We start from the raw sequence: 72,089 nt of genomic DNA, 5'->3' as shown, positions 1-72,089 counted from the left end.
TATGTGGAACAGTCCATCTTCCGCAGCTACACTGGCACCACCCCCCCCACCTTTTCCTCCACTACATCGATGATTGTATTGGCGCTACCTTGTGCTCCCACGAGGAGGTTGAACAGTTCATCCACTTTACCAACACCTTCCACCCCGACCTCAAATTTACCTGGACCGTCTCATACTCCTCCCTCTCCTTCCTAGACCTCTCCATTTCTATCTCGGGCGACCGACTCAACACGGACATTTACTATAAACCGACCGTCTCCCACAGCTACCTAGATTACACCTCCTCCCACCCTGCCCCCTGTAAAAACACCATCACATATTCCCAATGCCTTCGCCTCTGCCGTATCTGTCCCAGGAGACCAATTCCACTATCGAACAACCCAGATGGCCTCCTTCTTCAAAGATCGCAATTTCCCCTCCGACGTGGTCAACGATGCTCTCCACCGCATCTCCTCCACTTCCTGCTCCTCTGCCCTTGAGCCCCGCCCCTCCAACCGCCACCAGGACAGAACCCCACTGGTCCTCACCTTCCTCGATTCTCCTGCTCCTCGGATGCTGCCTGGCCTGCTGTGTTTTTCCAGCATCACATTTTTCAACTCTCACTCCAGAGTTGACATGTAGCCCGGGGACAAGCCCATTGTGTTCTGAGATGTACAAATGTCAGATTTCACATTACTGAGGTCAATACCACCAAAGATTGGGGTTCTAGCTCTGCTCAGCTGGTTCAATAAGATATAATATTCAGCATCGCTTCTGGTGATGTGGATCCCTTTCACACAAGAGGAGCGAGTCGGCAGAAAGACTATGACAAAATGCTGCTTGCAGATGTCATTTTAAGCTAGGTGGCAGGCAACAAATCTCAACAAAGCTACATTAAAGCCACAAGACCCTGTACTCAGCAGAAAAGGTTTCCTGGTTGGGGTTCGAACCATTTGCACCTCAATCTTTCTGGTTGTTAGTAGTTTTTCAGCTGCTAGTCCTCTTACCTCTGAGACCCACAGACGCAGAGTCATTTACAGCACAACAGAGTACCATTTGGCCCATCATGTCCATTCTGGCTCTTCATGGAACAATCGAGTCCAAAGAGATCTCAGTTCATGTCTCTTATTATTTGTGGATCTAAGAGATCCAATGGCATTACTTAAAGAAGATCCTTCGACCAAGCACTATCTGGTCATTAGCAGAAAGTGAGGACTGCAGATCCTGGAGATCAGAGTCGAAAAGTGTGTTACTGGAAAAGCACAGCAGATCAGGCAGCATCTGAGGAGCAGGAGAATTGACATTTCACGTATAAGCCATTCGTCAGGAATGTAGGGAGAGGAAGGGGGTTGAGAGATCAATAGGGGGTGGTGGTGGGGGGAAGGTAACTGGCAAGGTGACAGATAGATATAGGTGGGGGGTGATGGTGATAGGTCAGAGGTAAGAGTGGAGCAGATAGGTGGGAAGGAGGTTGGATAGGTGGGACACTTCCAGAGGGCAGTGCCAAGTTGGATGGTTGGATCTGGGATGAGGTGGGAGGGACAGGCGATGAGGAAACTGGTGAAATTGATGTTGCTACCGTGTGGTTGGAGGGTCCCAGGGTGGAAGATGAGTCTTTCTTCCTCCAGGAATTGAGTAGCTTGGAATTGGTGGTGGTGGAGGCCCAGGACTTGCATGTCCTTGGTGAAGTGGAAGGGGGAGTTGAAGTGATCGGCGACAGGGTGATGGGGTTGTTTGGTGCATGTGTTCCCTGAAATGTTCCTTGAGTTGGTGTTCTGTCTCACCAAAGTAGACAAGACAACATCGAGAGCAAAATTCACAGTAGATGAGGTGTTTGGATGTGCAGGAAAATCTCTGCTGGATGTGGAAGCATCTTTGGGGCTTGGATGGAGGTGAAGGGGTAAGTGTGGGTGTAGCTTTTGCACCTCTTGTGGTGGCAAGGGAAGGTGCTGGGAGTGGCGGGTGGGTTGATGGGTCCATCGACCTAACAAGGGAGTCAAAGAGTTATAGAGTCATAGAGATGTACAGCATTGAAACAGACCCTTTGGTCAACCCGTCCATGCTGACCAGATATCCCAACCCAATCTAGTCCCACCTGCCAGCACCCAGCCCATATCCCTCCAAACCCTTCCTATTCATATACCCATCCAAATGTCTCTTAATGGTATCTGCAAAATGCTGATAGGGGTGGGGAGAGAAATATATCTCTGGTGGTGGTGTCTGATCGTAGGTGGTGGCAATGGCAGAGGATAATGCGCTATATCCGAAGATTAGTGGGGTGGAAGGGATGGGGTTCTATCCTTGTTGCGGTTGGAGGGGTGGGGTTCAAGGGTGGAGGTGTGGGAAGTGGAGGAGATGCGATAGAGGCTATTGTTGACTATGTGGGAAGTGAGATTGCAGTTCTTGAAGTAGGACACCATCTGGGATGTTCTGGTATGGAATTGCTCCTCCTGGGAGCAGGTACGGTGGAAGTGGAGGAATTCAGAGTAAAGGACAGTGTTTTTACAGCGGCAGAGGGAGTGGGAGGAGGTGTAGTCCAGGTAGCTGTGGGAGTCAGTGGATCTGCAGTAGATGTCTGTGTTGGGTTGGTTGCCGGAATTGGAGACGGAAAGGTCCAGGAAGGTGGGAGGGAGGTGTCCAAGGTGGTCCAGTTGAACTGGAGGATGGGGTGGAAGGTGTTCATGAAGTTGATTAACAGTCAACCTCCTTGTGGAGATCGATTCAGTCTTTAATGTAGCGGAAGAAAAGGTGGGGAATGGTGCCAGTGTAACTGCGTAAGATGGACTGTTCCATCTATCCGATGAAGAGGCAAGTATAGCTGGGGCCCATGCTGGTGCCTATGGGTAACCGTTTTGTCTGCAGGAAGTGGGAGAATTTGAAGGAGAAGTTGTTAAGAGTGAGGACCAGTTCCACCAATCAAATGAATGTGTTGGTGGAGGGATACTGGTTGGGTTGGCGGGAGAGGAAGAAATGGAGGCCTTGGAGGCCTTTGTCAGAGTGGATGGACATGTACAGGGACTGGATGCCCATGGTGAAGATCAGGTATTGGGGGCCAGGGAACGGAAAGTCTTGGAGGAGGTGCAGGACATGGGTGGTGTCCCGAATGTATATGTGGAGTTCCTGGGCCAATGGGGACAGGACGGTGTCAAAATATGAGGAGGTAAGTCTGATGGGGCAGGTGCAGGCCGAGATGATGGGTCGACCATGGCAGTCAGGTTTGTGAATTTTGGGTCAGAGGTAGAACCAGGCGGCGCTGGGTTCCGGGACTATGAGGTTGGAGGCTATGGATGGAGATCACCTGAGGTGATAAGTCTATGGATGGTCTGGGAGATGATGGTTTGGTGGTGGGAGGTGAGGTCATGGTCAAGGGGGCAGTAGGAAGAGGTGTGTGTGAGTTGGCGCCTGGCTTCAGCGATGTAGAAGTTGGTGCGCCAAACTACCACTGTCCCCACCACCGCGTCTGCTGGTTTAATGGTGAGGTTGGGGTTGGAGCAGAGGGAGTGGAGGGCTGTGTGTTGTGCGAATGAGAGGGTGAGAGGGGTGGACAGGTTTACGCAGTCAATGTCACGGCGGCAGTTGGAGATAATGAAGTTGAGAGTGGGTAGGAGACCAAGATGGGTGTCCAAGAGGACGGAGTATGTTGTAGGCGGGAGAAGGGGTCTTTGAAGGATGGGTGGGAGTCACAATTGATAAAGTAAGCAAGGAGGCGGAGGAAGAAAGGTTCAACGTCGCAACACATATGGAATTCATTGACCCAGGAGCATAGTGGGATGAAGGTGAGACCTTTACTGAGGACTGATCATTCATCCTCAGTGAAGGGGGGGGGGTGGTCTGGGTGGATGGTAAAAACTCAACAGGGCTGCCATTTCTGTTTGTGGGACATTGCTGTGACGTTGGCCCCAGTTTTTCTAATATTATAATTGTGACACTTCAAAAAAAAGTGCTTCATTGGTTGTGAAGTGCTTTAGACCATCCTGAGGTCATGAAAAGCACTAGAGATATATAAGTTCTTTTTAATACAATGACTGGGCCATCCAATTGCACTATTCACACACATTGAGCAAATAGCAATGACCATTTTCAATTTCTACTGGAACTGCTCTTTTTCAAGCCGAGGCGATTAGGGAGACATTCTTTTAAATCAGGAAGAGTTGTAGTAGGTTAAATACAGAGAAACTGGTTTTAGAAGGATTAGTAGCCAGACAACAGGGCTCAGGTAACTGACAAAAAGATCCAGTGAGTTATTGAAATCTGGAATGCATTGCTGGAGAGACTAGTGGTTGCAGGTTCAATAATGATTTTTTTAAAAGGTATCAGGTACATACTTGAAAAGGGAAACCTTTTGGGAAAGATCAGAGGAGTGAAACTAATTGAGATGTTCTTTCGAAAAGCCAGAACAGTACCATTAATTTGACTGGCATCATCTTGTACTACCCCAATCTCTGATGCTTTCCAATCTTTACACACTCACTCCCAAATCCTACGTCATCTGTTAAATTCTGAAGGACTGTATAGATCAGCAGTTATCAAGCAGAAAGACTTACTTGTACTCCTTCCCCAACTCAAGCTGTGAAGGACTGAGGGGGTTCTGCTTTATTGTAAAGTAAACAGCAATGAGACACATAACAGAAAATCCTTGCCGCAAATATCTATTGATCTTTGCTTTGTCTGTTTTCACCTCACTGCTCATCGGTTTCTTGGTGTCATAAAACTGGAATGTTTCGACAGGCTTGCAGAGACAGCATTTACACAGGGTGGATAATCTGCAAATGTTTCTCAAATACCCGTCCATCGTGTAGCTTATTATTAGAACCCCACAGCGTGTCTTAATTGGGTTACTCATGTCACATGACTTGCACACTGAGGAAAACTCCAACTGCTTAGAATGGCAACTATTTCAACATTGTGAATCGCCCATCCTAAGCAGGAGGTCCCTGGCACCAGTTATTTGGCCTGGCTTTTGAAGTCCATATTTCACATTGCTGAATGCATTCCTACATATCGAAGGGCCAAGCCAGCTATTGCAACACTGCCAAATTCACACAACTTGGCCCTGGGCTGGTCCAGTAGATCCGCTGTACTTGTACGGGGCTATGACTTGTGCAGCTGCCTCTCAAGGAATGCTGTGGCTTAATCCCAGGAAACGTGTCAAAATGCTTGATGCTGGTGCCAATCCACAGACAGTCCGAAAACTCGAGGGTGTACAAAAGGCTGTACGTTGCCCTTGGTAACAACAGGATATCATCCATGCTTGATTGTCAGGTTATCCAATATACCTGAGTGAATACTTGGAAGTTATCGGTTGTATGCTGATTTAGAATACCTTAATCATGCCCTAAAGCTGACATCAGATTAGATTAGATTACTTACAGTGTGGAAACAGGCCCTTCGGTCCAACAAGTCCACACCGACCCTCCGAAGAGCAACCCACCCAGACCAATTCCCCTACACCTGACACTACAGGCAATTTAGCATGGCCAATTCACCTAACCTGCACATTTTCGGACTGTGGGAGGAAATCAGAGCACCCGGAGAAAACCCACGCAGACACGGGGAGAATGTGCAAACTCCACACAGACAGTTGCCTGAGGCAGGAATTGAACCCGGGACTCTGGCGCTGTGAGGCAGCGGTGCTAACCACTGTGCCACCGTGCCGCCCATAACTGACATAACTGAGGGCAGCTACGGTATTCTTGCACTTGACTATGCAACCTGTAACAAATTTGCAAAATGTCTCTTTGCCTAAAAATAGCAAAGGAACAGAATTCAAATATAAAACTGTTTAAGCTATGAATGAATATGAATTATGGTTTGATCTGTGTTGCCCTGAGGATAGGCTTAAAGATGGATAGACTCTGCTGTACTGTCTAAACTTCCTGCAATTTAATGAGAGTACACAGCTGCACATCTATTGTTGCTTAAATCGGTTATTTAGTTGAGCGTTGCTTATATGACAACTTTAGTCATATTTAGCTTGTTATCATGTAGCAGTTTCTTTTAATTCCCTGCTTCTTGTACCACTGGCTGTTCCTTCCACCATTATATAAACACCAAGTCTTTATTGGCAGATTGAACAAGCAGCTATATTTGTTTAATGTTACAGTTCCACCTGACTAAAATAAATTGTACTTTCAAACAAAATGGTATCAATTTACATCATAGAAAGTGGGCCAATTGGACTGGGTCAGTGTTTCTACCACATACAAACCTCCTCCCACTCTATCTCATCTCACTCCATCCGTAAATCTGTCAATTTCTTGATATATTCAACTGGCTTTCCTATTAATGGCATTTAACACCTCTGATGGTGTAGCATTCCTTTAGGAATGCATTTATGTGTCAGCCTGATTTATATGTTCAAGCCTTTGGATTGGTGGTTGGACCTATAATCTTCTGGTTCAGAAACGCAGACACCATCTACAGAGCCAGAGTTGACATCCAGCTTACTTTGCAACCTTCCAGCCCTGTGACCTGAATAAAAGGAACAAGATCACTACAGCACTTTCTTCTGACTCACACATCTTATACTGACAATTTTAAAATGCAGTGTCTAGCTCCTGCAAATCATTGGTTAACACCATTGTTTCCATTTCCTATGTTGCCTGTTCTGCGGTGCTTCCTATTATGGAGTTCATCACAAATAGAGAGGCAATGACATCACCACAGGAAATGACATCACCAACCCAAGGAAACCTAAACACATAAATAGAAAGTGGGTCACTAACACTAGTGCTTCACTGGAGGCTCACTATTGATGTTACCTCATATGGTGACGAAATGTCTGAAAATGAATCTTCCAGCTCAGTGAGTAAACTTACATTCAGAGGCAATTTCTACTCGGTCCATTTGGAACTGTTGCCTGTGCTGTGGAACCAACAGCTACCAGCCAACAATTGAAGCAGAGTTTTGCTGTCAATTCCCTTTTCTTTACTTGGTCAAATGGCCTGCTTGGTTAATAGTCATAGAGAGTGAAACACTAGTGAGTGTTAACAACAAAGATGGTAGTCATAGGTATAAGTTACATTGAGTGGTTGGACCAAATAACTAAGACTTTCTGCAGCCAGGGGTGCCACATTTGACTCAGCTGGGATCTCAAGAAAGGCTGCTGTTATTCCCACCAATGACTTTATGACATCGTCTGATTGGGTGGAGTTTAAGCCTCTATCCTTATACAACACAAATCAGGGTTGAGAGAAAAAAAAGTCATAGAATCCCTTAAACATAATTGGAAAAATAGAATTAATCATTTATTTATCCCAGGGAGTGTAAGGCATAACAACCGTTACTGATTTAAATAGTGGAATTCCCCAACTAACATCATAATGATGATCCCATTAGCACAAGAACTGCTATATACAAAGACACACTTCACTCATACCTTCTCACAGGGTTGGCAGCTACTTTGTCAGCATCACAAACGTCACAAGAGTCATTTTTAAAGAAGTCAGTCGAAATAGTTTTAAAAGTACCAATTATAGCTTGCATTATTGCAGAAAAGAAGTACCAGAAATTGAATTGAAAAATTCAGCGATGCACAATAACAGACTTCATTCGGCTGGAAACATTATTCATCTTTAAACATGATGTGGAGGAGCTGGTGTTGGACTGGGGTGGACAAAGTTAAAAATCACACAACACCAGGTTATAGTCCAACAGGTTTATTTGGAAGCACTAGCTTTCAGAGCACTGCTCTTTCATCAGGTAACTAAAGGGGCAGAATAATAAGACACAGAATTTATAGTAAACCTGTTGGACTATAACATGGTTTTGGTTAATTTTTTTACTTCATTTTTAAAAGTTGACTAACTTTTGAAGTGACCAAGACAGAAATCGTCAGTGAAACTCAACAGGTTCGGCAGCATCTGTGGGGAGAAAGCAGAGTCAACATTTCAAATCCAGTGACTCTTCAGCAGACCTGCTGAGTTTCATCAACTATTTCTGTTTTAGCTCCAGATCTCCAGCATCGGCAGTTCTTTGTTTTATTTTGAAACGACTAACGTGGGAATGGTTCCATAGCCATCTTGGTACTTCTCTTATCATCACTGCATTTGCAAGCTGCTCGTGGAATTGATCTTTCTAATCAGGTTATCAAAGTTGAATTCCAATAAGAAGCTTAGGGTGGCAGCTGTATGGTATTACTTGTTACCAGATGCTGTAACTGGGGAACATGAGATAGAAGAGGTGCAGCTTTCTAAGACTCTGACAATATTTTTGTATGTTCCTGTGAGGCTGTGCCATTGTCTTTTCATAGCCCTGCTGTCCCAGCTGTTCCCATGTTTCAACTCTTCCTATCATTGTTTTTCATTTAAATATATCAGTGATGAATGGTAAATTACGTTGTGCTTTTAGCTATAATTTTCACTGACAGAGTCTTTAGCAGTGTGCCATGGTAAAATGAGGGGGTGGAATGATGTAGTGGAATTGACACTAGACTAATGATCTGGTGACACAGGTTTCAATCCTATCACAGCAGATGGTAACATGGGAATTGAATGAACAAATTTAGAATTAAAAGCTAGTTTAATGGCGACAATGAAACTATTGTTGTTTTGTTGTAAAAGCCCATTTACCTTCCTAACTGCATTACCTGGTCACATGTAACTTCACCGCCACAGAAATGTGGTTGGCTCTGAAATGGCCCAGCAAATCATTCAGTTATAACAAATTGCGACAGTGTCTTGCTAACATGGACCACCAAACATCAATAAAGGCACTGGCAGGAAGGGCACTGCTTGTCACTGGCCACTCTGGTGTTTCCTTCCTTCCTTCCTGGTGGTGGAATATAAATAAAGATTTCTGCACTAGTTTGTTCTTCACTGTGTCCTACACCTGCACATACACGACATGGGTGCTGGGGAAAAATAACTTCTGCTGTTAGGCTGTAGTGTGGGGGAAAATAAGGAAGAAAAGGGAGTCCAGAACTAGAGGGCATAGGTTTAGGGTGAGAGGGGAAAGATATAAAAGAGACCTAAGGGGCAACTTTTTCACGCAGAGGGTGGTCCGTGTATGGAATGAGCTGCCAGATGAAGTAGTGGAGGCTGGTACAATTACAAGATTTAAAAGACATCTGGATGGGTATATGAATAGGAAGGGTTTGGAGGGATATGGGTCAGGTGCTGGCAGGTGGGACTAGATTGGGTTGGGATATCTGGTCAGCATGGATGAGTGAACCGAAGGGTCTGTTTCCATGCTGTACATCTCTATGACTCTATAAAAGGGAAAAAATGAAGAAAAAAATGAAACAAAAAAAGGCACTGGCAATGACACTCACAGTGCTATTGACCCTGCAAAGGCCTCCTAGGGAATGGTGACAAGTTGAGAGAGCTGTCCCACTGCCCTGCATAATCATATTCACAGATTCACCCCTTAGAGACAATGTTCCAGACTCGAGCATCACCATCACTGGGTTTGTACTGTCCCATCCGCAGGTCTAACCCAAGGGGGCATAGCTTTAAATTAAGGGGGGGTAGGTATAGGACAGATATTAGAGGTAGGTTCTTTACACAGCGAGTCGTGAGTTCAGTAGCAGTGGTGGACTCTCCCTCATTATGGGCATTTAAGCGGGCATTGGATAGGCATATGGAGGATAGTGGGCTAGTGTAGGTTAGGTGGGCTTGGATCGGCGCAACATCGAGGGCCGAAGGGCCTGTACTGCGCTGTATTCTTCTATGTTCTATGTTCTATGTTCTATGTTATCCATGTGGGAGAGAGGTGGTCTGGGAGTCCTCAACATTGACTTTGAACCCCTTGTCATCATGTCACATCAAGTCAAACTTGGAAAAGGATGCCTCCTGTGATTATTACGCACACTCCCCCCCCACCCCCCCACCCCCACCAATGAAGAAGTCTCCTCCCCATAGAGCACTACTTGGAGATTGCACTGAGGGTGACATGGGTACAGAATGTACATTGGATGTGTGACTTCAATGCCCATTACCCAGAGTGACTCAGTCATAACAGTGCTGATTGAGTTGGCCAAGCCCTGAAGGGCATGGTTGCTAGACTGGGGCTTGGAGCAGGTGATGAGGGAACAAACAAGAGGGAACCAACAACCATGCATTTTCCTCACCAATCAAACTGGAGTAGTTGCCTCTGTTTGTGACAGCTTTGGTAGGTCAGACCACCACACAGTCTCTACGAAGACAAAGTCTGTCTTGACATTGAGTCAGGTGTCACATTATGACCGTGCCAAATGTGGTAGATTTTGAATTAATCTTGAAATTAGATTTGAATACATCAAGACTGGACATCCATGAGGCGCCATGTGCTATCAACAAAATTGTATTCAACCAAAGTTTGTAACATCTAGGCCTGGCATACTGTGCCAGTACCTTCAAGCTGAGTGACTAACTCTGGTTCAACAAAGAGTGCAGGAGGGCAAATCAGGAGCAGCAGCAGGCATCCCTATAAATGAGGTGTCAACCTGCTGAAGCTAGAATACCGATTTGAATATCAAACATTGTAAGCAGCATGCAATACACAGAACTAAGTGATCTTATATCAAAGGGATCATATCTAAGCTGTGCAGTCTGACCCATCCAATCATGAGTGGGCATATATAATTAAACAACTAACTGGAGCAGGAACTCAGCAAATATCCACTTCTTCAGTCATGGGGAGATCAGAAAATCACTGCAAAAGATAAGGGTGAAATATGCAAGTACCTGTAGCCAGAGTCAGTAAAGTGCTCGAAGTTGTCATCAACACTGCTATCAAGCAGCACCTGTTCAGCAGTAACCTGCTCAGTGATGCCCAGTTTAGATTCCGGCAGGGTCACTCAGCTCCTGACCTCAACACAGCCTTGGGTCAAATATGGACAAAAGAGCTGAATTCCAGAGGTGAGGTGAGAGTGACAACCCTTGACATCAAGGCCGCATTTGACCGAATGTGGTATCAAGGAGCCCTGGCAAAACTGGAATCAATGGGTATTGGGGGCAAACTCTCTGCTGGTTAGAGACATACCTGGCATCTAGGAAGATGGTCGTGGTTGTTGGAGGACAGTTATCTTAGTTCCAGGACATCTCTGCAGGAGTTCCTTAAGGTAGTGTCCTGGGCTCAACCATCTTCAGTTTCTTCATCAATGACCTTCCCTCAGTCATAAGGTCAGAAGTGGGGATTTTTGCTGATGATTGCACAGTGTTCAGCACCATTCATGACTCCTCTGATACTGAAGCAGTCCATGCTCAAATAGAACAAGATCTGGACAATGCCTAGGCTTGAGCTGATAAGTGACAAATAACATTTGTGCCACACAAATGCCAGGCTATAACTATCATCAATAAGAGACAATCTAATCACCGCCCTTTAACATGCAATGGTGTTATCAGTAGAGAATCCCCACTATCAACAGCATAGGGGTTACCATTGACCAGAAACTCAACTAAACAGAGTGGCTACAAAAGCAGGTAACAGGCTAGGAATACTGCAGCAGGTAGCTCACTTCCTGATTCCCCAGAACCTACAAGGCACAAGTCAGGAGTGTGATGGAATACTCCTCACTTGCCTGCAGCTCCAGTAACAATGAAGAAGCTGACACCATCCAGGAAAAAGCAGCCTGCTTGATTGGCGCCACATCCACAAACTTCCACACCCTCCACACCAATGCTCAGTAACAGCTGTATTATCTAAAAGATGCATGGCAGAAATTCACCAAGGTCCTCAGACAGCACCTTCCAAACCCATGACCACTTCCATCTAGAAGCACAAGGGCAGCAGATACATGGGAACACCACCGTCTTCAAATTCCCCATCCAGCCGCTCGCCACCCTGACATGGAAATATATCGCCGTTCCTTCACTGTTGCTGGGTCAAAATCCTGGAATTCTCTCCCTAATGGCATTGTGGGTCAACCCACAGTTGGTAGACTGTAGCGGTTCAAGAAGACAGCTCACCGTCACCTTCTCAAGGGCAAATAGGGATGGGCAATAAATGCTGGCCAGCCAGCGATGCTCATCCTCCACAAAAAAATGACCTATAAACAAAAGTGCGAAGTGAATGATCCAACTTGGCTTCCTACTGTTGTCTGCCACATCACAGATGCTGGTCTTCAACCAATTTGACTCATTCTCTGTGAAATCAAAACATGGCTTGAAAGGCTATGGGCCTTGACACAACTCCAACAATAGTTTAGGTTCTGAGGAAGGAGCACTCAGCCTGAAATGTTAACTCTGATTTCTCTCCACAGATGCTGCCAGAGCTGCTGAGCTTTTCCAGCAGTTTCTAGTTTTGTTTCCAAAAATAGTACTGAGGAGTTGTGCTCCAGAGCTTTGTTGTATGCCCCGACAATTTATTTTAGCACAACTGCAACACCAGGATCTACCCAACCATTCTGTGGTTATGTACACCAGCATGTTTCCCCCACCCCCCCCAAGCTACTCACCATCTTGACTTCCAAATATATAACACCGTTCCTTCACTGTCACTGGGTCCAAATCCTGGAATATCCTCCTAAAGGATAATGTGGGTCAACCTACAGCACGTAGACTGCAGCGGTTCGAGAAAGCAGCTCACCACCACTTTCTTAAGGACAACTAGGGACAGACAATAATGCTGGCCCCGCCAGCTATGCTCATGTCACACAAATAAGTAAAACAAAGAGCAGGAGAAGCCCAACCCAACCAATTACTGCCAGCCGTCTAGTCTCAATCATCAGCAAAGTGATGGGATGTGTTATCGACAGTGCTATCCAGCTGAATTTACTCATTCATCCTTTGCTCACTTTGTTTTTTGCTCAGTTTGTGTTCTATCTGACCAACTCAGTTCCTGACGTCACTACAGCCTTGATGCAAATACAGACAAAAGAGCTGAGCTCATGACGGGAAGAGAGGCTATGGTCATTCAGGCACTTAACTGGACAAATTCAGGTCTATTTCTAGACAAAGAACACCATGACAGAGCTGTCAGCCAATCAAAAACGGGCTGCTCTTTATTGATCAGCAGTGTCACTGGGTGATGGTCAATGCTGCAAGTTCTACACTCACTCAATGAATTGGATTACCGATGGACGGGGAGTCTACAGGAGGGGGTTTGGCAGCGAAGGCTGGGAGGTGGGGTGGAGCTCTCACAAGGTCTGCCTTTCCAACGCCAGTTCCCTTGATCAGGCAAGAAGTGCCTCTGAATGAGGTGTTCATGCCCTGAGAACCTGCAAGCACCCCCATTAGGCTTCAGTTTTCATCCTTCCTGCTGTGGTGGGATTAGCCCCTGAAGTGTGGTTTAATAGCTAATGTAAGGTCGTCAACTGGCTGTGGTTCTTGCCATGGATTTAATTAGAGCAGTGGCTGGCAGGAAGGTGATGGGAACAAACCTACCATTGGGGTTGGCATTAAATACTACCTTTTGATGTCTGCTGGACCAATGACAATTAGCAATGGCTTTGAATAGAAAGAAGCAGCAACTTTCTTGTGTATTTCAGCACCTGATGCTTTTTTTAAAGCTCATGTTATTTTTTTAAACAGCTGTAACTAATCCAAATCTCATTCTGCAATAGATACAGACAGATGTTAAAACTACAAACACTTAAATAGAATCAAGACATTGTTTTAGAATTTGACCTTAGCTCCACTAAATATTATCAGTTGCCCTAGGCTTCCACTTTCTGACTGCATCTGGTAGTTGTTGACAGAGTTAGAAACTGATGAACTGCTTACGATGAGCTGCTTGTGCTGAATACTGTAGGCACATCAGTCTTCCTCAACATTTGAAGTGTGCATGCTTGATCACGCAGACAGTTAATCAGTTCAACTAACATGGAGATATATGAGACACAGAGACAGCAACTGAAGGCTCATGTATACTGACCTAAATGTTTGTAAAGTCTTCACCAAATAACACCAGAGACCAATTCCACAAGTCCCACACCCCTGAACGCAGCACCTATAATTTTTGACAAGGTGAGAGTGAGGGTAGTTTGCACATAGTATGTCCATGAAACACTGAAGCATTTGCATAGACATAAGTGCAGTCGCCTTAAACCAAACCAATTTTCATCACTGGAGTGTTCAAAATATGATATATGGGTATCAGAAGAATATCTGATGCTGCCAGTGGTCTTTGAAGATCATAGACTCCCTACAGTGTGGAAGTAGGCCATTCAGCTCAACAACTCTACACCAACCCTGTGAAGATTATCCTACCCAGACCATGATCCCTATGCCTGTAACCCTACATTTCCCAAGGCTAATCCACCCAACCTGCACATCCCTGGACACTATGGGCAATTTAGCATGGCCAATCCACCCAACCTGCACATGTCTGGACATTGGGCAATTTAGCATGGCCAATCCACCTAACCTACACATCCCTGAACACTATGGGCGATTTAGCATGGCCAATGCACCTAACCTGCACATCTTTGGACTGTGGGAGCACCCAGAGAAAGCTCATGCAGACACAGGGTGAATGTGCAAACTACACCCAGATGGTTGCCCTTGAGTAGAAATGAACCCAGGTCCAAGGTGCCGTGAGGCAGCAGTGCTAGCCACTGAGCCACCATGCCACCTACGCCATTCTAAGTGTAGATGTAGTACATCCTTATGGAACAATTAGGTACGATTTTGGATAGGTCCTAGGGCATCCTTGGCAAAGGTTCGATGCCTTTTGGGAGAGGCCCAGTGTCATAGAGTCATAGAGATGTACAGCATGGAAACAGACCCTTCGGTCCAACTTGTCCATGCCGACCAGATATCCCAACCCATTCCAGTCCCACCTGCCAGCACATGGCCTATATCCCTCCAAACCCTTCCTATTCATATAACCATCCAGATGCCTTTTAAATGTTGCAATTCTACCAGCCTCCACCACTTCATCTGACAGCTCATTCCATACACGTACCACCCTCTGCGTGAAAACGTTGCCCCTTAAGTCTCTTTTATATTTTTCCCCTCTCACCCTAAACCTATGCCCTCTAGTTCTGGACTTCTGTCTATTTATCCTATCCATGACCCTCATGATTTTGTAAACCTCTATAAGGTCACCCCTCAGCCTCCGACACTCCAGGGAAAACTGCCCTAGCCTATTCAACCTCTCCCTATAGCTCAAATCCTTCAACCCTGGCAACATCCTTGTAAATCTTTTCTGAACCCTTTCAAGTTTCACAACATCTTTCCGATAGGAAGGAGACCAGAATTGCACGCAATTTTCCAACAGTGGCCTAACCAATGTCCTGTACAGCCGCAACATGACCTCCCAACTCCTGTACTCAATACTCTGACCAATAAAGGAAAGCATACCAAACGTCTTCTTCACTATCCTATCTACCTGTGGCTCCACTTTCAAGGAGCTATGAACCTGCACTCCAAGGTCTCTTTGTTGAGCAACACTCCCTAGGACCTTACCATTAAGTGTATAAGTCCTGCTAAGATTTGCTTTCCCAAAATGTAGCACCTTGCATTTAGCTAAATTATACTCCATCTGTAACTTCTCAGCCCATTGGCCCATCTGGTCAAAATCCTGTTGTAATGTGAGATAACCTTCTTCGCTGTCCACTACACCTCCAATTTTGGTGTCATCTGTAAACTTACTAACTATACCTCTTATGCTCGCATCCAAATAAATTATATAAATAATGAAAAGTAGTGGACCCAGCACCGATCCTTATAGTACTCCACTGGTCACAGGCCTCCAGTCTGAAAAACAACACTCCACCACCACCCTCTGTCTTCTATCTTGGAGCCAGTTCTGTATCCAAATTGCTAGTTCTCCCTGTATTCCATGAAATCTAACCTTGCTAACCAGTCTCCCTTGGGAAACCTTGTCGAATGCCTTACTGAAGTCCATATAGATCATGTTTACCATTCTGCTCTCATCAATCCTTTATTATTTCTTCAAAAAACTTAATCAAGTTTGTGAGACATGATTTCCCATGCACAAAGCCATGTTGACTATCCCTAATCAGTCCTTGCCTTTCCAAATACATGTACATCCTGTCCATCGGATTCCCTGCAACAACTTGCCCACCACCAACGTCAGGCTCACTGGTCTATAGTTTCCTGGCTTGTCCTTACCACCTTTCTTAAACAGTGGTGCCACGGTAGCCAACGTCTACTTTTCCGGCACCTCACCTGTGACTATCGATGATACAAATATCTCAGTAAGAGACCCAGCAATCACCTCCCCAGCTTTCCACAGAGTTCTTGGATACACCTGATCAGGTCCTGGGGATTTATCCACTTTTGTGCATTTCAAGACATCCAGCACTTCCTCCCCTGTGATATGGACATTTTTCAAGATGTCACCATCTATTTCCTACATTCTATATCTTCCATGTCCTTTGCCACAGTAAATACTGATGCAAAATACTTGTCCTTTGAGATTGTTAAAGATGGACATGAATCTGTGTAAAAATGTAGGCTCACTCATGGGAATTTTCAAGTTGATTGGAACTGTTAAGCCATCTGAGGACCTACAAGTATAGTCTGCTGACATTAGCCTGAAAGCTTTCATTATAAGATTTGTGCAGCATGACTTTTTCACACAGAGGGTGGTGTGTCTATGGAATGAGCTGCCAGAGGAAGTGGTGGAGGCTAGTACAATTACAATATTTAAAAGGCATCTGGATGGGGATATGAATAGGAAGGGTTTAGAGGGAAATAGGCCAATTACTAGCAAATGGAACTAGATTTATCTGGGATATCTAGTCGGCATGGATGAGTTGGACCAAAGGCTCTGTTTCTGTGTGATTCTCTATGATTCTCTGACTGATTTCACAACTTATTAACACAGTTCACAGTTTCACTGGCAATTCCATATGCTTTCAAAATCTTTAAAGTGGGTTTCTTTTACAAATGGTTGCTTTTTTAATGTAGGGTTATGTTGTCGAATGAAGTTAAGTGTAGTAAATGGATTCATTAATAAGAATGTCTTAAATAAATAATGAATTCATCAATATAGACACTGCTGACAAAGTTTATTTTGTAGCAGCATGAGTCCTGATTTATGTCCTGAGTGGATACTAGTTGAGTTGAGATGGGGAGCTTAAGAAAAAGGGTGTTAGGGTGCAGAGATTATCACAAAGTTAGCTAAGTGACTATAAAGGTCTATGGCAAGTGTGTAGTGTGGCAATAGCAAGTCTTGGAGAGTATAAGGGGCAATGAGGGTGTGTAGAGGGGCATAGGTAGACATTGAAGGTGTGAGGTGCCCAGAGAGCATGTTAGTGGCAGAGGAGTGTGTGTAAAGGTGACAGACTATGGAGAATGGGTATTCAAGCATGGTGCGGATAGACCATAACAAGTGTGTAGTAAGATGAGGGTATGTGAGGATTGAGGGTTATTTTATTATTTTTTACCAATGTGACAAAACCCCTCTGCACCAAGACAGGCATTTCACACCCAGCAGAGCCTGCAGCTGCCTCCCCTCTGGATTCTTCCCATAAGCCCAGTTCCCGCCATCCTCTGGCCAACTCTCTGGGGCACTTTCTCATGCATTTTGAGGTTTACAAAATCATGAGGGGCATTGAAAAGGGCAAGGGTCTTTTCCCAAGGGTGGCAGAGTTTGAAAGGGTGGCATGGTGGCTCAGCGGTTAGCACTGCTGCCACAGCACCAGGGACCCAGGTTCAGTTCCAGCCTCGGGTGACTATGTGGTGTTTGCACATTCTCCCCGTGTTTGTGTGGGCTTCCTCCAGGTGCTCTCTTTTCCTCCCACAGTTCAAAGATGTGCATGTTAGGTGAATTGGCCATGGTAAATTGCCCATAGTGTTCAGGGGTGTGTGGGCTCGGTGCATTATTCAGGGGAAATGTAGAGTAATACGATAGGGAAATATGCCTGGGTGAGATACTCTTCGGACTGTCCATGTGGACTTATTTGGCCAAATGGTCTATTCCCACACTGTAGGGTTTCTATGAAAACTAGGGGATATATTTTTAAGGTGACTGGAGAAAGATTTAAAAAAGATGTGAGGGCATTTATTTTTTGCACAGAGAGTGGTTTGTGAACTGCCAGAGGAAGTGATGGATGCAGGTACAGTTACAATGATTAAAAGATATTTGGATAACTACTTGAATAGGAAATGTTTGGAGTGATATGGACCAAGCACAGGCAGGTGGGACTAGTTTAGTTTGGGAACATGGTTGGTGTGGATGGGTTGGACCGAAGGGTCTGTTTCCATGCTGTATGACTCTATAACTCTAAATTGGGTTTGCCCATCTGGGAATGTTCATGGTTGCGTACTCTAGACTCGGGAGTAAAATTTCAATCCCTTTATTAAACGAATTGTGGAATACAGATTAGGCTTGATTGTGACACAATCTGTGGTCAAACAGCCCTCAGTCACTCACCAGCGGTTTTCCCAGACAAAAACTGGAGACAACTACTTCAAATGGAGACAAACATAAGTGCATCTATATATAAAATATTGAGCCTGAGACAAACAGCTATTTTAGAATAATATTCCAAGTGCCTTTATAAGCATAAGTGCAACAGCAGGTGGAATAGATGCACTGAAGCTGGCATGTCGTAAATTCAGGAACTAGTTGCGATCCTAATATGCTCATACATATTCAGAGAAGAACTGCTTCCGTCAGAACCGGAATGATCAAATGAGTGTGGACGAGCAAACTTGTAAACAATGAGCCAAACACATTTCAAATCAGACACTTCCTTCCACCTAGCTCGTGAAAGGGTGTCAATCAGATTTTCCCCCTGCCACATCCTCCTGGGTTGACACATCACCAAACTACAGGGAGTTTCCAGTCAAGAGGTAAGGGATTTTCTGTCACATGACTAATTTTTCACAAGACTTCTGGAAGGTTTGTTCTGCAACCTCGCTCACTCTCCGACAGTGAACAAAAGCAAATTGTCAGCAGTGGTCAAGGATAATGAGTTGAAAGAGCAAAAGCTTCTGAATTCACGTAGCAAAATTTGAATAATTAAATGTCAAAGATTAACTTATTCAGATAATAGTGCAATAATTGGTTTGTACTATCTTTACCAGAGGCATCACTTGCTTTGGCTAATGAAATCATAGAATCTTTCAGTTTAGAAGCAGGCCACTAGGCTTTTAGAAAGAGCCAGGCAATGAGTTTCAGTGCTTTGCTTTATCCCCATTTCCCTGTGAATAGTTTCCTTTTTAAGTGTTCATCCAATACGTTTCTGAAAGTTAAGACTGAAGTAGTTTGTAGTAATCTTTTGTGCAGTGCATTGCAGGCCAGAACAACTCACAGCATAAAACAACTTTACATCTTGCCCCAAGGTTCATTTGCAATTATTTTGGGTCTGTGACTTCTGATGACTGACTGCCAGTCGAAATAGCTTCTCAGTATCTATTCTATCAAAACCCTTCATAATTTTGAACACCGCTATTAAATCATATGTGACCATGGAGCATGATAGCTCTATTTATCTCATCCATCTTTTTTTTTTCTCTGATTTGATCTCTAAACTGCTCTGGTTCCTGTAAATGAATTATATTCCTGATGCTATTACAACTGGTTTGGAGAAATGTCATGAATGTCATTTTAATTCAGTACCCTCGCCGGGCCTCCTAATTATATAGATCAAGATTTGACCATATATACACCCCATGCTGAATCAGGGCAATGAGGCCAGAAAATTAAATGTTGTTGTCTCTGTTCATACTAAAGTTAACTGACAACAACATATCAGTGGGAGAAAAGATGTAAAATATCAGTGCAGTTTTGCCAATACAAAAGGTCTTGCTAGGTCAGTCATGTAGGACGTTGTGAGTTTATGTTCCACCTACACAAGCAATCTAGATTGAGCCTTATGTGCCTTCCTGACAGAACACTATACTGTTGGAGATACTTTCTGATGAGGCACAAGTTCATTCTTCCTGCTGTGTCATCATTCTACTGATGCACAATATCAGAAACACGTAGGCTGATGCATGTTCTTCAGGCATTCCTAAGATACAAAGGAAATTAAAAATGTCACACTTCTGAGGTAGGGAAGGTGTAGTAAGCTTCTGTTCCTCACAGATATGAACTACATGTTTCAATTGCAGTCAATGACTCCTCTGTCCCTGACTCCAAAAAGAAACAAATACAGTCAGATATTTTAAAGTCACAAAACAATACACTGAATGTTATATACTAAGGGGCCCTCTTGTGGTGCAGATGTAGTGTCCTGACCCCTGGACCAGGAGGCCCATGTTCAAGTCCCACCTGCTCCAAAGCTGTGTAATACATTTTCCGAGCAGTTTGATTAGGAAAACTAGATTAGTAAAATTAACAGCACAAATAAAATCAGTTTAGCTCAGCAGATTGTTAGAAGTCTTTATATGTAATCTCACTTCTGAATCAGAGAGCCATGGGTGCAAATCCCATTCCAAAGACCTATGCACAATATCTAGGCTTACAGTCAGTGCGGTGCTCAGTGAGTGTTGCACTGTGGAGCTGCTTTCTTATAGAAGAGCCATTAGTTTAAGGTTCTGTTTGTTCTGTTAGATTTGTAAAGGAGATCTCATGGCACCATTTAAAGAAGAATTCCAGGTTATTCTCCCTAAACCCCTGGCCAATATTTAGCCCCAAATCAACATTACCAAAAAAAAATTGCAGGAATTCCAAAAGAAAAGCAGAAATATTCAATATGTTTGGGTGATTAATCAAAATAATATCAGTGGAATTTCCAGTGCAGTATCATCTTCCGTTTTAGAGTGAATAACACTTTACATTCGTCAATCCCACTATTATTCGTTTAAGTTTAAATTCCACAGTAAATCAACTCATCTACTGAATGAATATAAATTTAAGTGATTCAACAGGTAGTCTAATATTTATGTACTCATACAGTAGTAAAGCTATTCATCTAACTGGTTATATGTGTAAACTAAACCATTTGCTCATTAACAAATCTGGGAGAACTAAAATGCCTTATCTTAACTGCTAGTTTGATTCTATGGAGGCAGGGGAGGTGCAGTCCACTACGATATTGCTTAAGTTACGTAAGTCATGAAACTACATAAAATGTGGCTACAGATTCCACTGTGATGCTAAAGCAGTGTTTCACAAAGAACATCATCTGATAACATTGGTGGACAAAGGGAATCATTCTATCAAATTCAGCAACACTACCTTTTCAAACCATTTGACTGTATTCTTCTGTGGGAAATGGGTATTCTTGTAGAATTGTTTGGGAAAATGGACAATTAAAAATACTCTTGTTCAATTAGCTACATTTCAACTGTTTTGGTGAAATGCCTTGTATGTTAATTCAAAATCTAATAGATGCAATTTTAAACATGTGTTTATGTAAAATGGATCAAATCTACCTGGTAATTACATTGCAATTATAAATCTAATTTATTACTATTCATTTCTTTTCATGCTTCAAATATGGCTCCCACTACATTCTGCACTTGGTGAAAGTGAGGACTGCAGATGCTGGAGATCAGAGTTGGGAGTATGGCGCTGGTAAGGCACAGCAAGTTAGGCAGCATCTGAAAAGCAGGAGGATAGAAGTTTCGGGCAAAAGCTTGTGGGTCGGGGCTGAGAGATAACTGGGAGGGGGGGTGAGGTTTGGGGGAGGTAAGTGGATAAAGGTGAGGGAGAAGGTGATAGGTCAGAGGAGGCAGTGATGAATGGGTCTGGAGGGCAGGGCGGAGTTGGAGGCTTGAGACTGGGATAATGTGGGGGGAGGGGAAATGAGGAAGCAGTTGAAATCCACATTGATCCCATGTGGTTGCAAGATCCCAAGGCAGAAAATGAGGCGTTCCTCCTCCAGGCGTCAGGTGATAACAGTTTGGCGGTGGAGGAGGCCCAGGGCCTGTATGTCCTTGAACGTGGATTCTCCTGCTCCTCGGATGCTGCCTGACCAGCTGTGTTTTTCCTGCACCACACTCTCGACTACATTCTGCACTTGCCAACCTCCCATATCTCTTCTTTTCTTTTCATAAGTCAACACTCACCTTAAAAGTAATTTAATGCATGGGATGTGGGTGTCACTGGCTGGGTCAGCATTTAGTGCCATACTCTAACTGCCCTTGAGAAGTGGTGGTGAATTGCCTCCCTGAACTGCAGAAATCCATCTGGTGGTCAGTGGGCCCATGATGCAGTTTATGAAGGAATTCCAGGAATTTGACCCAGTGGTTTGAAGGAACGATGATATATTTTCAAGTCAGGATGGCGAGTGGCTTGGAGAAGGACTTGCAGGTGGTGGTGTTGCCTTGGTTATGCTGCCCTTGACTTTCTAGATGGTAGTGGTTGTGTGTTGGGAAGGTGTTGTTTGAGGAAACTTGGTTGTTTTCTGCATGGCAGCTGTTGCTGAGCATCTTTGATGGAGGGAGTGAATGTTGGGGTGTCAATCCAGTGGGCTTGTTTGCTTTTGTATGGTTGCAAGCTTCTTGACTGTTGCTGGTGTGGTACTCATCCGGGAGTAATCCAGCACACTCCTGACCTTTGCCTCTTAGATGGTGGACAGGTTTTGGGGAGTCAGGTGGTGAGTAACTTGCTACAGGATTCCTAGGCTCTGACTTAGCTCTTAAAGCCATAGTACTTACATGGCTGATCGAATTGAGTTTTTGCCAATGGTCCTAGGATGTTGTTGGATTTAGCAATAATAATGAAACATCTAGATATCAAACCTACAGCTCAGCGAGCAAACCTACACCCTAAATAATAATGAAATTGAATGTGAAGGAGACATAATCAGATTCTCTATTCTATAAACAGGAAGAAGGTGTTCATTTTTGACCTAAGACCCACACAGGATATTTCTCCAACACAATAGATACCAGATGACTGTAAGATCAGAGCCCTTATCCTGTTTGGGAGTTGAAATATACATCTTCTCTGTCTGTAGGGTGCAGCATTAAGGGAGCGACCTCCAAGGTAAGATATTCCTTTATAAATAATCAAAACCTTTGGGGTAATATTTAATGAATTAACATTTTCCAAGGCAGAAAGGTCCATGCAATAAGATTTGACACTAGCAGGACAGCAAATGTTGCTTCTTTGAATTATTAAAAAATTTGAAATGGGTCATGTTCATTTCTGTGCCACATCACAGATTGTGAAAATTAACCATCGAATTTTGTTGAGGATGAGTAAATTGTTAAATCTGAAACTGAAAACTGTTTAAACCAGTTTGGATTACAAAGCTGAATACCATGAGTTGGCCCAGTTTAAATGTCGATGGTACAGATGTGCCTTTAAAAAATGTCACCAGAGTAATGGTGTATATGTGCCCCAGCAGTGTTCATCATCAGTGTCTCTGGCAATTGGTCAGTTTTGGCTGGGCTTTTTTTTTTTAACATTTTGATACATCTGTTAATGAATTGTTTCTCATTCCAGAGTTTCCAATGGGCTTCTGATTGGTCAAAATTCTGGAATTTCCTCTCTAATGGCACTGTGGCTATGTAATAGACTGTAATGGCTCAAGAACGTAGCTCACCACCAAGATCAATTTGGGATAAGTGAACAAATGCTGGTCCAGCTAGTGATGCCCACATCCCATTTCCCTGGAATTATGTAGGAATAATATGGTGAGGGAAAAATGAAATTGATTCTCCAGCAGTCTGTCTTCTGCTGTGTGAATATTTCCATTTGAAGGAGTGCTTTACTGGTTTTTCATATTTCCCATTAGAAGCTGAGGCTCTATCTGGCTGAAACCATCACTCTTTTTCCAAGACTAATCCATATAATGGGACCGGGAACTGTAAGGAGAAAGTGAGGACTGCAGATGCTGGAGATCAGAGCTGAAAATGTGTTGCTGGAAAAGCGCAGCAGGTCAGGCAGCATCCAAGGAGCAGGAGAATCGACGTTTCGGGCATAAGCCCTTCTTCAGGAATGAGGAAAGTGTGTCCAGCAGGCTAAGATAAAAGGTAGGGAGGAGGGACTTGGGGGAGGGGCGTTGGAAATGCAATAGGTGGAAGGAGGTCAAGATGAGGGTGATAGGCCGGAGTGAGGGTGGGGGGCGGAGAGGTCAGGAAGAAGATTGCAGGTTAGGAAGGCGGTGCTGAGTTCGAGGGATTTGACTGAGACAAGGTGGGGGGAGGGGAAATGAGGAAACTGGAGAAATCTGAGTTCATCCCTTGTGGTTGGAGGGTTCCTAGGCGGAAGATGAGGCGCTCTTCCTCCAACCGTCGTGTTGCTATGGTCTGGCGATGGAGGAGTCCAAGGACCTGCATGTCCTTGGTGGAGTGGGAGGGGGAGTTGAAGTGTTGAGCCACGGAGTGGTTGGGTTGGTTGGTCCGGGTGTCCCAGAGGTGTTCTCTTAAACGCAAGTAGGCGGCGTGTCTCCCCAATATAGAGGAGGCCACATCGGGTGCAGCGGATGCAGTAAATGATGTGTGTGGAGGTGCAGGTGAATTTATGGCGGATATTTGTGGCAGCTCGTGGATACCTCCTCCTACTGCCCCCTTGATCATGACCCCATCTCCCACCACCAAACCATCATCTCCCAGACCATCCATAACCTTATCACCTCAGGGGATCTCCCATCCATCGCCTCCAACCTCATAGTCCCACAACCCCGCACTGTCCGTTTCTACCTCCTGCCCAAAATCCACAAACCTGACTGCCCCGGCCGACCCATTGTCTCAGCCTGCTCCTGCCCCACCGAACTCATCTGTGCATACCTCGACACGGTCCTGTCCCCCTTAGTCCAAGAACTCCCCACCTACGTTCGGGACACCACCCACACCCTCCACCTCCTCCATGATTTTCGCTACCCCGGTCCCCAACGCCTTATCTTCACCATGGACATCCAATCCCTGAACACCTCCATCCCCCATCACGAAGGACTCAAAGCCCTCCGCTTCTTCCTTTCCCACTGTACCAACCAGTACCCTTCCACTGACACCCTCCTTCGACTGACTGAACTAGTCCTCACCCTGAACAACTTCTCTTTCCAATCCTCCTACTTCCTCCAAACCAAAGGAGTAGCCATGGGCACCCGCATGGGCCCCAGCTATGCCTGCCTCTTCGTAGGATATGTGGAATAGTCCATCTTCCGCAGCTACACTCGCACCAACCCCCACCTTTTCCTCCGCTACATCGATGACTGTATCGGCGCTGCCTCGTGCTCCCATGAGGAGGTTGAACAGTTCGTGCACTTTACCAACATCTTCCACCCCGACCTCAAATTCACCTGGACTATCTCAGACTCCTCCCTCCCCTTCCTAGACCTTTCCCTTTCTATCTCGGGCGACCGAATCAACACGGACATTTACTATAAACCAGCCGACTCCCACAGCTACCTAGACTACACCTCCTCCCACCCTGCCCCCTGTAAAAACGCCATCCCATATTCCCAATTCCTTCGTCTCCGCTGCATCTGCTCCCAGGAGGACCAGTTCCAATACCGTACAACCCAGATGGCCTCCTTCTTCAAAGACTGTAATTTCCCCCCAGATATGATCGACGATGCCCTCCACCGCATCTCCCCCACTTCCCGCTCCTCCGCCCTTGAGCACCGCCCCTCCAATCGCCACCAGAACAGAACCCCTTATGGTCCTCACCTACCACCCCACCAACCTCCATATACATCGTATCATCTGTCGTCATTTCCGCCACCTCCAAACGGACCCCACCACGAGGGATATATTTCCCTCTCCTCCCCTATCAGCGTTCCGAAAAGACCACTCCCTCCGTGACTCCCTCGTCAGGTCCACACCCCCCACCAACCCAAACTCCACTCCCGGCACCTTCCCCTGCAACCGAAAGAAATGCAAAACTTGCGCCCACACCTCCCCCCTTACTTCCCTCCAAGGCCCCAAGGGATCCTTCCATATCCACCACAAATTCGCCTGCACCTCCACACACATCATTTACTGCATCCGCTGCACCCGATGTGGCCTCCTCTATATTGGGGAGACACACCACCTACTTGCGGAATGTTTCAGAGAACATGTCTGGGACACCAGGACCAACCAACCCAACCACCCCGTGGCTCAACTCTTCAACTCCCCCTCCCACTCCACCAAGGACATGCAGGTCCTTGGACTCCTCCATCGCCAGACCATAGCAACACGACCGTTGGAGGAAGAGCGCCTCATCTTCCGCCTAGGAACCCTCCAACCACAAGGGATGAACTCAGATTTCTCCAGTTTCCTCATTTCCCCTCCCCCCACCTTGTCTCAGTCAAATTCCTCGAACTCAGCACCGCCTTCCTAACCTGCAATAGAACATAGAACATAGAACATAGAACATAGAAGAATACAGCGCAGTACAGGCCCTTGGGCCCTCGATGTTGCGCCGATCCAAGCCCACCTAAACTACACTAACCCACTATCCTCCATATACCTATCCAATGCCCTCTTAAATGCCCATAAAGAGGGAGAGTCCACCACTGCTACTGGCAGGGCATTCCATGAACTAACGACTCGCTGAGTGAAGAACCTACCCCTAACATCAGTCCTATATCTATCCCCCCTTAATTTAAAGCTATGCCCCCTTGTAATACCCGACTCAATACGCGGGAAAAGTTTCATACTGTCGACCCTATCTAACCCCCTAATCATCTTGTACACCTCAATCAAGTCACCCCTAAACCTTCTTTTCTCTAGTGAAAACAGCCCCAAGTGCCTCAGTCTTTCCTCATACGATTTTCCTTCCATACCAGGCAACATCCTGGTAAACCTCCTCTGCACCCGTTCCAATGCCTCCACATCCTTCCTATAGTATGGCGACCAAAACTGCACACAATATTCCAGATGCGGCCGTACCAGAGTCTTATACAACTGCATCATGACCTCAGGACTCCGGAACTCAATTCCTCTACCAATAAAAGCCAGTACGCCATATGCCTTCCTCACCGCACTATTTACCTGGGTGGCAACTTTCAGAGATCTGTGTACATGGACACCAAGATCCCTCTGCTCATCCACACTACCAAGTATCCGACCATTAACCCAGTACCCCATCTTTTTGTTATTCTTCCCAAAGTGAATCACCTCGCACTTAGCTACATTGAATTCCATCTGCCACCTTTCTGCCCAGCTCTGCAGCTTCTCTATATCCTGCTGTAACCTGCCACATGCTTCCTCACTGTCAACAACTCCTCCGACTTTCGTATCATCCGCAAACTTGCTCACCCAACCTTCTAACCCCTCTTCCAGGTCATTTATAAAAATGACAAACAGCAATGGTCCCAAAACAGATCCTTGCGGAACACCGCTAGTGACGGCACTCCATGAAGAAACTTTGCCATCAACTACTACCCTCTGTCTTCTTCCATCCAGCCAATTCCTAATCCAAACCTCCAACTCACCCTCAATGCCATATCTCCGTATTTTCTGCAGTAGCCTACCATGGGGAACCTTATCAAACGCCTTACTAAAATCCATATATACCACATCTACCGCTTTCCCCTCATCAACCTCCTTCGTCACCTTTTCAAAGAATTCAATAAGGTTTGTGAGGCACGACTTGCCCTTCACAAAACCATGCTGACTATCCTTGATCACATTATTCCTATCTAGATGTGCATAAATCCTATCCCTTACAATTCTCTCTAAGACTTTGCCCACAACAGAAGTGAGACTCACCGGCCTATAGTTACTAGGGCTATCCCTACTCCCCTTTTTGAACAAGGGAACCACATTTGCTATCCTCCAGTCTTCTGGGACTACTCCTGTAGACAAAGAGGACATAAAAATCAAGGCCAATGGCTCTGCAATCTCCTCCCTTGCTTCCCAGAGAATCCTAGGATAAATGCCATCAGGCCCAGGGGACTTATCTATTTTCACCTTTTCCAGGATTTCCAACACCTCTTCTCTACATACCTCAAAGCCATCCATTCTACTTATTTGTGCCTCAGTATTCTCATCGACAACAATGCCCTGTTCCTGAGTGAATACTGAAGAAAAGTATTCATTCAGTGTCTCCCCAATCTCTTCCGCCTCCACACGCAACTTCCCCCTACTATCCTTGACTGGACCTATTCCTACCCTAGTCATTCTTTTATTCCTAACATACCTATAGAAAGCCTTAGGGTTTTCCCTAATCCTATCTACTAAGGACCTTTCATGTCCCCTCCTTGCTGCTTTTAGCTCTCTCTTCAGGTCCTTCCTGGCTACCCTATAACTCTCAATCGCCCCAATTGAACCTTCACGTCTCATCTTGAGATAGGCCGCCCTCTTCCATTTAACAAGGGATTCCAATTCCTTATTAAACCACGGCTCCCTCGCACGACCCTTTCCTTCCTGCCTGACAGGTACATAATTATCAAGGACACTCAATAGTTGCCCCTTGAACAAGTTCCACATATCATTTACACTCTTGCCTTGGAGTCTACTTTTCCAAGCCACACATCCTAAGTCATGCCTCACCGCATCATAATTTCCCTTACCCCAGCTATAATTCTTGCCCTGTAGTACACACTTATCCCTCTCCATCACGAGTGTAAAAATCACCGAATTATGGTCACTATCCCCAAAGTGCTCACCTACCTCTAATTCTAACACCTGGCCTGGTTCGTTACCCAGAACCAAATCCAGTATGGCCTCACCTCTTGTTGGCCTGTCTACATATTGTGTCAGGAAACTCTCCTGCACACATTGAACAAACACTGACCCATCTAACGAACTTGAGCTATAGCTTTCCCAATCAATATCAGGAAAGTTAAAGTCCCCCATAACAACCACCCTATTACTGTCACTCATCTCCTGAATCACCTTCCCAATCCTTTCTTCAATGATTCTAGGACTATTAGGAGGCCTGTAAAAGACTCCTAACAGGGTGACCTCACCTTTCCTATTCCTAACCTCAGCCCAAACTACCTCAGATGGCAAGTCCTCATCCATCGTCCTTTCCACCGCTGTAATACTATCTTTGACAAGCAATGCCACACCTCCCCCTCTTTTACGCCCACCTCTAAACCTACTAAAACATTTAAATCCCGGAACCTGCAACAGCCAATCCTGTCCCTGTTCTAGCCATGTCTCCGTAATAGCCACAACATCGAAGTCCCAGGTACCAACCAACGCTGCAAGTTCACCTACCTTATTTCGTATACTTCTTGCATTGAAGTATACACACTTCAAGCCACTTCCCTGTTTACAGGCACCCTCCTTGGAAATTGATGCCATGTTCCTCACCTCCCTACACTCCAGGCCCTGCACCCTGAAGCTACAATCTGGGTTCCCATGCCCCTGCCGAGTTAGTTTAAACCCCCCCCAAGAGCACTAGCAAACCTCCCCCCAAGGATACTGGTTCCCCTCAGGTTCAGGTGTAGACCATCCTGTTTATAGAGGTCCCACCGTCCCCAGAAAGAACCCCAGTTATCCAAAAACTGGAACCCCTCCCTCCTGCACCATCCCTGAAGCCACGCATTTAATTGTTCTCTCTCCCTATTCCTCGAATCTCTATCACGTGGCATGGGTAACAAACCAGAGACAACAACTCTGTTTGTTCTAACTCCAAGCTTCCAACCTAGCTCCCTGAAAGCCTGTCTAACATCCTCAGCACTCCTCCTACCTATGTCGTTGGTGCCAATGTGGACCACGACTTCGGGTTGCTCCCCCTCCCCCTCCAGGACCCGGAAAACACGATCAGAGACATCACGTACCCTTGCACCTGGGAGGCAACATACCAAACGTGAGTCTCTCTCGTTCCCACAAAACCGCCTATCTGTGCCACGAACTATCGAGTCCCCAATTACTACTGCTCTGCTCTTCTTCACCCTTCCCTTCTGAGTAACGGGGACAGGCTCCGTGCCAGAGACCTGAGCCCCGTTACTTACCCCTGGTAAGTCATCCCCCCCACAAGTATCCAAAACGGTATACTTGTTCTTGAGGGGAATGGCCGCAGGAGGTCCCTGCACTGGCTGCTTCCTCCCAGTCCCCCTCAATCTTCTTCCTGACCTCTCCGCCCCCACTCCCACTCCGGCCTATCACCCTCACCTTGACCTCCTTCCACCTATCGCATTTCCAACGTCCCTCCCCCAAGTCCCTCCTCCCTACCTTTTATCTTAGCCTGCTGGACACACTTTCCTCATTCCTGAAGAAGGGCTCATGCCCAAACGTCGATTCTCCTGTTCCTTGGATGTTGCCTGACCTGCTGCGCTTTTCCAGCAACATATTTTCAGACCTGGAACTGTAACCAAAACAACTCACTGCCAACTACTTAATCTGGTATAGCTTTGGCTTTTAGGAATGCTAAGATTTCAAAGCTGCCAATCATACACACAAATGGACAAATCATGTAGCACAACAATCTCTCCTTCAATGTCAGCAAGATGAAGGAGCTGGCCATTGACTTCAGGAAGCAGAATGGAGGACACTCCCCTGTCTGTATCAGTGGTGCTGAGGTAGAGATAGTTAAGACCTTCAGGTTCCTAGGGGTGGATGTATATTTGAATTGTTCAGCTCCCTCACAGAAACTGGTGAAAACCTAACATTCCAGCTTGGTTTAAGAGTCGCCATTGTCAGCTGTCCCTCGAGCTGAGGAGGATGTCTACTAAGAATAGTGGGTTTTTGTTTTTTATTGATTTGATTTGTAATTGGCGCATGTACTGAGATACGGTTGAAATTATTGTTTTGGGTGCTATCCAGATAAATCATACCTTACATAAGTATATCAGGATAATAGAATAGAACGAAGAATATAGTGTTACAGCCACAGAGAAGGTGCAGAGAAAGATCAACTTAAGTATATGGGAGGTTCATTCAAAAGTCTGACAACTACGGGGAAAGACGCTGTTCTTTTTTTTAGATTCCCTACAATGTGGAAACAGGCCCTTCGGCCCAACAAGTCCACACCAACCCTCCGAAGAGCAACCCACCCCGATCCATTTATCTCTAACTAATGCACCTAACACTAAGGGCAATTTAGCATGGCCAATTCACCTGACCTGCACGTCTTTGGACTGTGGGAGGAAACCGCAGCACCCGGAGGAAACCTACGCAGACACAGGGAGAATGTGCAAACTCCACACAGACAGTCACCTGAGGCTGGAATCGAACCTGGGACCCTGGTGCTTGAATCTGTTGATTTGTGTTTTCAAACTTTTGTGTCTTCTGCCCAACAGAAGAGAGTGAGAGAAGCATAAGCAGGGTGGGAGGGGGCTTTGATGATGGTGGCTGCATTCCCAGGGCAGCAGGAAGTGTAGCCAGAGTCAGTGAATGGAAGGTTGGTTTGTGTGATGGACTGGGCTGCATTCACAACTCTCTCTAACTTCTTGTGGTCTTGGGCAGGGCAGTTGCCATACCAAGGTGTGACACATTTGGATAAGATGCTTTTGATGGTGCATCTATAAAAATTAGTCAGAGTCATTGTGGACATGCTGAATTTCCTTAGCCTCCTGAGAAAGTAGAGGTGTTGGTGTGCTTTCTTGACCATAGCATCGATATGCACAGACCAGGACAGATTGTTGGTGACATCCACCCCTAGGAACCTGAAGGTCTTAACTATCTCTACCTCAGCACCACTGATACAGACAGGGGAGTGTCCTCCATTCTGCTTCCTGAAGTCGATGGCCAGCTCCTTCAACTTGCTGACATTGAAGGAGAGATTGTTGTCTTTACACCATACCACAAAGCTCTCTATCTCTTTCCTGTACTCTGTCTCACAGTTGTTTGAGATCTGACCTACTTTGGTGGTGTCATCAGCAAATTTGTAAATGGATTTAGAACTGAATTTGGCCACACAGTTGTGAACATGTAAGGACTATAGTCAGGGGCTGAATATGCTGCCTTGTAGGGCACAGGTGTTGAGAGTTATTGTGGAGGAGGTGTTGTTTCTTATCCTAAGTGATTGCGTTCTGTGGGTCAGGAAGTCAAGGATCTAGTTGTAGAGAGAGGAGCAGAATCCTCGATCTTGAAGTTTGGAGATGAGTTTTGTTGGAATGATGGTGTTGAAGGCAGAGCTAAAGTCAACAAGCAGCAGTCTGACCTAGGTGTTCTTGTTATCCAGATGTTCCACAGATGAGTGTAGGGCCGGGAATGGTGTCTGCTGTGGATCTACTGTGACAGTGGGCGAATTGTAGTGAATCAAGGCAATCCGGGAGGTTGGAGTTGATGTGCGCCATCTTGAAACCTCTTGAAACACTTCATAATGATGGATGTCAGAGTCATCAGATGATAGTCACACTATTCTCTGGCACCTAGATGATAGTGGTCTTCTTGAAGCAGGTGGGCACCTTACATCGGAAAAAGGAGAGGCTAAAAATGTCTGCAAATAATCCCACTAGCTGGTCCTTGAAGGATCTGAGCCAGCGTCTCCATCTGGGCCACTTGATTTCTGTGGATTCCCTCTCAGCAAGGCCAATATGACCTTTGCAGTGGTGACTGAGGGAACAGCTGCACCCGTGGCTGTTGGGACAGGTGACATTATTTCCCTGACCTTCTGTAAAACAAGCATAGAGATGCATAGAGCTCAGTGGGGAGGGTGGCATTGTTGCCTTGGGTCTTCATCTGACTGAAGAAGGTGATTCTTTGGCCTCCAGATCTTTGTGCACGGGAAGGCAGGACACCTATGATGTAGTGGAATGCTAGTCCATGGGTAAGAAGCAGGCAGACTGGTTGCTTGGGGAGCCACATGTTAAGATGAGCATGATTCTGCCGATACCTTTTTTAAACCTCTGCAGCTTTTTGAAGAACTGAAGGCCATATCTACTGTCTGCTCCCACTACACTGAGGGTTGTAGCTAGTGTGAGTCCCCATTTTTCTGAGGAAATTCTATCTTTTAAAGTTTCCTTAAATTTCAGTTGGATGCGGCCTCAAATGTTAAATTTTGATAACCAAACTCAGACGAGAGTGGTTACCTTCGGTGGAAGGTTTCCTTGCTCCATTGGCAGAAGATGTTTGAAATAGTCCCTTTGCTAATCCTTCACTCTAACATTTCAGCAGCGCGGTGACTATCAGGCGATATACCAGTGGATCTAAGTTGGAAAGACTGGTGTGTTCTTTTATGTACCCTCAAGCTGCCATGCAGATGACTCAGTCCCTAGGCCAGTATGAAATGGATGGATTTCAATAGATCCCGGCAAGCTGCTCAATTGCATTAGATAAACCAGGCTGACAGCTGAACATCAACACTGTGTGCCTTCCGAAAGAAAGGTGCAGCATACCTATGTTATCTCAGTATCTAAAACATTGGAAGGATATTGTGAAACTTGAAAGGGTTCAGAAAAGATTTACAAGAATTTTTGCCACGGCTGGAGGGTTTGAGCTACAGGGAGAGGCTCAATAGGCTGGGGTTGTTTTCCCTGGACCGGCAGAGGCTGAGGGGTGACCTCACAGAGGTTTATAAAATCATGAGGGGCATGGATAAGATAAATAGATAAAGTCTTTTCACCAGGATAGGGGAGTCCAAAACTAGAGGGCATAGGTTTAGGATGAGAGGGGAAAGATCTAAAAGAGACCCAAGGGGTAACCTGTTCACGCAGAGGGTCATAGGTGTATGGAATGAGCTGCCAGAGGAAGTGGTGGAGGCTGGTGCAATTGCAACATTTAAAAGGCATGTGATGAGAATATGAATAGGAAGGATTTGGAGGGATATGGGCCGGGTGCTGGCAAATGGGACTAGGTTAGTTTGGGATATCTGGTTGGCATGGACAAGTTGGGGTCTGTTTCCGTACTGTACATCTCTATGACTCTATTAGGAATCTTATGGCTATTCACAAGTCACTTTACCATTTTATCTTGATATTATACAGTGAAGTTACACACCAGATCAATGGGTGCATGTGATTGGGTGTTAGGTGTGACAAATGAAGCGGAATCACAAATCCAAAATATTTGTTTGACACTCAGTCTAGAATTCTAATTTAACCGCTTAAATGCCTTTGTGTCACTTGTTTGATTCTTGGCCTCTGACACTGATTTTATTTCTTCCAGGGTACTGAGGACACTTCATCAATAACGCCCTGCTGTTGTCAATAGATAAGAGCAGACTTGTGACACCGTTTTGAACAATTCACACGAGACTTGACTGCACACAGCATCATAACAGGAAGTCCCACATTTCATTTATGAGAAAAATGAATTGATCCAAAGACAAAACAAGTGTGCAGATAGCATCTTCTGTGGGAAATGATGGGAGGAAAAAGGAGTTATGAAGAGGTCCACAGCTGACAAAGATAATGGAGAACTGTGACATTGAAAATGCAAACCACAAGCACTCAAAATGACAAATAAAATTCTGTCAACGTCAATATTTCTTGCACGTTTCATGGTTTCCTGTTGTCCTGTTGTCCTATTGTCCAGAAGCAAATGTAAAGAACATAGAGTTCTTGGTAAATATTGAAACATAGAAAACAATAAGCAGTACTGTTCAATGGAAACTGTAAATGTATTCAACAGAATGCAAGAATAACTGCACTATAATAGAAGAACCAAACTGTGAGATTCCCCCCACCTGACTTGGGCCTCAGCAGTTTAATTTAATGCTGCTGCTGGTGAGATATCAATGTTGTTATAACCTTCCATGGTTTACTGTCACTCCTCATTCATGTCCCAAGGTGAAACCTCTCCCAGTCCATGGTAATATTGCATTGTTGTTATTTTCCAACAACTGATCTGCAAAAAAACTTGAATAGGACTTAAATTCCAGAAGTGATGTTAGAGTGACTGCCCTCAACATCAAGGCTGCATTTGATTGAATATGGCATCAATGGGCCCGCGTAAAATTGGTGTCAATAGATATTACGGGAAACCTCTCTGCTAATCGGAGTAATAGCTGGGACAAAGGAAGGTGGTTGGAGGTCATTCCAGGACATCTCAGCAGAATTTCCTCAGGCTAGTGTCCTAGGCTCAACCATCTTCAGCTACCTCATCAAAGACCTTTCCTGCATCATAAGGAGTGGGGATGTTAGCTGATGATTGCACAATGTTCAGCACCATTCACCCCTTCTCAGATATTGAAACAATTCATGTCCAAAAGCAGCAAGACCTGGACAATATCCAGGTTTTGACTGACAAGTGACAAGTAACATTCACACCACACAAATGCCAGACAATGACCATCCCCAACAAGAGGCAATCTAACCATCAGCCCCTGATATTCAATAGCATTACCATTACTGAGTCCCCCATTATCAACATCCTGGGGGTTACTATTGACCAAACACTCAATTTGGTCAACCAAATAAATATTGTGGCCAAAACAGCAGGCTGGAGACTGGACATTCTACAGTGACTAATTTATTTCAAGATTCCCCATTGATTGTTCTTAATTCACAAGGCACAAGCCAGGAGTGTGATGGAATATGTTTTGCAAAGGGGTTAGGATCTTGGGGTAATCTTGCAATGATGTTATGAAGCTGAAATCACAAATAGCAGTGTGGTAATGGCTAGATGATCTCTGTGTCTGCGGGGTGAATCATGCTATGGGACTTTTACACAGATCTAAGTCAGCAGTTGCAACCTCGGCTTGATGGCTCAGCTGAAAGATGCCATCTCATGCAGTGAGACTCTGACCTGGCACTTGAACCCTCAGTCTAGGGTGTGACCAAATCTGCCACCTAGAGAGACCATGTTCTTTACCGTCCAGTACGCTTGTGAGAGACAAATTGACCATCGGAAAATGTGCCAGCCTAATTTACAGGAGCATTAACAAACAAAATTTAACACTGAGTCCTGGAAGAAGATGTTAGGACCGATGAACAAACTGAGGTATGTTTTAATGAGCATCTTAAAAGAAGAAAACCAGTTAGAGATGGCAAAGGGTTTTCTGAGTTTGGGGTTGAGGCAGCTGAAATTCTAGTCAGCAATGGCGGAGTGATTAAACATTGTGATGTGCAAGAGGTAAAAATTGGTGAAAAATAGCAATTTTGCGAAGGGTTAGTGAAAGCAACACAGATGGGGTGGTTGTTTTTTTTTATTTGTGTGTGTGTCGCTATCTAAGCCAGCATTGTTGCCAATCCTGAATTACCCTTCTGAATGTGATGGTCAACTAGCTTCTTGAAGCACTGCAGTCTATATGGAGTTGGAAACCCACAGTGATATCAAAAAGGGCGTTCTAGGATTTTGATCCAGTGACAGTAAAAGGACAGTGACACAGGGCAGAATTTTTATAAGGGGCTGACGGACATGGATTATGAAGGGCATATCCTGAAATGTCGACTCTCCTGCTCCTCAGATGTTGCCTGACCTGCTCTGCTTTTCCAGTGCCACCTTTTCGACACTGACATGGATTACGGCAGGATTTGTGGCAGAATCAAATGAGAAGTCCAGCAAGGACTGTCTTCACATCAGGACTGTCTCAATATGTCTTTTATGTTTTTGCCAAATGGTGATGCAAGTTGCCAATCGAGGGAGATTATTGCTTGTTAAATGCCTTATTAACACCATAAACTCTTCTCACTGGTATTCAGCTTTTCACCTCACCGAACAGGTTGAGAAAACTGGACATCAAGAGACCTTGGCATGGAAATCGCAGCAGGTACCTGGTAACAAAAAGGGCTACTCACTGGCTGTGAGGTGCCTTCCTGTTACTGTGCACCAAACAGCATTTCACATCACAATCCATGGGCACCAGCTGCATACACCCAACACCCTTCTCCCTCAGAATGATATGGGGAATTTCTGGTCCTCTGCCATGAAGATAGTGGCTCAATCCTCTGGATACTTTCACTCCCCATCTACCCCGGTTGATGCAGCTTATTTTGGGGACTTTCTGTCAATGCTGTGTCAATCAACTCTCTCAATGCTCTTGGCCATCGACCATGATGCCAAGGATCACCATCATCCCTTTGCCCACCTCTATTTGAAAGTTAGTTCTCATTCCTTCTAAGATCAAAAAAAATTCTTCATTTCAAAAATACTGCATTCATAAAAGGGAAAAGTGGCATCCGTTAACTCTTTTGATTACCTCAGTAGATGGCTAATTTCCAGTGTAATACAATTAAATGAGGTCTCATGCTACACATGAAATATTAAATATGGAATAATTACCTAATTATTCTAATTTTCGACAAAGAGCAATGTCCGAATGCACGGTGGCCTTTTAAAGTGACACAGGCACATCAGACACGAGGAGTGAGATGGGGAATTAATGAGATGAGTTTGAGAAGGTATGATGAGAATTCTCACTGGGCCTTGCAGTAAGAGTCCCTCTAAAAGTCCAAACATGCTCATACTGGGCAAAAAGAACATAAAATTTCACCCAAGGTACAAAGACAAGATGAAACATTTTAAAAGTGAATTTGCAGGCAGTAGTGTTCCCATGCATCTAATGACCCAGTCTTTCTAGTAGTATAGACAAGGGTGGTGAGGGGGGCTGGGGAGTTGTGTTCACGTGATACAATGGACATATTATGAACAAAGACATGAATTTTGATATTGAAGGCATACCAAGAGGCACCCTTTGCATGTGATGACAGTGGTGTTTGGTAAACTGGAGCTAGGGTAAGTTCAAACGCAGGCAGCAGATTTTTGGATGAACTCAACTTTATGTAGAGTCAAAAAACAGAAGGAATTGGAATAGGAGATGTAAAAAAGGCTCAATGTATTTGGTCATGTATTTTCCCAACTCTTTACAAGAAGCTATCGACAAAACTGAGCAGAAATAAAATGAGCCACCATACAGACCAATGTCCCAGAATATTCTGCAACTTTTCTCAAATATGTTTGACACAGCTAGTCAACAGGCATGGTAAACGTGTGTTAGAAACCGTTGTTTTTCATCTCCAGTTACAACCTAACCAAAATAATCACGTGTCAAACCAATTGTGTGAAAGCTACTTTAGCTCTGACTGAGGTAATTTTTAACTCAAAATTCAGAAATAGCTATCAGTATGCCATGCTTACATGAATATACTTGAACAGAAGAATAAGCATAAACTAAGTTAAATCAATTTATTTACTACAACCCCCAGAGATTACTAAACTGTATTCGGTGGAAATTTTAGAGTTAGGTCTTATGCTTTTTAAAATGCAGTAAATTAAACATGATGCATTTTCACTAAAATTCATATAGCGTTTTCAGAAGATTCTAAAGTCCTTACGAATGTGCAGGATTAGGCCTTTGGCCTCTTGTCTCTGCTCCACCATTCAATAAGACCATGATCAATCTTGCTATATTTTCAAATCCACATTCCTGCCTATATTTAATATCCCTTGACTCTCTTGTAATTTAAAGTCTGACAACCTCTGCCTCAGATATATTCAATGCACATCTAGAACAAATTTGTGCAGTTCTGGAATCCACATGATAGGAGGGATGTGAATGCAGTGGACATGATACAGAGGAGATTGACCAGGATGTTGGATGGGCTGGAGAGTTTCAGTTATGAAGAGAGATTGGAGAAGCTGGAGTTGTTTTCCTTGACACAGAGGAGACTGAGTGGAAACATGATTGAGATGTATAAAGTTATGAGGGGCAAAGACAAGGCAAATAGGAAGAAACTGTTACCCCTTGATCGAGGGAATAATGACCGAGGGCATAGATTTAAGTTAAGAGGCAGGAGATTTAGAGGAGATGTGAGGAGTATTTTTTCCACTCAGAGGTTGGTGGGAATCTGGAACTCATTGCTTCTAAGGATGGTAGAACCAGAAACCCTCATAACATTTAAGTAATGTATAGATGTGTACTTGCAATGCCAAAGTTGGAAAAGTGCTAGAAAATGGGATTAGAATAATTAGTAGTTGTTTTTGATAGGCACAGACTCGATAGGCTGAATGGCATTTTCTGCATTTTAGATCTAAATGACTTGATGACACTTCCTCCACTGCTCTCTGGAAAACAGACTTCTCAGAGTCATAATCCTCTGAGAGAAAATAAGTCTCCATTTGAAATAGAATACCCTTTTTTTAAACCATACGTCTAATCTTGTTTACAGGAAGAAACACCCTTTCATGTCAGGCTTCAAGAAGCTGTCTCAATAAGGGTGCCCTTGTTGTCTGCTAAACTGCATTGGATACAAGACTATGGATTTGTATACAACTGCTCTGCCCAGGACTGTAAAAACTATTTAAAAAGTAATGAACACAGCCCAGTCCATCATGCAAGCCAACCTTCCATCCACTGACTCCATCTACTCTACTCAGTGCCTCGAAAATGAAGCCAACATAATCAAAGACTTCTCCTACCTCTCCTACAATCTCTGAAACCTTCTTTCAGGCAGAAGATACAAAAGTTTAAACAAATGTACCAACAGATTTTGAGACCAGCTTCTTCCCCATTGTTATTTGATGAATCTCTTGAATTTCAAAGTTATTGCTGACCTTGCTCTTTGTGTACTTTCTCAGCAGCCATAACACGGTATTCCTCGCTCTCTTCTATTATTCTTATGCACGTTGCATGGTATGATCTGTCTGTACTGCATGCAAACCAAAACTTTTCACTGTATCTAGGTACACGTGACAATAATAAGTAAAGTCAAATCAAATGACCAGCCTATTATCCTCCTGTTTTAAGAGCTGAGGACATGAAGGAGCTAAGAACTGTCATGATAGCCCATGACCATCAGCAACGACAAGTTAAAGCAGCAGCACACTAGACTATGGATTTGTAAGTGCAAGTTATTAACTTGTCTGGTAATCAAACTGTTCGAGACTTTCAGGTAAATTTGCAATTGGTAAGTCAGTATTAAATAACAAAATACTGGATTGCGACAGGGTGAATTTTTCTAAATGATGAAGTGAGTGACGCAAACTTGAAAAGCACAGGAAAATAATAAGGTCAGTTTTGAAGCAGGAAAGATGTGATGTTCATTGGGAAACTAGGAGAAAACAAATTACAGAAATGCACTTGCTAAATGGTGAGGATCTGACTTGTGAGCTTTCAGTTCAGTGGCATGGGCAATGAATTGGCTCCAAATTGGGCTGTAGAAGCTGCAGGACATCAAGATAACCTTGGATGTTGTTCCCACATAAAAGCAAAAGAAGCACATAAAATGAAAAAGCTTGAATGACAGCCAAAAATAGCACAGGGCAAAGCAAAAACAACAAAAGAAAAACAGCTGCAGTGTAACATAAACTCCACACAGAGTACCTCGATTGTCTTGCTACCAATAATCTCCCCCACACATCAATAACATTTACGCCAGACAGGGGCCATCACTAAGGTCCCTTCAAAAATCCTGACATAACTCATACTGGGCAAAAAGCACATAAGGTTTAGCCCAAGGTACAAAGACAAGATGAAACATGTCTTGAAGGTGAACTTGCAGGCAGTAGTGTTCCCATGCATCGAATGATCTAGTCTTTCGAGCAGTAGAGACCATGGGGAGTCTGTTCACGTGATACCATGGACATATTATGACCAAAGATGTCAACTTTGATATTGAAGGCATACCAGGAGACACTCTTTGGCTGTAAGGATAGCGGTGCTTGGTGAACTGGACTTAGTGTAAGTTCAAATGCAGGCAGTAGATTTTTGGATGAACTCAACTTTATGCAGAGCCAAAGACCAGAAGGAATTGGAATGGGAGACACAAAAGTGGCTTAATGTACTCGGTCATGTATTTTTCCAAATTCTCTACCATGAAGTGAAGAACCACAGTCACCATAAGTGTAGGCTTGTTAAACAACGGGTGGAGCTATGCTTTTTAGATTTGGCAATTGCAGAAGTAGATAAGCAAGCAGCGGAAATAAAGGTAGCCATTGGAAGTGAAGGATAGCTTGGAATCAACAATTCAGGCCTGTCTGAGCAGCATCAGAGAGATCCTGCTGAGTTAATGTTGGAGGATCAACTTTGTAAAAATGAGTACTAGAATTCAGCATCCAGAGTTAGTGATGTTGGTCAGATCAATAGCTACAAGGATCAATTGATCAGGTTGCCATTGGATGCTGTGATGTGGGTAAAGACAGATTTCTCAGCGAATGGATAATGGACCTGATTATTGATCCAATGTTCAGCAAAGCTTTTCAAAAAGATCTCTTAGAGAAAAATAAATGACATGACATCAGTACATTGATAGAAAATGGCAGAAAATATGAAGGCATTGTAATCAGACAAGAACATCTGCAAGCATTAGGTGCCATTACAAGCACTGGTGAGGTAACTAGTACACAGAAACCAGACATGTTGTGTGGTAAGTGCTGTCTACTGTAAAGGTGGCCTGCGTTTCAAGATCTTTATGAGTTATGTGGTGCAAAAGGACACTGGGTTCATCTCAACAAGAACTCAGCTTCCAAAGGTGCAACCAGAGACTACAATAGACACAATCAAACAAAGGTGGAGTGTGGAATGTTGGCAGCAACAATTCTGTACTCAAACCATGAACATCAATATGAGATTCACAGCATGACAGATCAAGATTGAGAGTTAAAGTGCAAAAGCCTTCAACCAGAAGGTTTTCATATTATGAGTGTGATACATTGTGTGGACAAAGATAAACAGTGGTGCATGACTGGTCTAGTAATCCAGTCTCAGTCTAATGTTTTGAGAGATTTAAATTTCAATCCTGCCATGGCAGATAGTGAAGTTCCAATTCATTAAAAAAATCTGGAATTAAAAGCTAGTTCAATGGCAACCATATAACCATTACTGATTGCAGTAAATACTCATCAGATTCACAAATATCCCATTGGAAAGGAGATCTGCCATCCATACCTGGCCTAGCTGACATGTGATTCCAGAGCTACAGCAATGTGGTTGATTCTTAACTAACCTCTGAAATGGCCCTCAGAAGCCAAGCCATGGGCAATAAGTGCTGCCTCAGCCTCCAAAAGCCACACTCCATGAATACATTTTACACAAAGTTAGAAAGTTGTACCTCTATTACCAACATGAAACCAAAGGTAATACGCCATCCGATGCTCAAATCCAACAACATCGTGGGAGCGAGCGTGAACATTCTACCTTTTGGAATTGTGAAGGATATCTACCTGAACTATTGGAACTCAATGATACAATCTACAACAACAAATCTGATTACATATAATGATCAGCTATCCTTTGCATTACATTGATGATAAAGTTCAATTCTGGCAGGTCTGAATGGAAACCACACGTAGTTTGCATGGTATACATGATTAGATCTATAATAGCAGGCCCAACAGAATAAAACATTGCAACTGTTCACAAAATCATTAAGATACCATCAAAGCAGAACAGGCGAGGAATAATTTTTCATCTGTCCAAAACGTGCAACAAACAAACTCAGACCGATTTGACACCACAGGAAACTTCAAAGGTACCCTTCCTGGAAAGTGTAGCGTTCACATACAAGGGAAGCTTAAATGCAAGTGGACCACTGCACTTAATTGCAAGTGGACTACTTTGAACATAATGGTATCGCCCATTGTCCACCAGCACATAGACTGGTGCAATGTTGTTTCCAGTGCATTAAAGAAAGATGGCACATATAGGATGAATTTAGCCCAAAATATCTAAACTTTTCTCTAAACAGCTGTACAAAATTCTAACTTTAAAAGAATTGAATCTAAAATTCACAGGAGCTAAGTTGTTTTCCAAACTGGATGCGAAACACAGCTATTAGTCAGCTAATTTGGCAAAAGAATCTAAAGAAATCACTATGTTCAGAACATCATTTCGAAAGTATGCTCTCTTGAGCTTACCTTTCGATCTATCTGTGTGTTCCAGGAGGTGATGGATAGAAAAAAAACAAGTGTTCCTAAAGGGGTATGTGTTACTTGATATTGCAGTGATGGGTAAAACCATAGAAGAGCACCAGTGAAATCTGCACTCATTGGTGACTGCAACTCATTGTGATGGATTTGTCTTCAGCAGTAAGAAGAGCCAGGTAAATTAGATCAGCTTTATTGGCTTTATTCCTCCCAATCCAGGTGAAGTTGAAGAGGTACAACATGCCTACTCCCTAAAACAAAGACCCAGCGAAATGTCTCAGATTTTAAGCTTCTTACCACCATACACCATTTCTGACAAAGCATCATCATAAAGAGTGGCCATAAGAAAGTGCAAGATACTTTCAAATGCTGTTGGCCATACAGAGATATACAAGGTATCTCAAGAGCCATATTTTAAAGGGAAGTAAGTGTTTAAATGTGAAATTATTGACCAGGACATATTTTCACAGCTACACTAGGGCTGTATAGCATGGAGCAAACAAAACACCTGGCACAAGATACAGTAAATCGGCCAGGGAGCAACTATGACTTTGGCAAGATTTTGAGGGTTTGTGAGGCATCACCAAACACAGCAGCGCAAAGGATATCTACACTCTCACAAAGTTCAGTCCATTTAGAATTAGATTTGATTCCCTACAGTGTGGAAACAGACCCTTCGGCCCAACAAGTCCACACTGACCCGCAGAAGAGTAACCCACCCAGACTCATTTCCCTACATTTATTCCTGACTAATGCATCTAACACAATTTAGCATGGCCAATTCACCTGATGTGCACATCTGTTTTTGGAATGTGGGAGGAAACCCGAGCACCTGGAGAATACCCACGCAGACACGGGGAGAATGTGCAAACTCCAAGCAGAAAGACAGCCAAGGCTGGAATTGAACCTAGGTCCCTGGCACTGTGAGGCAGCAGTGCTAACCACTAAGCCACCGTGCCACCCACTGTTTAATGATTGGAAAATCATGACAGCTTTATTCACTATACAGGACGAAGGTCTTTTCCTAGTCATTGACTCCGATTGTCAGACAATGGACAGTGGCTCAGTGGTTAGCACTGCTTCTTCACAGCGCCAGAGACCTGGGTTCAATTCCAGCCTTGGGCAACTATCTGTGTTTGCACATTCTCCCCGTGTTTGCGTGGGTTTCCTCCCACAATCCAAAGATATGCAGGTCAGGTGAATTGGCAAATTGGCCATGCTAAATTGTCCATTGTGTTCAGTGATATACAGGTTAGGTGCGTTAGTTAGGACTGAAAATGTGTTGCTGGAAAAGCGCAGCAGGTCAGGCAGCATCCAAGGAACAGGAGAATCAACGTTTCGGGCATAAGCCCTTCTTCAGGAATGAGGACTTCCTCATTCCTGAAGAAGGGCTTATGCCTGAAACATCGATTCTCCTGTTCCTTGGATGCTGCCTGACCTGCTGCGCTTTTCCAGTAACAAATTTTCAGCTCTGATCTCCAGCATCTGCAGCCCTCACTTTCTCCGTGTTAGTTAGTGGTAAATGTAGGGTAGGGGGGATGGGTCTGTTACTCTTCAGCGGGTCAGTGTGTCATCTGTAAACTTACAATATAGAAGACATGGTTATTAAGTTTGCAAAGGGTGGACTTGATCCCTGGTGCTGTAAGGCAGCAGTGCTAACCACTGAGTCACCATGATGTCCAAAAAAGGAATGTGGGGCAACATTTTTACACAGAGAGTGGTTATTGTGTAGAATGAACTGCCAGAAGAAGAGGGTCAATGCATATACAGTTGCACTGTTTAATAGACATTTGGATAAGCACATGAATAGGAAAGGTTTGGAGGGATATGGGCTGGTGAAACATAGTTTAGTTTCGGAACATGGTCGGTGTGGACTAGTTGGACCGACAAGTCTGTTTCCATGTTGCATGACTCTATGGCTGCACAACGGTACAGTCTTCTAACTGTGCAGAGAAAACACACAGGGATACACTTGGATAATGAAGGTGTGAAATACTATTTTAAGATCCTGAACCAGATCACTAAAGTAAAATTACAATCAGCTATATGGACCAATACTTATTTTTTGAAGTTGACCAAGTGTAAGATTCCAGGTCCATGATAATAAAATTTACTGTACAAAGTTAGAACAATAATTCAATCCACTATATATACAATTTATATTCTAACATTCAATTAAAATTAACCTCAGGTTAATCTGTGTAATGGACAAACTGCAGTCAAACACCTGATGGTACACATCAATTAGAAAAAGAAGTTAATCCAGGTCTCTTGGTTTCTCCACACACCCCAGATATTAGTAACATTGTGGGTCATCAAGTTACATTAAAACTTTACAAGGGATTCCAACTCTTTTTGTTCAAAGACATAGCTTTTGGCCTTCCTCAAAAATCACTCATGGACACCCTCAACGACTGCACACGTTCTAATAGCTTTCCTTCCTTCCTGGGTCAACATGCAGATTACAGAGACTACAGAGACTGCATGCCAGTACATACACACAGGAACAATCACAGACAGCTGGATTCTCCTAGGGCAATACTGGCCTGGGTTTCTTTTGCTGAGCTCAGGTCTGGCTGAGCTGTATGAGCTAACTGTACTTGTGGGCCCTTCAACCCCCACTCACAGCTGCAGTGGTATTAACATTGAGAAAGGATTTTGCAGCATAACAATTCTGTGAGTGTGTAATTTTGTCAGGAGTTTTCCTCCTGCACTCATCAGGACATTTGTAAGAATACCAATGTAATTGGGAACATTTTTATGCTGTAAGAGAAGTGTGCTGGTTGTTTGATTGTGGATTCTGTGTGATGGAAGGATTGCCATGGAGAACACACCAATTAAATGACGACTGATAGTTAACTGTCAAGATTTGTTTAAATGTAGACAGGCAGATTGACTGTAATTCTTAGCCCAGACAATTTCAGATTGTCAGCTAGGTTCACAATGTGGTGACTTCATGTACCAAAAGTGACATACATTACTACCCAGGGCCCTGTTCATTGTAGATAAGGAATAAGCATACACATATTGCCTTCAAATTAGCAGAATTTCAATTCACATTGGAATTAATCTGCTGTATGGACAGAAGTGATGAGTCGTAAGTGTGTGGATGCAAAAGAAACAAAAAAATTCAGTCACCTTCTCTTACTGCAGTTCTCTGAATCTCAAATGGAGCTCTGCCTTTGCATCATTGTATTCTGCCCATTTTACTACATTCCATTCAGTTCCATGTGTGACAGTCACAAACTTAATCTCTCAACATCCCCACATAGTGAGCAGGATAATACATGTCTTGTCTTCAAATTGCACCGTGGCAGTTGTGTTTACAAATTGCTGGGAGTTAATCAAAATCAAGCTGGCCAACAGCTAATAATAATAGGCTCCTGTGTTTCAACATTGTTTTTAACAGCAAAGTGTTTTAACCCACTTCATTATCTATTACTGGTGGAGAGCAGGGAAATGCAAATTTCATGCTGGAATAGGAGACCTGGGGATAATTAAAGTGCAGTAGTTAGTGTTCACCTTTTACTCTGTAATTAGTTTCTCTGACCTCAACCACAGCATGCAAACTGTGTTGCTGTTCAAACCCATATATAAAGCTGTTCTTCATGGAGCAGATTATACAAAGAGTGTGGTTGACAACTGAAGAGCTAATTACTTGCCCAAATGGCTTTCTCACTTGAAATGTGACATTACCCTGAACAGTAAGCACCTATGTAGTGTCATTTATATTTCCATGCTAAATAAAAAGGCCAAGTGTATGAACGGGGAGGTGGTGGAGCGGGCTTGGTGTTAATCATATTTGGTTAACTTACCTGCTGCAATCCAAGTCTCAGAAAGCATTCCCATTTTCCCTCTCCTTTAGTAAAAGGACAGTCTTGCTTCTCTAAACATCTTTCAGATTCTCAGTACATCCCGAGTGCATTGTCGCCAACTAAATAAAGTTTTTGAAGGGTGTCAAATAATGTAAGTAACACAGCAGCTAACTTTTGTCCAGTGAGAACTCTCACATAGCTGTGTGATGTTGACCAGATAATTGCTATTTATGGATATTTTCTACCAACCTGTTCAGAGATGTTATTAATCTTTTTGGAGTGGGTGGGACTTGAACCTGGGTCTTTTGTTCAGAGGTAGGGATGTTGCCATGGAGTCACTCGATCATAGCATCAATGCCAGGCAAGGAGAATCTCCTGCAAGAGAGAATCCAATCAATGTACTTTGGCATTCAATGATATTACTATTGCTAAATCCCTATCCATCAACATCTTGGGGGTCACCATTGACCAGAAACTGAACTAAACATGTAAATATACTGAGGCTACAAAACCAGGTTAGAATTATGCAGTGTGCAACTTCTGACCTTCAATTTTCCCAGATGAAAGCAGCTTCAGAAATGCTTAAGAAGCTTATACCATCCAGGTCAATGCAGTCTGCTTCATGCACACACCATATAACAAGTTCAGTATTCGCTCCTTTCATCACCAATGCACAGTAGCAGCAGGGTGTAACATTAATGGAATGTGCTGCAACAACTCTCCAAAGCTGCTTAATAGCTCTTCCCAAATTTACGACCTCTACCATCTAACAGCAGTAGATACATGGGAACAATACAATTTACAAGGTCCCACCCAAGTTACCCATCACTCTGAGTTGGAACTATGTCATTGTTCCTTCACTATTACTTGGTCAACATCATGGAACTAATGGCCCATCAGCATTGTACTGTAAATCGTAGTCGTATAAGAAGGCAGCTCATTTCCACCTTCTCAAAGCGTGTGAGGGATGGACAGTAAATACTGTCCCACCCATATCCCATCAGTGAATTTTTAAAAATCGTCAGATATTCTTTGTATTTTCCCTTTCAATAGAATGTATTGTTGTCAATTTATCCTCCTTAACAGCCATTTTATAATGAAAAGGTCGCATAGGGAACAGTGTAGTGAAATCGGTTTAGTAGCTTTAATCTCTTTTTTAGCTCTCCTTCCTGAAATTCAGAAAAAGAGAAAGATTTGTCTTGATTATTTCTCAAAAATGTCACCCATTGCTTCATGCTCAGTAATTCTGATTTGCAGTAGTTATGGTCTATAGATAGTGACACCCTTTTTGAAAACAGTAAGAATCCACTGGAGCAAATTCGCTAGACCTCTATTGACAACTGAATCAAAATCTGTTTCAATAGTACGGTCCTATTAGCTTTTATTTCCCTTCTGATTTCTGCTTCATATCTTCTGGAGATACTGACACACTGCAACACCATTTGCATAGCTTTGTCTAATAACCCAAGTTGTATGTAATCCAGATGGTTTTGTTACATGTCCTCTGCCTCCACCCACACCTCATCAGCACAAAGAGACTTTCCCCCCTCACATTCTATACTAGTATAACTAATAAATGTATTCAAAGAAGAAACAAAATACACAATCTTTTAAAGATCCTTTTTGCCCGGATTTGTTGTAGCAGTGCCGAGGAGATAAATTTTATCAAGAGGCTCCTGGACAACTTGAATTGTTGAGCGCCACACTTGTGTGACTATTTTCATATATTTGCCTTGCTGTTGGAACTATTTGGTTGTATGGCACGTTAGGGCTAAAGCTGAAAATGTGTTGCTGGAAAAGCGCAGCAGGTCAGGCAGCATCCAGGGAACAGGAGAATCAACGTTTCGGGCATAAGCCCTTCTTCACGTTAGAGCTAAACTCAATCCTGTCAATGCTGGTGGTGAGCTGTCTTCTTAAACTACTGCAGTCCATGTCATGTAGTTACAATGTTGGTCTGAGAGAGTGTTGAAAAGTGTGGTCCTGGAAAAGCGCAGCAGGCTAGGCAGCATCCGAGGAGCAGGAGAATCGACGATTCTCCTGCTCCTCGGATGCTGCCTGGCCTGCAGCGCTTTTCCAGCACCACACTTTTCAACTGTGGTCTCCAGCATCTGCAGTCCTCACTTTCTCCTGGTTGGAGAGAGGTACAGTATGTTGCCCAAGCAATAGTGAAGGAAGAATGACATAGCTCACAGATGACGGATACATGAAAAATGATGATGATCACTCTAGGAAGACAGCATCAATGTTCTCCACTTCCTCTGACCATGTTTCCATAACAAATTTCAATGAGAATATCTGAAATGCAAGATCAACTCTAATCAAACTCCAGATTAGATTAGGAGGGACATTTTCAGATCTATTCATCGGTTTAGCTGGTATTAATTAGGATTTCCAGCCCAGAATTATCTTGGGCAAGGTACATTTAATCCAGAATATAGTTAGCGTTGTTACCTCTTGTTAAATCCAAAAGAGAACATTAGGATAGGATAGACAAAATAGCAGGGACGTTTGTGACATAATTTCTGATCTTTGCTAATCTGCTGCTGAAAATTCATTTGTCTTTATTACTGAATGCATCTACCATTAATTCATGCAAGACAATAGGGAGAAGCCTTTTCTGTTTAATATGAGACATCCAGACTTAGAAACGGGTTGATGCCTTGCCAATTTTACAGGCATCAATTGGATGCCAAATTGTCCAAAAGAAGAAGATAAGAATTAGAGATTGGGTTAGACTGTTCAGTATTTTGAGGCTGCTTGATCACTTGAATGTTTATGACTGATCTTCTACCTTTGTTCTACTTCTTGCACTATCCAAATATCCATTAAATCCCTTCACATCCAGACATCTTTCCATGTGTATCATGGATATACATGAGGAAAAAGCATCCACTGCTCTTTGGGACAGAGAGTTCCAAAGATCCATAACCCTTTGGGTGAAGAGATTTGTCCTCATTTCAGTTCTCAATGCATGATCCCTTATTCTGAGCTAATGAACCTTAGTTCAAGACTCTCTAAGAGATATGTTTTCCAGCATGTACCATATCAACCCCATTTAAAATTTTGTGTTTCAATAACATAACTTCTCAGTCTTTTAAAATCCAGAGAATATAATCACAGTTCACTCAATCTTTCCTAGAACAGGACAGCATGGTGGCTCAGTGGTTACTGCAGCTGCCTCACAAATTCTGGGTTCGATTTCAGCCTTGGGTGACTCTCTGTATGGAGTCTGTACATCCTCCTTGTGTCTGCGTGGGTTTCCTCTGGATGTCCTGGTTTCCTCCCACAGTCCAAAGCTGTGCAGGTAAGGTGAATTGGCCATGGGAAATTGTCCATAATGTCCAGGGATGTGTAGGTTAGGTAGAGTAGTATTGGGAAATGCAGGTTTTTATAGATAGGGGATGGGTCTGGTTGGGATGCTTTTTAGAGGGTTGTTGTGGACTTAATGGGCAAAATGGCCTGCTTCCACACTGTAGGGATTCTCGCGAATATTTCATCCCAGAAATTAGCCTGGTAAAGTGTTATAGCAACTCCCCCCCACCCCCAACCCCCGCCCCCACCCCATCCCACCGAAGATATCATTAATTGGAAGTAGCTGAGGTCCAAATATTGAACTTTGCGGCAGAGTCCATATTGGAAGGGTGCCATCCACAGCATTGGTGAACCATAAATGTGGACATTTTAAGAACTGAGCACATTGCGCTACTGCACTCTCAGTTGGGGAGGTGTAAGTAAAGCGTCCTTATCTGACTGCTTCCAGATCAGTCCATATGTGAGTGTTTCTCTCAGCCTAGCCAGTATAGCAGTGAGCAGAAAAGAATGGAATTCTTACTGAGATCTAACGTTAGTCATTAGTGACTGGAGAATAATGTGATATTGTAATACCCAAAGTTCATTTTGAGGTTGTTTGGTTTTATCAAAAGATTGCAGTTTGGGCACATGTTGCATTCACAAGCAGCTTGGTAAGTCAGCACGGTACCTAACTGAAAAAAAAAGATATGGCACAAAAGGCAAATGTGGGGACAATGAGGGAATTCAATGCTAACAAACAGCATTGTAATAATTAAGAACAAAGGCTTTGATTGTAAAATAGGAAATGTGGGTAAAGTAAATGCTTTCTTCATAATGATGAGCCAGACACCTTTGATAATAGTAACAGTGTCACTTGAAGAACCTCAGCGTTATGAAATTACTCAAGTTGTGGGCTCCTGTTACAGCACGACATAAAATGAAATTACACTGAGAGTTACATTGCATAAAAGGGAATAAATGTCAAATGAGTAGATTACATGCTTGAGTTAAAGAAAGTGTCTTGGTGCCAAATGGAGAGACCCACAGCATTTACGATTCACGTATACTAAACAAGAGCAAATTTACTCACATGTTGAGGAAGAGGTTTCAGCCATCATATATGTGCTACCAAATTTCACAAATAAACAGCAAGAAATACATAGTGTTTATCAATTACCAAATCCTTACAGTCACATTTAGTTCATCCTGAGTATGAGGTAATCATTGATCTTGTCAGCCTAACAGCACAGTATTAAATATTGTTAAGTCAGTGGATCAATCTAACGTGAATATTCATTTATGATTTCCCATGAAGACCATTTCATTCTTAACCACTAAAATAGTTGTGAATTACTTTACAATTGGACATGACATGCTACTGTCTGTCAAAAAAATTGGTAACAAAAACTTGCAAGTATGCAATGCTCATAACTAGCTCACCTAAACTGGCTCATAACTAGCTCACCTAAACTGGCTCATAACTAGCTCACCTAAACTGTCTCATGATGAGAAGCTGCAGGAGAATTTCACATATGGAAATAAACTGAGTATAGATCATTGGTTGTTTCCTTTGGGATTTCAGAGTTATTATTCCACAAAGGATTAGTGTGGAATTATTGGAAGAGCTACATTAAGGGATACATATGAAAATGGTAGCAAGAATCTATTTTTAATCTCGAGAGCTACACAGAGATATTGTTGAATTGGTGGATCAGATGGAATTTGGGTTATATGAGAGTTATCATGCTCCCCTTTAATTAGATTCCCTCCTTCAGCAAATGATGTCCATGTTTCTGATGGAGTCTTTCTCTAATCATCACGAGATCATGAATGTACATATTCACCTGACACAAATCTTATTGTCACCTCAATGGTTTGTCACCATGATGTTCTCATCAACACTGAGTTCTCGAAGTTTCATGTTGCTTTGTATCTCATCATCCTTTTGGTTTGCTTTACTCTTCATTTGCTGCTACTGTTAGGCTGAAACAAACTAAACAGCAGCCTAGGAGCATGTCTAAGCACTAACGCATAACAAAAACCACATGATAAAAACTGAAAGAACCGCGGATGCTGTAAATCAAAGTTTGAGGAAGGGTCACCTCACCCAAATCGTTAACTGTGATTTCTCTCCACAGCTGCTGCCAGGTCTGCTGAGCTCTTTCAGCAATTCCTGTTTCTGTTAAGGAAAACAACTTGCTGTAGACTGAAGTTATTCTGTAAAAGCACTGAAAATCACTGAGCCTGTATCAAAGAGAAACATGGGAATCATTAATATTTCACCTAGCAAGTGTTTTTGCAATGACGTCTTCATGATCTGTACAACTTGTTCTTCAGCACCATTTAATGTTGGATGATTTGATGGAGCTGTCATGAGCTAATGAGACTGGTAGGAAGAGAGCATTCTGATGTGACACCATGACAACTGGTACTAATATCTTGCTGTTAGGGAGATTCTGGACAGTCCGGTCCTTTAACGGGCTATCTAGAAATTTCAAATAATAAAAACTTCAGAAATTGGGCTAGGAAATGAGTTGTGCCTTTCCTGCATGTTTGAGGTTTTTTTTTAGATTAGATTAGATTAGATTATTTCCACTGTGGAAACAGGCCCTTCGGCCCAATAAGTCCACACCGACCCGCCGAAGCGTAACCCACCCATTCCCCTACATTTACCCCTTTACCTAACACTACGGGCAATTTAGCATGGCCAATTCACCTGACCTGCACATCTTTGGACTGTGGGAGGAAACCGGAGCACCTGGAGGAAACCCACGCAGACACGGGGAGAATGTGCAAACTCCACACAGTCAGTCGCCTGAGTCAGGAATTGAACCCGGGTCTCTGGCGCTGTGAGGCAGCAGTGCTAACCACTGTGCCACCGTGCCGCCCACCTACTTGAATATAATGGGCATCCTTAGGCCCTGTAGTAATTCTTGCATTTGGAAGGTAGGAGACTAGGAGTGGGCTGAGCAGGGGTATGAAAGGGGCTCAAATATTCCTGCTCCACCCTAATCCATACTTGAGTACTTTTTTTTAACACAACTTCACATTTTCGTGGTGGCCTCCAGTTTGAGGCACGACAGATTTGTTGGCTATTGAATTAGCTAGCAGCTCTTCGAGACAGGGCTTCCAGTCACTGACAGGCAGAAATCCTACCTCCAGTCTGTGAACAGCCAATTGATCATTAAATAACAACAGGGCAACATTTCATACCTTGGACAGGCTCCTCCAACGATTTTTACCTGGGGACGGACAGTGACAGGGAACCTCGTAAAATCCAACCCATTCAGGTGGTTAACGGAAAACATTTTTTTGTTAAGATGGAAATTACTTTGTTAATATTGGTCAGGAGTTAGGGTTGCAGGCCTCATTTTCAGCCAGAAGATGTAAGGCTGAGAGTATGGGAGCTTCTTCACATTGTGAATGCAATACCAGCTGCAGGACAGTGTGGGTGTCAAACACTCACTGGGGAAGGCTCAATTGCAATTGTGAGAGAACTCCAAAACTGAAAGGAAAGGAATCCCACATGTCAAAATCTTAACGAGAGTTGTGGAGGGGGCTGTAGAACTTTGTACAGCAACCCACAACCATCCTGGACATTGCAGCACTTTACCTTTGTAGTCCTTCTATTCTCACCTTTAACAGTCCAATACTCAGCTCTATTGTTGTCCTTGTTAGGCCACTGGGTGACATTGACAACTGCCATGCTGCACTCTGTGGATTCTGCACAGGTCTCTGCTGTGAGTCTCCCTGTCACCAAGGAGCTAACCCTGCAGTCAATGAAGGGGAGTAAACACTATGGCATCGAGAGACCTCCCTGGGTAATGCGTAATCACATGAAGGGTTTGTTTCTGGTGATCACAGATCAGCTGCACATTTAAGGAGTCAGACCCTTTTAAGTTAATGTTAATGAATGCTGATGGCTGGTCCCATGGTGCTCTCAGCGCTACATGTGTGCAATCAATTTCCCTTTGCATTTGTGGAAATCCTGCACTGGCAGCAAATCCCACCGCTCTGGTGTCTGCTTCTCTTGGTCTCTTGTGAATCTAGCACACTTGTTTTCTCTGCAGAACAGGGAATTGGTACCACCCCTGATGGATATATGATTGACTCACCATGATATTCCACACATGTGGATAGTATACATCAATTATAAAAAATGTATACTATGCACATTTGAATCCCAATAACTACGACTTCTATGGATTGATACAATTTTAAACAGGAGCCAAACCATTGACTTAAAGTGCCCTTAGCCATCACCTAGATTAGGGAGGTTTCATGAAATCAACATAATAATTAGACAGTCAATTGCACTCCCCATTAGCTCTCCCCACTCAAAACACCCCTCGTCCTACTTCAAGGGTCTCATTTTCAAAGTAACCACATTATCAAGAAGTAATTCATAAAATGGTGTTTGTCACATTCCAGAACCTCTTCACCTTACCCCTTTGTCACTCACTAACTTCGACACCATCACCTTTGGCCCATTGAACGTAACTAGAGTCATAGAGTCATAGAGATGTACAGCACAGAAACAGACCTTTTGGTCCAACTTGTCCATGCCAACCAGATATCCCAACCTAATTTAGTCCCACTTGCCAGCACCCAACCCATATCCCTCCAAACCCTTCCTATTCTTATACTCATCCAGATATTTTTTAAATGTTCCAATGTACTAGCTTCCACCACTTCCTCTGGCAGCTCATTTCATACATGTACCACCCTCTTCATGAAAACTTTGCCCTTAGATATCTTTTATATTTTTTCCCCTCTCATCCTGAACCTATGCCCTCTAGCTCTGGACTCCCCCACCCCAGAGAAAAGATTTTGTCTATTTACCTTTTCCATGCCCCTCATAATTTTATAAAGCTCTGTAAAGTCACCTCTCAGCGTCCGACGCTTTGGGAAAACAGCCCCAGCCAGTTCAGCCTCTCCCTATAGATCAAATCCTCCAACTGTGGTAATATCCTTCTAAATCTTTTCTGAACCCTTTCAAGTTTCACAACATCCTTCCAATAGGAAGGAGACCAGAATTGCATGCAATATTCCAAAAGTGGCCTAACCAATGTCCTACACAGCTACAACATGACCTCCCAATTCCTGTACTCAATACTCTGACCAATAAAGGAAAACATACCAAACATCTTCTTCACTATCCTATCTACCTGCAACTCTACTTTCAACGAGCTATGAACCTGCACTCCAAGGTCTCTTTGTTCAGCAACACTTCCTAGTACTTTACCATTAAGTGCATAAGTCCTGCTAAGATTTGCTTTCCCAAAATGCAATGGTTAACTTTGAATCTTGCCCCCTTAGCCCTTGACCCAATAATCATTACCCACTACATACTTCCTCTTCTGTCTGATCCAATACTGATGACAGTCCCCATGCTCACCCTTAACCTGATCCTTCCCTTTATCTGTGCCACTAATTCTATTTGATTCTGTGACACCTCAGACTCCCCAGTAATAAGATCATTCGATACTCAACCATGGCTGAGGAATGATACCTCAGGAATACCATCCTGCATCCCACTTCCCCATAGCTCAGTCTGACTGTTCCATCCATTGGATAGTATCTGCAATTTAGCCCTCAGGACTCTACTGTGGACAGCATGACCTTTCCCTTTAGGACAACCTGTCAAAAATCATTGCTGCCCGGACAGCTCCTCTTCCACCTGTAAGAGGACTACCACACTCATGATGCCAGGCCCTTCCCTCCTCGTATGGTCCCATACCCTTGTCTTTCCAACTTACCTTGTGCCCCTCTCTCTCTGTCTTGTTCAGCCTCTCTCCTTCCAGAATTCTTCGCTCCCTACCTCAAAAAGACCGTCTCTCCTTCTCTCTCAGTCTTTCTCTCTGTGCCTTTCTCTCTCACACTTCCCCTTCCAACATTGTTAAATGTAAGAACACAAAACATCTCAATGGACATTATTATGCCACTCATTAATTTGGGCTATAACATCTCATTTTAAAGACAAGATCTCCAATCCATCTCTCACTGAGTCACATTTTGATGTGTGTATGTCTTTTTTTGGTTATGTTATAAATTAACTTTTACAAAGTGGGTAAACCAATTTTCTTTTCCACTGATTTTAACTAAAATTGGTCAGTGACAAGCAAGACTTTGTTACCCAAAGCAAATGTCAACACTAGCAGGGTCAGATTCTGGTGTAACCCTTGCTTATGTTAACTCCATTCGTTCCCCATACTTGACTCAATGTGTCAGAGGGGAAAAAAATGTTGCTGCAAGTCTTGCTGAGACCTGCAGCTCCTGGCGAAATGCCAGCCGGGCTTAGCGGGCCATAAACTCGGGTTAATTCAGGGTCAAAGTGACAACTACAGCAACTCTGGGCCTCACGCTTACAACAGATGTCAGATTCCTAAAGTATTTACTGTCCCGTTAAAACGCTCGTCATGCTGATGAATTACTTCACCAAGAATATCAGTGCACAAACCAGCAAGTGATGAAGCCTCACAAGACTGACTATCATGTGCAATGGACAGACTATCACAGTTTTAATGAATCTTGTGGTACAGTGGTAGTATCACTCTCTCTGGCCCAGCAAACACAAGATCAAGTCTGACTTGTTCCAGAAATGTCTCATAACAAATCTGAACAGTTTGATTTAAAAAATACAGAGCATCATCACTTTACTCATTGTAAAAATGCAGAAAGATTAATTTACTGTTTTACTAACAGACCAAATTGAGGTGAGCTGCCGTTTTTTTTTTAGATTAGATTCCCTACAGCATGAAAACAGGCCCTTCGGCCCAACCAGTCCACACCGACTCTCTGAAGAGTAACCCAACCAGTCCTACTTCCCTCTGACTAATGCACCTAACACTATGGGCAATTTAGCACAGCCAATTCACCTGACCTACGCATCTGAGGAAACCAGAGCACCCGGAGGAAACCCACACAGACACGGGGAGAATGTGCAAACTCCACACAGACAGTTGCTCAAGGCTGGAATTGAACCTGGGACCCTGGCGCTGTGAGGCAGCAGTGCTAACCACTGAGCCACTATGCCGCCCTTAATTTTATGTTTATTGGTCAGAATTAATTAACTACTGCCATGCAAATTCAAGATATTTTTTCTCTTCTGACATATATTCCTTTGGAATTATACATCTTTTTAAAAATCAGGATATTCTATAATTTTCTGTTATGAATTTGTTACTATATTTTTAAATAATAAGGGATTTTGATTAATATCATAAAAAGGACAATATTTGATCAAGCAATAGTTCTGTATCTCTCCTGATAGATCCACAGCCTTAACCCTCTTTGACCTTGACTCTCTTTGGTCCTCATTCAGTCCTAGCAAAGCACAAATTTATATGAAGCGCTGACCTTGTTCATCAAGTTGGGTTGGGTCGACAACAGGTCTACCTTATTGTCTATATGGTTCTCAAGTGAAAACAAAAAATGCCAGAAATCACAACGGGTCAGACTGCATCCATGGATACAGAATAAGTTATAGTTTTGAGTCTGGATGACTCCTTATCAGAGCTGATGTGAAGTGTGGAGGGGGCAGCATTTGTGCAATGGTGGAGAGGGTGGAGTGCTGGCTAGAAAAAGGGTATTGATAGTGTAGATTAAGTGAACGGAATGTGGGACTGGCAGAAAGATGATGCGTCTAACTGCCAAGCTCTAAAGGACAGACAGGAGTGGGGGAGGGGAGAGAAGACGTGGTGACAGAGAGTGTGACAAGTAAAGCAAAAAGGAAAGGGAAGAAATGGGAGTGGGTTTACAATCTGGAGGTCTTGAACTCAATCTTAGCTGCCGAAAGTTCTCAAGTGCCTTGCTTCACCTTCCTACACCAAATGTCCTTTGTTCCTTGTTTACAGAATCACAACTCAGCAGGTCTGGCAACACCTGTGGAGAGAAATCAGAATTAACGTTTTGGGTAGAGTGACCCTTCCTCAGAACTTCCCTGTTCTGAGGAAGGGTCATTTGACCCAAAATGTTAACTCTCTCCACAGATGCTGCCAGACCTGCTGAGCTTTTCCAGCAATTTCTAGTTTTGTCTCTGATTTACAGCATCTGTAATTCTTTCAATTTTTCTTACAGAATCACCGAATTGTTATGGTGCAGAAGGAGACCATTTGGCCCGCTGTACAGCGTCTATTACCTAGTGTCAATCCCCTACCTTTTCTCTGTATCCATGCACACTATTTCTCTCCAATTAAGCTTCAAAGGCCCTCTTTAACTCAATTGAACCTGCCTCTGCCATATTTCTAGGCAGTGCATTCCATACCCGAGCTACTTGCTGTGTGAAAATGTTTTTCTCAAATCACCCTCACTTTTTTTGCATAGCACTTTGAGTACATACCCTCTCGTTCCTGTCTCTTTTATGAGCAGGAACAGCTTTTCCGTATATTCTCCATCCATCCTAATCATGATTTTGAAGACCTCTATCAAATATCCTCTCAGAATTCTCCTTGCCAAGAAAAATCTTCCCAACTTCTCCAATCCATCCTCTAAACTGAAGTTTCTCATTCTTGAAACATTCTTGTCAGTTAGTTCTGCACTCTCTCCAATGCATTCATATCTTTCCTCAAATGTGATGCCAACAACTGTCCATAATATTCCAGCTGAGGTCTAACAAGTATCTTACACAAGTTCAACATCACCTCGTTGCTTTTGCATTCTATGTCCTTATTAATTAAGCCATGAACATGGTATGCTTTATTAACCATACTCTCCAACTGTCGTGCTACCTTCAATGATCTGTGCACATTTGTAACAGGTCCATCTGCTACTACACCTGCTTTAGAATTATACCCTCTACTTTATATTGTCTTTCAATGTTTTTCTGACCAAAGTGTATACCTCACACTTTTCTGCATTGAACCTCATCTGCCACCTATCCGCTTGTCAATATCCATTAACTAAAGCCAATGTATTGTCATCCTGTATGATATACTTCAGGTTTGGAATCACCAACTGCATGCTACCATTCTTGTTTACCTATGCAAGTTTGGCAGTAGCGAACTTTGCCCTCAGGTTAAACTGCCACCAACTGTCTCTCTCTCTCTGTCTCCCTCTCTCACTACCAGTGAGAGAGTACCCTTATGGTCTGATAAGACGACCTTAATTGTTAAAACATTTTGTGACACCCTGCAGTAATGAAAGGTGTTATACAAATGTGTGTCTTTGTTTTGCTAATCAGTTTTCTGCAAACAAAGCTTACGCTTAGCATTTCAGGTTGTGTACCTGCATATTCGTTGAGGACAGAATTCACATGGTTTTGCTTTACTGGTGATCTTTGTTTCATGGGACTAATCTTCAAGTTGCAACTCACACTCCTGCCAAGTAGCCCTTTTCACTGATGGCAGAGGCTCTGACTTGACACTGACATTTTCTACAAACCCACCGATTCCCACAGCTACCTGGATTACACTTCTTCCCACCCTACCTCTTGCAAAAATGCCATCCCGTATTCCCAATTCCTCCGCCTCTGCCGTATCTGCTCCCAGGAGGAGCGGTTCCACCATAGAACACACCAGATGGCCTCCTTCTTTAGAGACCGCAATTTCCCTTCCCACGTGGTTAAAGATGCCCTCCAACGCATCTCATCCACATCCCGCACCTCCGCCCTCAGACCCAACCCCTCCAATCGCAACAAGGACAGAACGCCCCTGGTGCTCACCTTCCACCCTACCAACCTTCGCATAAACCAAATCATCCGCCGACATTTCCGCCACCTCCAAACAGACCCCACCACCAGGGATATATTTCCCTCCCCACCCCTCTCCGCCTTCCGCAAAGACCGTTCCCTCCGTGACTACCTGGTCAGGTCCACGCCCCCCTACGACCCACCCTCCCATCCTGGCACTTTCCCCTGCCACCGCAGGAACTGTAAAACCTGTGCCCACACCTCGTCCCTCACCTCCATCCAAGGCCCTAAAGGAGCCTTCCACATCCATCAAAGTTTTACCTGCACATCCACTAATATCATCTATTGTATCCGTTGCTCCCGATGCGGTCTCCTCTACATTGGGGAGACTGGACGCCTCCTAGCAGAGCGCTTTAGGGAACATCTCAGAGACACCCGCATCAATCAACCAAATCGCCCAGTGGCTCAACATTTCAACTCCCCCTCCCACTCTGCCGAGGATATGGAGGTGCTGGGCCTCCTCCACCGCCGCTCCCTCACCACCAGACGCCTGGAGGAAGAACGCCTCATCTTCCGCCTCGGAACACTTCAACCCCAGGGCATGAATGTGGATTTCAACAGTTTCCTCATTTCCCCTTCCCCCATCTCATCCTAGTTTCTAACCTCCAGTAACTCGACCTGTCCGGACTTGTCCGACCTGCCCAGCTCCTTTTCCACCTATCCACTCCACCCTCTCCTCCCTGACCTATCACCTTCATCTCCTTCCCCACCTACCTATTGTACTCTATGCTACTTTCTCCCCACCCCCACCCTCCTCTAGCTTATCTCTCCACGCTTCAGGCTCTCTGCCTTTATTCCTGATGAAGGGCTTTTGCCCGAAACGTCGATTTTGCCTGTCCTCGGATGCTGCCTGAATTGCTGTGCTCTTCCAGCACCACTGATCCAGAATCTGGTTTCCAGCATCTGCAGTCATTGTTTTTACCTCTGCAACATCAACCCAATCTTGAACCAGGCAATAATCTGGAACAAAATAAGTTGGCTCAATTTTACATGGGGCTTTGTTTTAATAGGGAGGTCACATGAGTTGCCTTCAGAATTGCCCTGGAACCTCATGGGGAGATGGTGGTGTTACATGTCACTGGGATTGCACAGTGGAAATCAAGCCCTGCTGTTCCTGGAATCATCACCAAAGTTAAATACTTTATAAAAGTACTCAAAATTCTTCAATTTACCTGTCTTTAAATCCCAGGTTGAAAGCCAGCACATAGGAGGTACCTGCATGCAACAGCAATTATGACTGATGTGAAATAAATAGATTCTAGCTACAAGTAAACAATTATGAATTGTCAATATACAATTCTACTAAATAAAACTCTAACTCCCTTTTGGGTAATCCAAGATGGAGGACGGGAAAAATTTCTGGCTGTAGGAGCTGCTCCTTTTTTTGAGGTACTTTAGGTGTTGGAGGTGATTTCCTCAAATTCCAGGAGCAGCAATTACTGTTTTATACACTGTTGTATTGTTTTGGAACTTTGGGGAAAAAAAAGTCAAAACAACAGCAGTTTTAAAAGGGAGAAGAACAGACAAAGGAAGCACATGGTGAGGACAGAGCAGGAGAGAGAGACAGAGAGAGAGAAAGAGAGACCCTGCACAGTTACTGCCTTTGCTGTTTGAATTCGTGTATCGCTGGACATCGGAGTGCACCTGGGAAAATTAACAAACATGAAATTCACAACTAATCTTGGAGGAACCAGTTTTGGGCGAAGTTCACAGCACAGAATCAGATAAGTTAATTGTTGTTTTAAGTCTGTCCAGTAGAAAGGCTGCAGTAGTGGGTACAGTGGATTCTTTCTTGATTATATGTTTTTGGAGATAGGTCTCTTGGTTAAACTTAAAATATAAGCCATAGCTATTAATCTAACCTGGGGCTGTGTTTGTAGAGGAATAAGACGGTGTTATTTTCTGGGACTGTAGATTGTGAAGGAGCAAAAATGGCCTTTGCAGAGATATGTACTTCTTGTCAGATGTGGGAGTTTAAAGAGAGTTTAAGGGTTACTGCGGATTATATCTGCCATAAATGCTGTTGGATGCAAATCTTATCAGATCGAGTGGATCAGTTGGAGAGACAAATAGAAGCATTGAGAATTTGCAACAGCTACAGTATGTGATGGATGGCAGTTATAGAAAGGGGGGAAAGTCTCAGATACAGTCACATAGATGGGTTAACTCCAGGAAGGGTGAGAGAGGTAGGCAGCTAGAGCAGGAGTCTTTTGTGGATATATCCATTTCAAACAGGTATGCTGTTTTGGAAAATAAAGGGGGTGATGGATTCTCAGGGGAACGTAGCACAAACAGCCAAGTTTCTGGTATTGAGACTGGCTCTAATGCAACGAGGGGTACGTCGGCTTCCAAGAGATCAATTGTGTTAGGGGATTCTGTAGTCCAAGGTACAGACAGACGTTTCTGTGGCCAGCAGAGAAAAAGCAGAATGGTGTGTTGTTTCCCTGGTGCCAGGATCAAGGATGTCTCAGAGAGGGTGCAGAATGTTCTCACGGGGGAGAGGGGCCAGCAGGAGGTTATTGTCCACATTGGAACCAACGACATTGGAAGGGAAAAGGTTGAGACTCTGTAAGGAGATTACAGAGAATTAGGCAGAAATTTAAAAAGGAGCTCCTCAAGAGTAGTAATATCTGGATTACTCCCAGTGCTACGAGCTAGTGAGGGCAGGAATAGGAGGATAGAGCAGATGAATGCATGGCTGAGGAGCTGGTGTATGGGAGAAGGATTCACATTCTTGGATCATTGGAATCTCTTTTGGGGTAGAAGAGACCTGTACAAGAAGGTAGGATTGCACCTAAATTGGAAGGGGACTAATATACTGGCAAGGAAATTTGTTAGAACTGCTTGGGAGGATTTAAACTAGTAAGGTGGGGGTGGGACCCAGGGAGATAGTGAGGAAAGAGATCGATCTGAGACGGGGTACAGCACAGAAGTGAGTCAAACAGTCAGGGCAGGCGGGGACAAGGTAGGACTAATAAATTAAACTACATTTATTTCAACGCAAGGGGCCTAACCGGGATGGCAGATGAACTCAGGGCATGGTTAGGAACATCGGACTGGGATATCATAGCAATTACGGAAACATGGCTCAGGGATGGGCAGGACTGGCAGCTGAATGTTCCAGGATACAAATGCGACAGGAAGGATAGAAAGGGAAGCAAGGGAGGAGGGGGAGTGGCCTTTTGGATAAGGGATAGCATTACAGTTGTGCTGAGGGAGGATATTCCTGGAAATACATCCAGGGAAGTTACTTGGGTGGAACTGAGAAATAAGAAAGGGATGATCACCTTATTGGGATTGTATTATAGACACCCCAATAGTCAGAGGGAAATTGAGAAACAAACTTGTAAGGATATCTCAGCTATCTGTAGTCTAGGTAGCTGTGGGAGTCAGTCGGTTTATAGTAAATGTCCGTGTTGAGTCGGTTGTCCGAGATAGAAATGGAGAGGTCTAGGAAGGGGAGGGAGGAGTATGAGACAGTCCAGGTAAATTTGAGGTCGGGGTAGAAGGTGTTGGTAAAGTGGATGAACTATTCAACCTCCTCGTGGGAGCACGAGGCAGCGCCGATACAGTCATCGATGTAGTGGAGGAAAAGGTGGGTGTTGGTGCCAGTGTAGCTGCAGAAGATGGACAGTTCCACATATCCTACGAAGAGGCAGGCATAGCTGGGGCCCATGCGGGTGCTCATGGCTACTCCTTTGGTTTGGAGGAAGTGGGAGGATTGGAAAGAGAAGTTGTTCAGGGTGAGGACCAGTTCAGTCAGTCGAAGGAGGGTGTCAGTGGAAGGGTACTGGTTGGTACGGCGGGAAAGGAAGAAGCGGAGGGCTTTGAGTCCTTCGTGACGGGGGGGTGGAGGTGTATAGGGACTGGACTACACCTCCTCCCACCCTGCCCCCTGTAAAAACACCATCCCATATTCCTTTGTCTCCACCGCATCTGCTCCCAGGAGGACTAGTTCCAATACCGAACAACTTAGATGGCCTCCTTCTTCAAAGACCGCAATTTCCCCCCAGATGTGATCGACGATGCTCTCCACCGCATCTCTTCCACTTCCCGCTCCTCCGCCCTTGAGCCCCACCCCTCCAACCGCCACCAGGACAGAACCCCACTGGTCCTCACCTACTACCCCACCAACCTCCATATATATGGTATCATCCGTTGTCATTTCCGCCACCTCCAAACGGACCCCAGCACCAGGGATATATTTCCCTCCCCTCCCCTATCAGCGTTCCGAAAAGACCACTCCCTCCATGACTCCCTTGTCAGGTCCACACCCTGCACCAACCCAACCTCCACTCCCGGCACCTTCCCCTGCAACCGCAAGAAATGCAAAACTTGCGCCCACACCTCCCCCCTTACTTCCCTCCAAGGCCCCAAGGGATCCTTCCATATCCGCCAAAAATTCACCTGCACCTCCACACACATCATTTCCTGCATCCACTGCACTCGATGTGGCCTCCTCTATATTGGGGAGACAGGCCGCCTACTTGTGGAACGTTTCAGAGAACACGTCTGGGACACCCGGACCAACCAACCCAACCACTCCGTGGCTCAACACTTCAACTCCCCCTCCCACTCCACCAAGGACATGCAGGTCCTTGGAGTCCTCCATCACCAGACCATAGCAGCATGACAGCTGGAGAAAGAGTGCCTCATCTTCCGCCTAGGAACCCTCCAACCACAAGGGATGAACTCAGATTTCTCCAGTTTCCTCATTTTCCCGCCCCCACCTTGTCTCAGTTCCAACCCTCGAACTCAGCACCACCTTCCTAACCTGCAATCTTCTTCCTGACCTCTCCGCCCTCATCCCCACTCCGGCCTATCACCCTCACCTTAACCTCCTTCCACCTATCGCATTTCCAACGCCCCTCCCCCAAGTCCCTCCTCCCTACCTTTTAACTTAGCCTGCTTGGCACACTCTCCTCATTCCTGAAGAAGGACTCATGCCCGAAACGTCGATTCTCCTGCTCCTTGGATGCTGCCTGACCTGCTGCGCTTTTCTAGCAACACATTTTCAGCTCTGATCTCCAGCATCTGCAGTCCTCACTTCCTCCTAGAAGGTACAAAACTTGACCTACTCTTGGGAAATAAGGCAGGGCAGGTGACAGAGGTGTCAGTGGGAGAGCACTTTGGGCCAGTGACCATAAGTCTATTCGTTTTAAAATAGTGATGGAAAAGGATAGACCAGATCTAAAAGTTGAAGTTCTAAATTGGAGAAAGGCCAATTTTGACGGTATTAGGCAAGAACTTTCAAAAACTGATTGGACGCAGATGGGAAAGCTGGAAAATGGGAAGCCTTCAGAAATGAGATAACAAGAATCCAGAGAAAGTATATTCCTGTCAGGGTGAAAGGGAAGGCTGGTAACTATAGGGAATGCTGGATGACAAAATAAATTGAGGGTTTGGTTAAGAAAAAGAAGGAAGCACATGTCAGGTACAGATAGGATAGATCAATTGAATCCTTAGAGTATGAAGAAAGTAGGAGTATACTTAAGAGGGAAATCAGGAGGGCAAAACGGGGACATGAGATAGCTTTGGCAAATATAATTAAGGAGAATCCAAAGGGTTTTTACAAATATATTAAGGACAAAAGGGTAACTAGCGAGAGAATAGGGCCCCTCAAAGATCAGCAAGGCGGCCTTTGTGTGGAGCCACATAAAATGGGGGAGATACTAAATGAATATTTTGCATCAGTATTTACTGTGGAAAAGGATATGGAAGACATAGACTGTAGGGAAATAGATGGTGACATCTTGCAAGATGTTCAGATTACAGGGGAGGAAGTGCTGGATGTCTTGAAACGGTTAAAGGTGGATAAATCCCCAGGACATGATCAGGTGTACCCAAGAACTCTGTGGGAAGCTAGAGAAGTGATTGCTGGCCCTCTTGCTGAGATATTTGTATCATTGATAGTCACAGGTGAGGTGCCGGAAGACTGGAGGTTGGCAAACGTGGTGCCACTGTTTAAGAAGGGTGGTAAGGACAAGCCAGGGAACTATAGACCGGTGAGCCTCACCTCGGTGGTGGGCAAGTTGTTGGAGGGAATCCTGAGGGACAGGATGTACATGTATTTGGAAAGGCAAGGACTGATTCGGGATAGTCAACATGGTTTTGTGCATGGGAAATCATGTCTCAAAAACTTGATTGAGTTTTTTGATGAAGTAACAAAGAAGATTGATGAGGGCAGAGCAGTAGATGTGATCTATATGGACTTCATTAAGGTGGTCGACAAGGTTCCCATGGGAGACTGATTACCAAGGTTAGATCTCACGGAATACAGGGAGAACTCGCCATTTGGATACAGAACTGGCTCAATGGTAGAAGACAGAGAGTGGTGGTGAAGGGTTGTTTTTCAGACTGGAGGCCTGTGACCAGTGGAGTGCCACAAGGATCGGTGCTGGGCCCTCTACTTTTTGTCATTTACATAAATGATTTGGATGCGAGCATAAGAGGTACAGTTAGTAAGTTTGCAGATGACACCAAAATTGGAGGTGTAGTGGACAGCAAAGAGGATTACCTCAAATTACAACAGGATCTTGACCAGATGGGCCAATGGGCTGAGAAGTGTCAGATGGAGTTTAATTCAGATAAATGCAAGGTGCTGCATTTTGGGAAAGCAAATCTTAGCAGGACTTATACACTTAATGGTAAGGTCCTAGGGAGTGTTGCTGAACAAAGAGACCTTGGAGTGCAGGTTTATAGCTCCTTGAAAGTGGAGTCGCATGTAGATAGGATAGTGAAGAAGGCATTTGGTATGCTTTCCTTTATTGGCCAGAGTATTGAGTACAGGAGTTGGGAGGTCATGTTGCGGCTGTACAGGACATTGGTTAGGCCACTGTTGGAATATTGCATGCAATTCTGGTCTCCTTCTTATCGGAAAGATGTTGTGAAACTTGAAATGGCTCAGAAAAGATTTACAAGGATGTTGCCAGGGTTGGAGGATCTGAGCTACAGGGAGAGGCTGAACAGGCTGGGGCTGTTTTCCCTGGAGCGTCGGAGGCTGAGGGGTGACCTTGTAGAGGTTTACAAAATTATGATGGGCATGGATAGGATAAATAGGCAAAGTCTTTTCCCTGGGGTTGGGGAATCCAGAACTAGAGGGCATAGGTTTAGGGTGAGAGGGGAAAGATATAAAAGAGACCTAAGGGGCAACGTTTTCACGCAGAGGGTGGTACGTATATGGAATGAGCTGCCAGAGGATGTGGTGGAGGCTGGTACAATTGCAACATTTAAGAGGCATTTGGATGGGTATATTAATAGGAAGGGTTTGGAGGGATATGGGCCGGGTGCTGGCAGGTGGGACTAGATTGGGTTGGGATATCTGATCGGCATGGACGGGTTGGACCGAAGGGTCTGTTTCCATGCTCTACATCTCTATGACTCTAAATACATTCACAGGATGAGGGTGTTACTGGATCGGTCAACATTTATTTCTCATCCCTAATTGCTCAGAGGGCAGTTAAGAGTCAACCAAATTGCTGTGAGTCTGGAGTGACATGTAGGCCAGACCAAGGATGTTTTAAGGAAGGCAGTTTCCTTTCCTAAAAAACATTAGTGAATGAGATAGGTTCGTGTTTTGACAATCGATTCATGGTTATCATTAGAGTCTTAATTCCAGATTTTTATTCAATTCAAATTCCACCATGGCGGATTTGAACCTGGGTCCAAAGAACATTAATTGAAAAATGTGATGCTGGAAAAACACAGCAGGCCAGGGCAGCATCCGAGGAGCAGGAGAATCGACGTTTCGGGCATAAGCCCTTCTTCAGGAATATTACCTTGGTCTTTGAACTAATGATCCAGTGATAATGCCACCAGGCTGTCACCTCCCCTTATAAAACTGCCCATACATACACATACGTACAGACAGACACAGGCAGCGACAAGAGAAAATTGGCTGTTATGGCTGGACAAAAAGACTGGAAAAACAGTTCAATGGTCCATGTCCGCAGGGTTTGCTGAAGTGGTCCTTTCAGTCTGCAAAACCTCCTGCTCCCTGATCTTCCTTCTCTAGGCACTTTCACTTGTTTCACAGGATACACAAAGTGACTGGTCCACACTTGTAAAGTCTCTAATTGATTGGTTAAAAGCCACTGATTATTGCAACAGATAAGCGGAATTAAACTGGCTACCTTCAGGCTTGAGGTATTCTTTTACTGAAGAGAAAAGGACAGCTCCTTTCTTTCCAGAGACCTGTTGGCTTCTGGCATCCATAAGGTGTTCAGAGACCCAAAAGCCAATCACTAAGTTTTTGGTAGGGCAGAATGCCTTTGCCATCAAAAACTAGTCTTCACTCTACAGGTTAACCATATACTTGTTGCTGAATGAATCTCGTTTCATACAAAACCCTGTATCCAATTTCCTTCAGTAACCTGTCTCTACTGCTTGAACAAACAACACTGCACCCAACACTTACATTAAGTGTTGGTAACCTGCTTTTAATAAGTGCAGTAATCCTTACCACAATCCTCAGTTTTTAAAACAACCTCTTCCCATTTCAACTCACAAGCAAAGTTACAGAAAAATAAATGGCCAAACTAATTGTCCAGAAACATGGGCTCAAATTCGACCACAGAATCTTGTGGAATTAATAAAACCTGGCAGAAAAGGATTGTTTTTGTTCTGGTAACCAGATATTCACTCACAGCATGGTTGATGTCATTATATTCAGCCTCACTTTCCTGCATTTACTCAACTAGGGGTTGGTTAACTCAGTTGGATGTTGAGCTAGTTTACAATGCAATGTCATACCAACATTATGGGTTCAATCCCACACTGGCTGAAGTTACCACTCTCATTCTCAACCTCGTCCCCTCCCCTGAGGTGTGGTGACTCTTAGATTAGATCGTCAGCATCTATCTCTATCTCTCTCTCTGAGGAAAGAGCAGAACGGTGGTACCTTTCCCTTCTTAATTCCGTTACTGATTAAAAATATGTATATCTCAACCGTGAATATCCTTAATGACTCAACATCTACACTCCTCTGGGTTAAATAGTTCCACAGACTCACTACTGTCCAAGAAAATAAATTCCTCCCCATCCCTGCCCTAACTGGGAAACCACTGACTCTGAAATTGGGTCTTCTGGTCCAAGGTTCTCTCACAAGGGAAAACAACCTGTCAGAGTCTACCCTGCCAACCTCCCTGAGAATCTATATGTTTCAGTAAGGTCTTTGCTCAACTAAACTCCAATGAGCACATGCCCAATCTATTCAATCTCTTTTCATAACCAAGTTCTGCCATACCCTGAATCAACCTCATGAACTTGTTTTGACTGCCTCCAATGACAATATATCTTTCCTTAGAAAATGGACCTTCTGCCATTCGCAGCATTGTAGATGTGGTCTAACTAGTGCGTTGTATAGTTTTAACAAGACTTCCCTGTTTTTATACTCCAATCCCTTTGAAATAAAGGGCAACATTCCCCATTCGCTACCAAACTTGGATGCTAGTTTTTTGAGATGTAATCCCAAGGACCCTGAAATCCCTTTGTGTTGCAGTATGAATGCCATAAAAAATTGTTTTGTTTACCTCATGCGGAACCATGGATTGAAGGAAATCTGCCATTTTTATGACTCCAGATTCACGGTAATGTGATTGGCTTTTAACTGCCTTCTGAAATGGCCTGGCAAGCCAATCAGAGATGGGTTGTAAATATGGGCCTTGCAAGTAATGACCACGTAGCATGGAAGTTGCAATGCTAGGAGCTAAATCCTGACAGAAAAGTCATGGGCCATGAAAGAAAATTCTGCTTTTACAAACTTTTCTTTGAATACCTTAAAGGGTAAGTTGTAAAAATGTTGAAGATGGGTTTCACTAACATTCAAAATTGATTCAGATTTTCTAACAAGATAAAACCTCTACTCCCTTTCTAAATGGTATGAAAAGGCTGTCCGCTTGGGGTACAGATCAAGACGGGAGAGTGCAGGCTGGATGTTTTGAGAGAGGTTAAACAATGAAACCTTCAACCAGAGCTCGCAATATTAATGGTTACCCAGGCCTTTAATAGCAGGAGGATAGGCTTCACCCCATTGCTGATGGACTGAGCATTGCTGCTAACATATGTGAGATGAGGAAAATCAGCAAACAGAATCTGAGAGTTGATAAAAACATTGCAAACTTTCTCTCAACGGCCGCACTTTACACCATCAGCACTGTGGATTTTGCTGCGACTTCAAATAATCATTTTTAAGAAAAAATTTGAACACATTTTCCAAATAGTCCCATCAATCAAATCTGTACTGCAAACAATATAAAACAATCAGGCTGTGTTTATTTTGCCTTGGGAAGAATCTAAGGGAAAGAATCAGACAGCTGTTTTATTCACATTGTTTATTGCCCAGTACCTTGACTGATTGTCAGACTCCTTTTGAGGATTGTTATAATCATAAAGTATTCAAATGGCACAACATTCCATAGGATCTGACTACATAGACAGAGAGAGAATGACATAAGGTTTCTCCACATAGAATCTACAAGACCGTGTTGCTTACCAGATTGATCTGTCAAATGCCAAGACGGTTAAGGTTAGAATATGAAGGTCAGAAGCAAAAAGCTTGGTCCTATTCTGTAAGTTATTCACAAATCCACACACAGGATCAGATTTACGTATGGTTACATCATCTCTGCTTTCTTATCTCTGAGTCAGAGTTTTGTGGGTTTGAGAGATTTGAGCATAAAATCCAGGTCAACTGCTCCAGTGTCGGAAAAGACATTAAGCTGTAACCTAGGCTGCTCTCTGATGGTGACATGCAGGTTCTAATGGACACAATTCTGAGGAAGAGTAGGGAGATCTTCCTGGTGTCCATGTCAATATTTATCACTGTTGTTAGTGCTGTGGACTTTATTGTGCTATGGTGCAGTGATAACATACCCACCTCTGAGTCAGAAAGTTCAAATCCCACTTCTTTCATCATAGTCTAAACATGTTACATCTAAATATCTGTAACTACCAATTTATTTTCTTCTTTCCCACCATATTTTTCGGGTAGACATTATTGTGCAGTGGAAGATTGGTTTTCATCAACAATATTGGGTGGCAAGGTAGCTCAGTGGTTAGCAGTGCTACCTCCCAGCACCAGAGTCCCAGGTTCGATTCCAGCATCAGATGACTGTGTGGAGTTTGCACATCCTCCCTGCGTCTGCGTGGGTTTCCTCCCACAGTCCAAAGATGTGCAGGTCAGGTGAATGGGCCATGGTAAATTTCCCATAGTGTTAGGTGCATTAGTCAGAGGGAAATGAGTCTGGGTGGGTTACTCTTTGGAGGGTCGGTGTGGACTGTTTTGGCCGAAGGGCCTGTTTCCACACTGTAGGGAATCTAAATTAATCTAGAATTATCTGCAACTGATGCATACCATATGATCGTTTGTAGGAAGATGCGTAATTCTTGTAGTCAATGGAGATTGAGACTTGGGACATGATGCAGGATGAACCAGACATCAAGTAAAACATGTGGATCTATGTGCATTGCCTATAATTCAACTGAGTCTCACAAGAGACCTATAAATTCCACTATGTGGCTCGTTGATGGTGACTAACTAATAGCTTATGGTCTCAACCATTTCAACAAATTGAACATCAGCATCAAGCAACGTCACTGGGTTCTGAGAGGCAGCTTCGCAAGCTGCTTTGTGTTCAATAAGATCGCTAACAGTTTGTGGTTGGTTTCAAATTTAATCAGCAGACCTAAGAGATGTAGTTAGACAATTTCTTGCAAGCCCAGGTCACTCAATGGTGGCATATCTTTATTCTATGTCCGTAAGCATTTGGGAAGCATTGTGGACCAGCAGTTGGATCTCATCATGGTGAATCGGAAGGAAAACTGCCCCTGGACTTTCATTCAATGCTTTTATAATTGGAAGGTCAGGAACATCATGTGCAGGGATCTTGGATGAACTAAACATGCCTTTTATTCAATCAAATGGGTGCTGTTGATGTTCAATCCAACACCAGGCATAATTTTGTTTCAAAGGTTGACTGAGGAATTTGTTAACATGGCCAATGTTGAGAAAACATTTTTCCACCTGGTTCACTGTGACCATCATCCATTAGAGTTCAGCAACATTTCCAAGGGGTGGAAATGTCCTTCTGTCTTTTGCAGGTCTGCCTTGATCTTTGTTATCTGAACAATACGGCCAAACGTTTTATCACTGGGTTTGAGTATTCACAGTTGTCATTAGTGTCAGCCCAGTAGTGTGTAATTTTTGTAAGACTCTCCTTACTCCATCATCGTGTTGTGGTTTAGTCAACCTGTGATGCCAATCCCATCCTGTGACATATCATGCCTTTCATGTACGCCTTCCTGAATGTTGAACATTGACCACTGAAAATCTCAAGCATAGGTGTGACACCAAAGTTTAAAGCAATAACATCCTGAACATGGTCAGCAGTTTGGAATCCTTACCTACAGGATGCTGTCAGAATTCACTGAGGTTAGGCTGTCATCTACAGAAGCCATTCTCATTGTCCTGCATTGTTTAAATGTATTAAGTCGATCCAAATTCTGTTGGATTTATTTGGTTTGGGAATTGGCATCATAGTAGAGAACCACATACTCAGTTACATGTCTTTTGAAATAACCCCCATGTTGGAGCATGGCCTCAAGTCTCAGTTTGTACTTTGTTCTGATGTGGCTGTGGGGCCTTCCTTGCTTTAAACAAGCAGATGGATTTGGCAACTGCCTTCAGTACAATGTAGCACGCAGTGTTCAGTTTCTCCCAAACCTTTAAAGAGTTTTAGAAATTAAAGACATTTACTGGTTCTGGTTGATACCCGATTCTACTTTAAGGATGAGGTTGAGGGATATAGAGGGTCTCATGGTTACCAGTGAACATGGCTGGTTGTGTAAAACATCCAGAATTTCAACAATTCTTTGTCCCTGTGTCTTAACAGTGCCTATAGCTTGCCTTTGATCTCGAGGCCAGTTCTTCCTGAGCTTTGCAGTTGTACAGTT

The 72,089-nt window shown here is 43.9% G+C and overlaps 1 long non-coding RNA gene across 1 annotated transcript; it reads left to right on the top strand.

Annotated features, from left to right (window-relative positions):
* Positions 1 to 20,089: 20,089 nt before the first annotated feature.
* On the top strand, positions 20,090 to 34,024 carry LOC122564385 (uncharacterized). Its single transcript, XR_015752785.1, has 2 exons — positions 20,090 to 21,342; positions 33,708 to 34,024. It is a non-coding gene; the product is annotated as an uncharacterized LOC122564385 (long non-coding RNA).
* The last annotated feature ends 38,065 nt before the right edge of the window (positions 34,025 to 72,089 follow it).

The sequence above is a fragment of the Chiloscyllium plagiosum genome, unplaced genomic scaffold, assembly GCF_037043375.1.
Source record: "Chiloscyllium plagiosum isolate Xiang-an unplaced genomic scaffold, Cpla_swu_hap1 HiC_scaffold_34, whole genome shotgun sequence".
Classification (NCBI taxonomy): Eukaryota; Metazoa; Chordata; class Chondrichthyes; order Orectolobiformes; family Hemiscylliidae; genus Chiloscyllium; species Chiloscyllium plagiosum.
This window is presented reverse-complemented; position numbering and strand designations above follow the sequence as displayed.